General features: G+C 61.0%; 2 protein-coding genes across 3 annotated transcripts; one reads left to right on the top strand and one right to left on the bottom strand.

Moving 5' to 3' along the window:
* Positions 1-29,264: 29,264 nt before the first annotated feature.
* Positions 29,265-40,096, top strand: C2H14orf180 (chromosome 2 C14orf180 homolog). Of its 2 annotated transcripts, none has more exons than XM_033852542.2 (5): positions 29,265-29,667; positions 35,026-35,152; positions 36,692-36,821; positions 38,428-38,463; positions 38,856-40,096. In XM_033852542.2, the coding sequence occupies exons 2-5, from the start codon at positions 35,042-35,044 to the stop codon at positions 39,059-39,061; spliced, it is 483 nt and encodes a 160-aa protein (XP_033708433.1). In that variant the 5' UTR covers positions 29,265-29,667; positions 35,026-35,041; the 3' UTR covers positions 39,062-40,096. The 2 variants fall into 2 exon arrangements, with proteins under 2 accessions (XP_033708433.1, XP_073656099.1); XM_073799998.1 differs by lacking the exon at positions 29,265-29,667 and adding an exon at positions 30,888-31,203.
* Positions 40,097-42,779: 2,683 nt separating this feature from the next.
* TMEM179 (transmembrane protein 179) lies at positions 42,780-54,137 on the bottom strand. The gene is made up of 4 exons (XM_033852541.2): positions 53,833-54,137; positions 46,241-46,378; positions 44,453-44,531; positions 42,780-43,044 (listed from the first exon to the last, which is right to left on the bottom strand). Exons 1-4 carry the CDS (start codon positions 54,135-54,137, stop codon positions 42,865-42,867), a joined length of 702 nt encoding a protein of 233 aa, XP_033708432.1. The 3' UTR covers positions 42,780-42,864.
* Positions 54,138-68,700: the final 14,563 nt, after the last annotated feature.

The raw sequence follows: 68,700 nt of genomic DNA, 5'->3' as shown, positions 1-68,700 counted from the left end.
CCCAGCCTCGTGGTGGCTCCAGGCACCAGGCCGTTACCTTTGTCCACTGGTCCAAGGTCACTGGCCCACCACGGCTCACCACGACCCCGCTGTGCCCTCTGGCAGACCCTACCACTTCCCACCGCAAGGCCACGGCCCTCTGCCCAGAGGCACCTCCTGGCCACCAGAGGAGGCTCGGCCTCTGCGAGGGGCAGGCAGAGGTGCCGGGTGGCTCTCAGGAGCTGCCCTGGCGCTGTGATGCCGGACAGGCAGGGGCCAACACCCAGCCCCGCGTGGGGTTGGGGTTAGAGTTCGGGTCGGGTTAGGGGCCCTGGTGGGAGCGAGGCCAGTGGCCCAGCAGCCAGCGACCGTGGACGAGTCCTCCCTGCCCCTGGCACCCCCGGGCTGCTGGAATCGCCTCCAGATGGACGGCTCACTCCCCACCTGCCCCAGGGCCAGCTTCTGCGCACACCCCCTGCAAGGGGCGAGGGAGGGGAGGCAGCTTCTGGTCCCATCCTATCAGGCAGCTCTTACCTAAATGGCCACCCCGCCTGCCCATTCCCCTGGGAGCCTAGGAAATAGGTGTCTAATCTGACAAGGCTCCCAGCTCAAACAGCCCCACCACCACCACCTCGCAGCGGGGGCCCAGCCAGGCCCTCCCCCCCCACTGCCGCTCACCCCCCTTTCTCCACATTGGGGCTCCTGCCCCAGACTGGTAACGTCCAGCGTGACCCCCTCGGCAGGCAAGGAGCTCCGTCCCCTGCAGAGACAGAGTAACAGCGTAACAAAGTTGCCAGGTGAGCAGGTCTGAGCTCTCCAGGCACTGTCTGCGGTTTCCTGGCAACGAGGGTGGGGCCTGCACCCACAGAGGAGGAGAGTCTGAGCCAGGCCCTGGGCTGCCCTGGGCACTGGTCTCGTGGAGCCGGGCTCAGCAGGAGGCAAAGGCTGAGCCCCGAACCCCGGGATCGCGATGGAGGTGGATGAGGACGTGTGGGGAGGCCCCAGGGCCCCTGATGCCACGGGGACACAAGGAGAGGTCAGAGCGCGCTGGTGTCCTGGGGGCTTGGCCGACCCCTGAGGCCCAGGTCCTCTCCTGGGCTTCCTGCGTCCAACAAGCAAGTAGCTGTCGGGCCACATTCCTCCGGGGGTGAGGGGGGAATGGGGCACTAACGTCCAGGGTCACGGCCACAGTCCTCCGCCGGGGACTGCCCGACTATCCAGGCCGTGCGAGTGGCCTGCCCTTGGCTCCAAGGCAGGGAGACGGCCGGACGGGCCAGAGGCTCTGCCCCCACCTTCCCTGTCCACAGCACCCAGAGAGAATGGCGTCCTTCCTCCCAGGAACGGGCAGCAAGATGATGCCACCTGCCACGTGGTAGCAAGAGGGGGGGCGACCGCCCATCCCAGCCTGCCCAGGACACCCGGTGCACCTGGGGGCCCTGCATGACCACAGGAGCACCCCTCTCGTGCCGCAGCGTCCTGGTTGCACGAGAAGGTATAGGGGCCCTGAGCCACCCTCCCCGGTTCCCAGGGCCAAGGGAAGAAGCACTCGTGATGGAGAGAAGGCCCGTGTGAAGGACGAGCAGGGACTGTGGGAGAGAAGCCAGCCTGGCAGGCATGGGACACTCAGCAGGGCCACTGCGGGAGAGGCGTCTGGAAGTGCAGGCGACTTGGGCCGTGGGGCCCTGGGGTGCCACACTGGGGGAGCAGATTTAACCCTGCAGGGAATAGGGAGCCATTGAAGGTTCAACAGCATGCAATGATCAACAAGGTCTTTCAGATTCATCAGGCAGCCCTGGGGGGTCACCCCCTTCCACCTGTTGTGACCCCAGCTGTGCCATCCTGCCTATTGTTAAATTAACACCTGTGCAGTGGAGTACGGGTGCTGGGAGGCAAGCCACAGTTCAACAACAGACCACGAGAGAAATGGGATCGAGAGGTTCTCTACTCATGGGCCCTGGAGGAGACACAGGCCCACCCCGTGAGGACACGCAGGGAGGGCAAGGCAGGTGGCACAGGGAAAGGTGGGACCTGGGAATGCGCCTTCATCAGGGTTCCTGGGGGCAGTGCCTTGGAGCTCCCAGGCTGGGGCTGGACTGGTCAGTTCAAACCAAAAGAGTGGGATTTTGGTGAGTCCCACGGGGGTCGGATCCAAGGGGCTGTAAGTCATGTGGGGCTATTGGGAGCCACCCCCGGAGCTCATGCTTCCTAGCCCTGAGGCTGCTCCCCAGGGCGAGTGCTTAGACGGGGGTCCAGGGTCAGTCCAAGGTCTCCCAGGCCGCTTGGCCAAGCACAGTGGGTCTGAGGCTGCAGCTGAGCTAAACTCCAGACCATCCCGCATTCAGTGAGCTGGGGAGAAACAAGGGAGAGGGAGGGTGTGGGGACATAGCGCCATCTCCCACATGGCGACAGTCACGGCGTCGGTGCGGGTGGCACCCCTGACCCCACCTCTGGTCACCCAGACTCTTCGGTTCCTGTCATTTTCCAAGCCTGGTGCTGCAAACTCCCTGGCAACTGTGTGAGCTGCCTGAGGTCCAGCCAGTGGATTCCTTTTCTGCCTAAATGATCCGCAGTTGGATGCTGGTACGTCAGGAAGCTTGAATGGCTCCCCACGAGGCGCGGGGTGAGGGTAAGTCTCCGTGGAAATGGTGTGGGCTGGACTGGGTTTCCTGGCCCCGATGAGAGCCTCACCATCATTTAGGAGGGAACGCTCCTGCCCAGCACATGTGGTATTGGCTTTGAGCGGTCTGAGCTACCAGGGAAGACCGGAGGGGAGCTGGTAGGAAGAGCCCAGGTGGGACGCAGAGCAGGGATGATCCCAGTTGCCGGGTGGCCGCCGTCAGAACTGGGGCTTCAGAGAAAGAGAGCACACACACTTAGATCCCTAAATTCCTGGTTTCAGGTGTAGCCTGAACCCCAGTACTTGCTGGTACCGCGTGGGAAGCCATCTGAACTTTAGAAGACACAGGAATAGTGGCTGGAAGCACACTCGGGTTCCTTCAGGTCACAGTGTCCGCTTTGGGACACGGAGCCTCAGAGGGCCTCTGATGAAAGTCAGGACAGACCTCCAGGAAGAGACTTTGGAGGGAACCTTGAGTGTCACTGTGGTCCCCAAATCAGAGAGGGCTTCAGGGGGCCTGGGGTAAACGGAGCTTTGACCTGTGTCCCCCCGGGTGCATCAGGGGCTCCCCCTGCCCTCCCGCATCTGTCTTGGCTTACTGAGGGAGTAGCTAGAACAGCCTCTATCGATATCCATGCCAGCTGCCACCCTGGGCTCAGTGGGAATCTGGGGCTCCCCCTCCTGCCAACCCCAAAGTCCCCAGGGTCCTGGAGGAATTGGAGAGATGGAGTCATAGCAAGGCTTGGAGAAGCACTTCATGCCCAAGCACGGCCGGTGCAGCCCAGAGACGGGCGTGGGCATCATAAACGTCACCGGCTGACCCCAGCCGCAGCTGCTGCTCCAGACCCAGGTCCCTACAAGCACCGGGTGCCCGCGTGCAGGCAGATCTGGGGAAGCTATTGCCCGTCTCCAGAGAACCAGGACGTCAACGTGTCCCCACCACCGCCTCGCAGGCGCATAGCAGCCCCTCTGTGCCACGGTATGGCCCACGGAAGTCTTGACGGTTTCACAGTAACCCAGACAAGGGGAGCAGGACATGGGCGCCTTGCCTGCAGAGGGCGGGACGTGAGGGGCCAGTGGCCTGGGACTTGGCAGGATAGACTCCTTTGCCCCTGAACTTTAAGAAAAACGCACCGAGTTCAGGTGCCTTTGTGGGCGTGGAGGAAAGGACTCCCCAGTGAAAAGCCCCCAGCTCCGAGTGGGGACAAAGAAAGAGTAAACCCTACAGCAGGTCCCTGATGACCGAGCGGCATCCCGGTGCCTGAAGGAGGCAGGTAGGAACACCCTGCGTGTTGCCTCCAGCAGTCCCAGTGGGAGGGTCCCAACAGAGGACCCCATGCAACAGGTAACCATCCTCACTTCGAGAAACAGCTCCTGGCTTGGGCCAGGTGGGCTGAGGACGCCGGACAGTGGAACACCGAGTGCTCAGGTGGCCAGACTGCCCAGCGTGAACGGGTGTGTCTGGACCACAGGCTGGCTGGGTCCATACTGCTCCATCACCAGGTAGGTGCGGTGTGTCTCCCTCAGGTGTCCAGCGCTACACTCATGGCTTCATCTGTGGCTCCCAAGCTGCGGGAGACACCACCAGATAATAGGGCCCAGTTTACAGGGGTCTCGGGCACCCACTGCAGCCACGACCACCCATGGGACACTGCCGGCTGCCTGGGGCAGGCTGGTCACGCGATCTTTCCCATCGCGGATGGACAGCCATTCTGTCTCCAGCCCCTCCCCCATCACGGGCTTTCGTCTGGTCGCCCATCAGGGTCTCCGTGGTGGCTAATTTCATGTCACCTGACTGGCCTGGGAGGTCGGGGTACCTGGTACGACATTTTTCTGGGTGTGTGAGGTGTTTCTGGGTGAGCTCAGCGTTTGAATCTGAGGGCGGCCTGAGTGCGGTCGGCCTCGTCCGGTCCTGGAGGCCAGAGTACGGCCCAAAGCCGAGGGGGAGCCCTCACCCCCCGTCTGACTGCGGGGCTGGGACCGCGGCCCCCTGCCCTCGGGCCTCCCATTCTCTGGCCTTCAGACCTGGACTGAGACCTGTGTACAGCTCTCAGACCTCAGCCTTCCATCCACACCACTGGTTCCTGGTCCCCAGGCTGTGAACTGCAGTTCCCGGGGCCTCTGGACCACCTGAGCTCACTCCTCACAATAACCCTCTTGCTAAAAAGACACCCCCTACTGGTCTCTGGAGAAGCCTGACTGATCATCTACCCCACACACCACTCCTGACCCCGAGCTCACTCTGCGAGGAAAGCCAGTGTCTTCTCCCAAATCTGCCACGAGCCCCAGTGGGAGGCAAGAATTGTGGAGACACCAAAGGGGCCCCAGCATCCCTCTGCCCCCCGCACAGTCTCCAGCCCGCGCTCTGGGTCGTGGGGAACGGGAACGTGGACCCCAGCGCAGGCCCCCAGCACAGGCACCCTCAGCAGCAGCGTGGCTCCCCGAGTCCTGCCCCCGGTCGGGGCCCACGCCCATTGCTTGCCCCCAGGAGCCCCGAGGGGTCCACCGCCTGTCTCGGACCCCCTGCTCTGCCCCGTCTCTGGTCGGCCCCGCCCATGCCCAGCGCGTCCTCTAGGACTGCTGGCCCCTAAGAGGATCCAAGGCACCGAACGAGATTGTCAAGCGCCGTCTTAAAGTCCATGGTAATTACTTCCAGAGGCTTTTATAGTCCCGGAGGAGTCGGATGGCCACGCCCCACCGTCCAGGAAGGCAGTATTTCACCATCAAGGACACGACCCTGGGTACTTACAGACGGTAATGAGACTGTCCACTGCTCCATGTTACCATAAATAAGCAGTGAAAACTGCTGAGTTTCATGCAATTCCCCCTGATTGCCTGGAAGGCGTCATTATTTTAATAAAAAAAACTAATCAGCCAGACTGCCCAGCATCTCAGGCCCGGTGTTAATTACGCAGAGGCTGCTGGGCGGGAGCTGACTGTCGCGGGGTGGGTGGGGGGTTCTTTTATGTTAAAAGGAGTGAATTAAAAGAAAGAGTAGGACTTTCCGCACCTTCAAAATAAAGGTGATGTACAGGATGTCCTCCTGACCCAAGGGACAGACACGAAAGATCACCTTCCCGTTATCCACCTGGCCTTCTGAAGTCAGGACCCACAGCCCTTTTCCCATCCAAGGTAGCAATGCACCCCCCTCCACATGAATGTTCCTTGGTTCCCCTTATAGCTGGAGAGGGCCAGGCAGCACAGTTTGGACCAACGTGATGTTAGTAGAAGTACTGGGTGGGTTTCCCAGAAAGTAATACAGAAGGGGAAAGACTCAGTCATCAGGTTTGCCTTCCTTTTTCACTCTCTTTCGTCTTCTGTCCTGCCCCCGCTTCCTGCTGGAACACAGATGTGATACTGGAGGTGGAGCAGCCATATTGTGACCGCGAGGCTATTAGCCGAAGGGCAAAAGCCACATTAAGGATGACCGAACAGAAAGAGTTGAGTCCTTGCATCACCATGGAGACCCTAAATCAGACTTTGGAATCTGTCTACTTTGGGGACTGGTCAAGGCTCAGGTACACATCCTCTCTTGTAGATGTCAAGGCCCTGGGGTCCTCAGGCTGTTACTCCAGGAGGTTGCTTCCCGAGGCCATGGTGGAGTGTGGGGGGCAGTGTCAGAAGAGTAGGGGGCTTCACTCCAGACTGCAGCTGGTTTCCCCCAGTCAGGGTCAGGGTCAAAATCACAGCCATCCTTTCATGGTGAGAACGAATGCCCATCCCCCATCCCACAGCCCCTCGCGCCCTCAGAAGAAAGCGCCATACCCCTGCCCTCCCCGTCCAGCAGGGAGTCCAGCAGGGGTCCCCAGGGTGCCCTTCTGGGGATCGGGAAGGTCCATCCACCTGATGGGAGACACTTCTCCCAGCGCCAGGCGAAACCTCCCAGACCAGTCCGAAGGTGGGTGGTTCAGGGTCTGGAGGGCTGCCAGGCACCCCTGCTTCCCTCTGACGCATACGAGGCCCCAGCCCCTTCCCCGCTCACATCCGGGGCTCTGCGCCCAGCGGGGTCTTTGAAGCCACACGCGGCGACGCTCCCCTGGGGATGAGCCTGAGTGGCTCTCGAGGGTGCTCGGGCCAGCAGAGCCTCTGAGGTTGTCCAGGCCAGCCCAGCCCAGGGGAAGGCCCCGCTGCGGCCCCCCTGCGAGGTCCCGGCAGGTGTTACTAGGCCTGTCACTGCCCAGCCGGTCACAGCAGGGGAAGGGAGCCCTTGAGACACTAGACAGGGCAGTGGGGAAGGGGCTGAGCCCCTACATCCCCTCCAGTTAGCAGTCCCCACGCTGACAAGCAGGGCCGCGCACGAGCCATGTGGAGCCTCCGAGAGGTCAGCTGACGGAACTGCGGTGGGACATCTACTTTGTAATAAAACTGTTCATAAAAGTGGAATGTCGGCTAAAGGCTGCGTTTCCGCGGGGAGTCGGTTTTTATGTCCCTGCCTGTCCTGGAGAAGCAGGGCCTCTCCGCTCACTATCTGGCGGGGCTCTGCAGGGAGTGTGGGACCTCAGTGGGTTCACAGGGGGCCCCATGAAGCTGCAGTTTAGAGGGACCCCAAACGCCTCTGCTCCCCCTGCCCTCGGCCCTGAACGGGAGCCGTGGGGACCGGCCACTGTGGGCACCAGCGTGAGGGTCCACCAGCAGGACAGGGTCCAAAGAGCAGGCTGGGGCGGGAGGCAAGTGGTAAAGAGGGGCAGAGGGGTTCTCCCGCAACGCTTCTCCACTTACCCCAGGCTACGTAACCTCAAGTTGTGCAATGAGGCGAACTCAAGCATCCACTTTACAGGGGCCTCAGCGGAGCCACTGGTCCCAGTACAGGTGGCCGAGTGGGCGGAGAAGCGGGTCTGGGGCCAGTTCCTGTGTCTGGAGGCTAATTTCCCGAGGAGTCTGGACTCGGAGAGGGGATCTGACGGTGCCAGGCGTGGGGAGGAGCCCCAGGCACGGGAGAGGGGGTCCTGGCACGAGGCGTAAGGGGTCACTGGCGCAGCTGCGGCGACGGTGCCTGAGGCTGGAGATGTCGAGGCTGCCTCCCTCACGTGGCCAGGGCTCTACACGGGGCCTCCCGTGCGGCCCGGGCTTCGTCAAGGCATGGCGGCCACGTTCCCAGGGGCTGCCCCAGAGAGCCAAGCTTTACAGCCGCGCCTGGCAAGTCACACAGGGTCACGTCCCCGACGTCTGGTCAGCTGGGGAGACCCAACGAGACCCGCCCTGTCCAGGGAGGGAGGTGGGCTCCACCGCTCGGTGGCGGTGGGCTGGTGCGCGTGAGCACCTCGACAGGCCTTAGGCGGACGAGAGAGGCTCACCCAGCCGCGACGGGCTCCTGGTCATTACGACCCCGTGTGGTCGCCCCCTTGGGCTGGGCTGGACTAACTCTCACGCTTTCAGGGACTAAAACACTGCAGAAGAGATGGGGTGTTGCTTCTAAGATTAGGTTAAGAAAAGACTGGCTTCCATCCTGTGGCCTCCCCTCCTGTCCCCCACCCCTGCCTCCCTGGGGGAGCCAGCTGCCGTGTCGCGAGGCAGCCCCGTGGAGAGGCCCAGGTGACACGGAGCGGAGGCCTCCTGCCAACAGCCGGTGAGGGAGCCCAGGTGGGTCCTTCCCCAGTGGAGCCTTCAGTCAACGGCAGCCCCAGGCTGCACCTGTGAGACCTGAGCCGGCGGCCCCTGGCTGAGCCACACCTGGGCTCCCGCCTCGCACACGCTGTGAGGTGCTGAGCGTTGCTTCCAGCTGTTCAGCGCCGGGGAGGCTGTTACGCAGCCGCACGTAACCGATACCTCCCCGTGGTTTGGGGGCAGCAGGGGACGGCTCGGACACTGCGGTTATTCTCTGAAGAGTCCGTATTGTTGAGAGAGGCTTACAGAGGCACCTGGGGTTTGCAGGTGGCGTGAGAGACAAGCCCGGAGGGGCGAGGCCCGTGAGGCAGGGAGCGCGCGAGCGTCCGGGGCTCGGGCTGCCCTGCTTCGGGTGCTCACGCACGGGCCTGCAGACAGTCCCTGCCACCCCGGGCGCTGCTGGGCGCGGGCCCGCCGCCCTGCGAGGGCGCCCTCCCTCGTCACAGCCCCTCCTGTCCTCGCCCCAGGGCCCCACTCCTGTGGGCTGGACGCTCCCGGGGGCAGGAGAAGCCCCAGCCTCGCGGACGGCGGGCCACGGCTGGGCCCGGGGAAGTCATGGCAGCCCCCAAGGTCCCCGGTCAGCCAGCTGGAGGTGAAGGCAGAATGGGGGCAGGTGGGGGCCCTGCTGGGAGCCGGAGCAACCTGGGGTCCCCAAGTCTGGAGGCGGGTGGCTTCCACAGCCCCGATGCCCTCCCACTGCTGCGCCTTGGCCCTCTGCAGTGAGGGGAGACCCCAGAGGAGGGGCCTCCTCTGCCCTGCTCCTCCGGGAGCCCCAGTGCCTGCACGTGGCTGCCCCGCGTCACTTCCGTGCCTCCCCGCCTGCGCCTCCATCAGCCGGCCTCCCGCATTCCCGCCTCCTAAAGGCCTCTGCGGGGACCAGCAGCCCCGGCTCAGAGCTCAGCCCCGAAGGCCTCCCTGCCCCCAGCGCCCCCTGCAGGCCAAGGCCCTCAGCCCCTGGGACCTCGTTCCTGCGCGGCTGTGACTGTGGGTGGCAGCGCGGTGACGCAGCTCCTGTCACCACAGCCACCAGGGCATCTCCTGTCCCTCTACGACAGTCCAGGCAGGACCTTCCCCAGGAATTGTGTCCCCACGGTGCCAGCGCTTCAGGACAGGCAGTGCCCTCGGGGGCCTGTCCCTGCCACAGCTTCAGGCGGGCTCTGTCGGCGGTGCCACGTACCCAGGGGCCCGCAGGGTGGTGGCCACTCTGCCTCTCAAGGGGGGGGCGACCCTGAGCATCTGGATGGTGGGAGGTGGGGGCGGGGTCCCCTGGCAGCTCTGGGTCTGCTCCCACCTGCCCCCAGTGCAGGTGAGCACACCCGCCGGGGCTGGACTCAGCCTGCGACTGCCAGGGCGGGAGCCACAGGCCTGCCCCACGTGCCATGAGGGCTGGACTCCCCGCCGCCCAGCTCTTTCCTCAAAAGGGGAAAAGTCTCTGCAGAGCAGCTCGCCCCAGTGCAGGCACCTGTGGGCAGGTGAGCCGGGCACCGAGACGTCCAGTGACCCTGGCCCACCTGAGGCCCGCCTGAGTCCGTCCCGGGCCAGGAAGCCCGCACCGGCAGGAGGCGGCCACGCAGCAGAACAAGGTTCCTCTCGGGCTGCCCGTGCGCCCACCCGGCCGGCCAGCGACGACCTCTCCCCGTCTCAAGACGCTCTCCGTCCCAGCTAGTCCAGCTGGGGTCCTCTCAACCTCACTCTAATTTACAAGGCAGCTGGAGCACAGGATACTTTTCATAAAAGTTAGGTGCGAGCAGATACAGGGGATTAATCGCTGTGTTATGATTTTATAGTTCTCCACATACAGCGGCGCGGAAAAGGCAATGAGAGCGGAGCCACTTCAGGCAGATAAAATGCGGCATTTATTTTTAATGGAAAGAGAATTTCAGGACTCGCCCAGCCGTGGAGAGAGCTGCTGAGGCCTCACTGGTGGGACAAAGACGAGCCAGAGGCGTGGTGGCCTTGGGGAAGCGCCCCTGCCTCAGGCAGAGACCACCGGGGCTTGCCAGGGTTGGGGGGGGAGGTCGCCAGGTGGGGATTTCCCCCAGATCAGAGGGGCATGAGGCCCTGCTTGACACAGGGACCAGGATGCGGCCTTGCAGGCCTAAGCCTCCGTTGCCCACCTGTACAGCAAGGGCAGGATGCCCCTCAAGGCCCAGGGGAGGGACGTCACAAAGCATGACCCGCCATAGCCTCTGCTCCTTTCCTGGGGAGCAACATTTATTGAGCACTTACTGTCTTCCCTGAAATCACAGCTCTGCCTTAAATTCCACCCAAACCTGGCTGGTGGCACGGTCGTGGGCCTGCCTCAGCCAGGCCGGTCCGACCCAAGCTCAGGCCTTCCTCTCACCTCCACCTCCAGGACCCACCAGGCTGCTTCAGACCAGCTCTGAGCTTGAAAAATGCACCATTGGTGGAAAGAGAGCCAAAGGCTGCGGCAGCTGGGAACCCCCGGGGCATCACTGGTGGGTGGGCTCTGGCCTAGGGGGTAGGTGGGGCGGCAAGGAGGGCAGAGCTCTGGGGGCATTGAGGGCTTTGGGGGAGAAGAGGACCAGGGTTCTCCTCCCAGAGCCCTGACGTGCCTGTCCCGCCCTGTCCAACCTGCAGCCCTAACGGGAAGAGACAACACAGACACCAACTGGTCTTCCCTGGCCCCCAGGCTTCTGCGCAAACCACTGTCTCTACCCACCACCTGGCCGTCCACACAGCTCTGCTGCTGACCGAAGACCTCCCGTCCAGCCAACGAGGTGCAGGAACGCACGGACCGAGCCTGATCGCCCCCGATCCTGCAGCCACCTGACGGGACAGTGACACGGCCTCCAAGGACGGGGCTCAGCGCCAGCAGGGTGCTCACACCCTGTGGGTTCGGGGGCTCCTCCAGCATTCACAGTGGTCCAGGGACCCAGGGCTGGAAACCATGGAGGAACCGTGGTTGCCCGGGGGACCCCTAAGTCACCCTGGGAGTCCGGTCCTTGAACGGCAGGTCGTCAGCTGACCTCAGAGGCTGGCCGAGGGCAGTGCCGGGGCGGCCCAGTGCCTCCAGGCCTCCCAGACAGGCTCACCCGCCACCAGACCCCGAGGGTGCTGAGCCGGTGGTAGGGCCGGCCTCTGAGGACACGGAGCCTCCACAGCCAACTAGATCACATCGCGCACCTCACCTGGGAGCAGGGCAGGTGGGGGAGGGCCTCCGCGTCCTGCACATCAAAACCCAGAGGTAGCGGAGGCTCCGTGAATGAAGAAGTTGATCAATTGATCAACTGAGAAACACAGAACAAACCTCGGAACCAGCGCCAGTGGAGGCCCCCCACCCCGCGCCAGGGCCCCTCCAGAACCAGGAGGCGGGCGTGATGCTCCCACTTTCTAAATCACGCAAATTAATTTAGAAATCAGAACGGCTCCCACAGCTAGACTGCAGATTTCAAAACAGCTTAACAAATTACCAAACCCCCTTTAAGAAGACAAATTACTCGGCTCCTCCGAGCCTGCCTGGTTAATTATGCATGCGCTTTTGTTAGGCCTTGTTAAATATTCACTAGCGGCAGGTTTGCACGGTGAACCACAGCCTCACTCTGTGCTGGGGGGGCCAGCATTTGTGCCCCCTGCTGTCCCAGCACCCAGGCACCTCAGGCCTTGGGACCACCGTGCAAGCTCCCCCCTCAGCCCCCGGCAGGTGCCCCCACCTGACTGACCGCGGACCTGTCACATCCGGTCTCTCTCCCAGGGTCCCTGCTTGTCCCCGGGTCACACTGGGCAGGGGGAGTGCCTGTGCGGGGGCAGACCCTGCACCCTCCTCCTGTCCCAGACTCGGCCGCCTGGGGGGTCGGTATTGCCGGTGCCAGCCAGTGCCAGCCATCCCCTGGGGCCCACCGTCAGCCACCCCGCCTGCCCCCTTTCCCTCCTGACCACCCAGCGTCCACTGATTCCTTCCTTCCCTCACACTGACCGGGCTCCAGCCTCACCAGTCCCTGCACAGGCTCTCATCCCTCAGCCCCTGAGCCCAGGCATCCAACCCAGAGGGGACACTCGGCCTGTGCGGTGCCGGGTCGGCGTGGGCTGGTGCCTCGGAACAGATGACACCAAGTGACTAGGCGTAAGGGACACACAACCAGGCCGGAGCTCAGGCAGCCGACAGGTCTCGGAAGGAGCACCCTCCTGTGCTGGGGTGGGGTCTCCAGTCCAGGGCCCTCACTCGAAAATCCCAGAATCACTGAACCTCAGAGCTGGAGGCCTCAGCTGCCGCCAGCCCAGCCTGCCCTTGATGGGAGGCGAGGCAGAGACCTGGGGCAGAAAGGACCCGCCAGGCACCAAGGCACCTGGGCCACCTGCTCCAGGACCCAGGCCGCCCCCGGCCCGGCCCCTCAAGCCCCTGCTCTGCCTCCCCTGCCCTGCCCCGTGAGCTCCCGTGGTTTAGACAGCGCTGGACATCAGCTCTGAACATCTCTCACAAATGTTCCACCCAATGAAGCCCACATGCAGGGGACCAAAAAGGACAGGGCAGCTGCTGTCGACTGCTGGACCCCACGCTTCCCCCGGGACCTGGGGAGCTCTGAAAGCAGGCCCGGCTCTCCAGCGCACATGCACACGTGTGCGTACATGCCCACGCACATGTGCACGCACACCCCTGACACACGCATACACATGCCTACACGTGCAGGCATACCATATACACAGAAGCGCGCACACACACACACACGTGTGCACACTCACTCGTGCACGTGGCCACGCAGAAGCCCTGGAAGCCCCGGCCGCGGCACCACCTCGTGGCTCCAGGGCAGGGACCCGACCCGCGGGGTCCACTCCTCATGGAGAAGCTGTGGCCAAGAGAGGAAGGGGGACTCGATCAGGGTGTCCCCGCGAGCTGGCGGCCAGGCTGCACAGGGCTGCCCTCAGGGCTGGGACAAGGACGAGCTGGGCCAGGCAAGCGAGGCTGGTTCATGCAGGTGCAGGGGTGCAGGGGTGCAGGGTGGCCCCTCCCCAGCCCCGCGTCCCCCTCCCAGCAGCCCACGGCCTGTCTTCCCCGTAGTAGGGCCCAAACCCACACACCTCTCTTCCCTCCCTGTGCCATGGCCCAGCCCCCGAGCTTGTGTGCTGGGTGCACTGTGGCCCACGGTGAGGTCTGCCACGTCTTAACTGGGCACCGACGGGTTAAAAGGCAGGAGATTCCATATCCGTGTCCCAACATATCCGTGTTGCAACGTCCGGCCTCGCGGGGAAGCAGGAGCGCAGGGAGGGCGGCAGGGCTGGTCCCAGGGGCGGGGCGCCGCTCCCTCCGGGCAGCGTGAGGCCTCCAGCCCCTACCTCACCTCCCTCCCGGGGCTCAGGACGTGCCTAGTCCTGGGTGCAGGGCCTGACTGTGGACCTGCAGCCCTCCCCCCGCCCCACCCAGCCACCTGTCCCTAGCCCTGTCCTGGGACACACCCAAAGGCTTCCCTGGGGCCCCTCTTCACCCCAGCCCCCTTCGTCCCCCACCCTCCCCAGCCCTCCAGCCTGAGAGGGACCTTAGGGTCACTCCTCAGCTCCCCACCCTTCCTGGGGCTCCCGAGGCCCACTAGCCACCCCCCCCCCCCGCCCCGTGCCCTCCCAGAGCAGCCTGAGGTCAGACAGGACAGCCCGGGCTTTCTCTGCAAAGGCACGGTAAGTGTCCCCTGGGCGAGGCCCCGGGCGGGCGCGGAGAGCACGGCCCTCGGAGCTGGCGGCCCGGCCCGCCTTTGCACTCACTTTGGAAACTGTCAGTTCAGCAGTCTGGCTAACTACCTGCTCGGCGGTGGCCTTAAAACTGTCCGCACTCATAAATCACCCCGGGGTTTAACTAAGCGCCGGTGGCAGGTAATTTTTCAGAATTCCCCACGCTCACGCGCAGCGAGCGTGGTCATGCAGGATCCTGGGTGGGGTGCGAGAAAGTGAACTGAGGCAGGTCCGGGGGCGCGGCGGCCCGTCACCCGGGGCAGCATGTGGAGGGAGGCGAGCTGCCGGAGCCAGGCCGGCGGTCAGGACCTCCCCGCTCCGCTGAGGCCGCCGCACAGCCCAGACATCACTGGCTTGCAGCCTACCAGCATGGGGCCCCGCCTATGGGGTCTGGACGGATGGTTTCCTCCCTCCGGGTCTGCTTGCCCACCACGAGGAGGCTTTCCCCAAGGGGATCAAGTGCTAATGGCGGATCAGGCCGCAAGCACAGAAGGGGCCGCAGAGGAGCTGCGTCCGGGGCGTCTCCTCGTGCCACGGCCTGGAGGAGCGAAGAGAGAATTAAACACCCCCTTGGGACGTTTTCCCAGACTGCCCCCACCCCAGCAGGGGAAACAGGAGACCCTCCACGCCTGTCCCACCACTGCCACCCTCACCCACTCGCTCAGCGCAGACTCCCAGAGCCCTGCTGCCACCCCCCGGCCCCAGAGCCTATTCTCAGAAGGGCCCCCCGGGCCACTCACCACCTTCCTTTTCTTCCTGTTCAGGCAGGGGAAACAGGAGAACCCGACGCTTCCCACCCATTGCCAGCGCTCTCGGGAGGGCTGGACAGGGGTCCCAGGGCGGTCGGCGGCCCCATGACCCAGCACCCACCGTGCTGCCCAGGGTGTGACGGTGAGGACGGAGCCCAGACCCTCTCCCAGGATGCAGTCTGGCTCCCCACACGGCAAAGAGAGATGTGCGTGGCTGTGATCCCTGAGAGCCAATGGCCAGGCGCCCACAGGCCAGGAGCCCCCTGCCCTGGCCGGTGGGGCCCCTGCGTGCACCCCACTCCCTCCAGCACGGCCGGGTCAGGCTACTCAGATGTGAGCAGAGGGCTCCTGGGGTCCACCGAGCTGGGCCAGCCGAGGAGCACGGTGGTCCTGAGAAGGGTGTGCCCCCACCCAGGCTGTGACTCCCCAGGGCGTCTCAGGCCCCAGGCACACTGTCGGGGCCTGTGAGTGCGGGGTGTCCTCACCCAGCTGGAAAGTGCACCCCTGGCGGGCCCTGACTTTGGGAAATGCACTGCCCTCATTGGTTCCCCAGGTATCTAGTCGGCTAGGCCTTAGGGTGGCGTGGAAGGGCCCCTCCGGGTGGGGCCCAGTCCTGCTAAGCCCCGCCTCACCCCCAAGACCAGCTGGGACGCGCCCAGCCTCCCGGTCCAGCCTCCCGGTCCGTCCTCCACCGCCACCTGGTGGCCGGTCGGCCCACCCCCGCGGCCACCTGCGGCCGGCCAGCTGTCCTGGCCCGGACTCCCAGAGCGCAGCCCGGCGTCCAGGCAGCTCCAGCCCCGGTCCTGGCTGGGGAGGGATGCCCTCGGTCTGGAAAAGGGGTTTTGCTCACCAGAAGGAGCTCTGTCTCCCGAGGGAAAGACAATAAAAAGAACATAAATGCATGAAATTAGAGCTGCCCCAGGCGGAGCGGGCCCGTCCTGATTGCTAATCAAATTCTCATTCCTCAGGATCTTCAAAATCCTTCCTGTGCCGTGTTATTGTCTCGAAAGAGCTGTTATTACTCGTGTAAAAAAAACTTATAAAAAATTCTAATCAGCGTGGGTCTTAAACCTCGGCGTCTGGCGCCCAGCGCGGCACCGACGGGAGGGCCGTTTACGAGCCATTTCACACCCGGCGGCTGGCCCCTCCACCTCATTGCTTTTGTTGCCCATCATAGTGATAAAGACGGTGTTTTGTGACCCCAAAGTTATTTATTAACACCCAGTGTTTTCCACACAGTCCCTGGGGCAGCGAGGGCGAGCGCCTAGGAGGTGGGGGGCCGTGTCGTTGGCGTGCACGACGGTGTCCAGGCCCAAGTGGCCCCCGCTCCACCGTCCCCTTCAGCTTTGCCTGGATAACTCGCAGCTGCGCCTGCCCGGCCAGCACAGGGCAAAGCCGGGCAGACCCTTTAGCAGGACCGGGCGTCTGAGGCTCCCAGCAGCTGGTTGCCAGGTCCTGCTGCAGGTCCCACCCTGAGAGCCTGTGCGACCACCGTGCACCCAGGACACTGTGCAATTCCTCAGGCCAGGGCCACAGGGAGTGTGCAGAGCTCGAGACCCGGATCCAGCTCATCACTCAGTGGGACCTACGGGTCACCCCGTCTCAGGCCCCGGGTTCCCCGTCTGGGGCCCTGGAGTGGTCAGTCTCTCTGGGTTGGAGTCCAGCTCGACAACTCGCCTGAGTGTGACCTGAGTGTTCGCTTGTCCCTGGAGCCCCAGGCCCACCAGCTGAAGCTGCAACTCCAGGCTAGGGGCAGCCCCTGGGCTTGGGTGAGGCACCCACAGTCACCAGAGCTTCCTAGTCACATCCAAAGGCACCCAGTCACTGGAGCTTCCTAGTCACATCCAAGGGGGTCCAGCTCCCCATGGCTGTGGGGTGCCCTGGTGGGGCCGCCGAGTCACCTCTCGCCCCACAGGTCAGTGGAAGCCTGTCCCCGGGAGGTACCCCTCAGCCTGGGGAGAGATGGGAGGGTCTGTCACCACGCAATGCAGGGCGCAGGGGACCTGGCCCCTGTGTGCCCCTCCTGGCCGGCGGCCTGGGAAATGCTGGCCACGTCTATCTCCGAGGGGGACGCTTGCCTTTCTGCCCCTTCCCTACTCAGGCTGCAGGCTCTGCCCGGTGCCCACACGACGTCCTTCACCAGCTTCTCCAGAGGGTGGGGGACCAGCCCTGGGGACAGGGACAAGCATGAAGGCCCAGCAGGGCCCCCCAGCGTCCACCACAGCTGGCAGGAGCACCACCCTCTCCTTCCCCAGGGGAGGCAGAGATGCTCTTTGCTGCCCATCCTCCAGGTGAGAGGGGAGGCCAGGCAGGCGGGACACCCAGGCACACACCCCAGCCCACATCGGGCCCCGCTGGCTGGCCCACAGCACAGAATTTGCAGCCTTCCCTCCCTGGGCCCCGGCCCGGGGCCACCCACCCTCACAGGGGTCCGCGTGACAGGAACAGTGGGGCTTGGACCAGGCATCATGGCGGGTGTGGGAGGGGTGTGAGAGCTGGTGTGCACAGGTGAGCACTGCCTGGGAGGCCTCGGGCTCCAGGGATTCCCAGTGGAGAGAACAGGCACATTCTCTCCCTGAGTCGCCTGTGAACCCCTGACCGCGGCAGAAGGCGATCCACCCAAACAGCCATCTCTCGGAACGCGCGCGTCCCCCTAGGATCCGAAAGGGGCCGACCTGCCTCTCTATTCAGGACAGGCTGGAGGTGGGTTTCGGGGAGGGACCGGGCTTCCAAGTCAGAGGGGCAGAGGATGCCCTCAATCTCAGCTTCTTCTGTGCCCGTTGGAAAGTCTGCGGCCGGGCTGCACGGGGGCCAGGGGTTGTTCACAGGGAGAAACAGTGAATTAATTGCACTGTGAGGGTCTCCCCCTCCTCCGTTGCCTTTTCTTTAGCTCCAATTGCAGGCAGACGGGCTCCCACACAAAGTCATTTATCCACGCAGCCCTTCAGCAGCCCACACGCACCGCAGACCCTCCTCGGAGCCAGGGCTGCGGGGCCGGCGTGTACAGCAATGGGCGGAGGGCCTTGCCCCCTGGAGCGCCTGCCAAGCAAGACTCATCAAGATGCAGGCTCCAGAGAGGGGCCCACAGGGACGCAGGGGACGTGGCAGGGCCAGACCCCCCCAGGGGTCCCGGCAAGGCAACTTGCGGCAGGAGCTGGGGGGTGGGGGCCCGGGCCGGGAGGAGGCGCAAAAGGCCCCGAGGTGGGATCGGTGGTGAGCAGCCAGGCCACCTGGGCCTCGGGTACGCAGGGGGGCGCCCCTGCCGCAGGCTGCAGGGCAGGAGGGGCCTCTGGGCCTGAGGAGGGAACAGGGGGCTGTTGGTCAGGGGAGGCCAGCGCCCCAGCTCCAGGGAGGGGCACACGCGCTCACTCCATCTCCCTGGTTCTGTTTCCTGCCTTCTCCCCAAGTTGCCTGGAGTCCAAATATTCCCACTTTTAAGAGCCCCCCGGGATGACGGGGAGGCAGGATGCGGGGCTGAGGAACACCCCCTTGGCGGAGGCGAGAGGGCTTGCTGATACGATGCGAGAAATCCATCACACGGGCTCCTAAGTCCTCGCGCCCTCCCGGGACACGGCCCAGATTAAAATGCGTGATCCTCTGGGCTTCCCTGGTGGCGCAGTTGTTGAGGGTCCGCCTGCCGATGCAGGGGACACGGGTTCGTGCCCCGGTCCAGGAAGATCCCACGTGCCGCGGAGCCGCTGCGCCCGTGAGCCATGGCCGCTGAGCCTGCACGTCCGGAGCCTGTGCTCTGCAGCGGGAGAGGCCACAACAGTGAGAGGCCCGCGTACCGCAAAAAAAAAAAGAAATGCATGATCCTCTGACGCCGGGGCCCGCGCGGCTCATCTCCCTCAGAGCCAAAATGGAAGCATAACTCAGCGGGCAGAGTGCAGGTTTCCCCCGGTAAACGCCGAGGAGCTCCCATGCTGACACCCTAGACCACCCACCCCAGCCCCCGCCTGGACCCCGGCCCCTAACAGGCACTTGGGTCCTGTGGGCGGGAGGTCCTGCCTCACTGTGTCCCCGGGGCCTTGACCCAACTGGGCATGATGTCCTCGTCTGCAGGAGGAGGGGTCGGCCAGAGTCAGGGCTCGCCAAGCTTCACGCGCCAGGTATGGACGGGACCTGGTGACCCTGCACCCCAGGGCCATGGCAGGTGGCTCTGGGGGAGGGGGCACTGCAGCCACCCAGGTCCCCCCGCCGGCAGCCCTAGGGGCCAGCGGCTCAGCCAGCTGCCTTGGCCAGAGTGCTCCATTCCACTGTCTCATCCGGCACCACCAGCAGCACCACGTACGTCTGGCAGTGCAGACCCTGGGCTGCCCAGGCCTCCGGAATCAGAGCCCTGCTTCCCCGAGGTTCCCAGCCAGATGGCCGGGCTGCATGAGGCCACGGGAGGCCTCCTCTGCCTTCAGTGTGGGTGTCCCCGGCTAATGGAATGGGGTACACTGTTTCTTGGAAGCAGGGAGCTGGGCCACTGCTGGGGGAGGCACTGAGGCACAGCCCCCACGGGCCCCTCGGGCGGTCACGGGCCGGGGTCCTGCGACAGGAGAGAGAGGGCCTTCCCGCTGCCTCTCCCGGGTCCTCAGCCCCAGCCCGGAGTCCCTCCAGCCCTTCCTGCCCAGCTGCTCCGGCCCGTGGGCCCTCCCACCACAGGCTGCCTCTCTCCTAAGGCTTGTCCGAGCTCCCGCCCCCCCAGCACCGGCCTCCCCACTTGCAGCCTCTTCCGACTTCAGAAACTCAGTCCCAACTCCCGCCGTCGCCTCCCAGGACCGCTGACCCGCCCTCCTGCCACCCCCTGGGCCTACCTGGGCAGGGGGGTCCCTATTGTCTCCCAGCCCACACCTCAGCTACCTGGACCCTGCCTGGCCTCCACTCGCTGCTTGCCCGGGGCCTGGCACGGGGTCAGCCCGGGCACAAATGTGCCGAGTGGACGAGCAGACAGCCGCGCCGCCGGCCCCCGCGCACCCTCCAGCCCTCGGCCCCTCCAACACGTCCAGCAGGAAGGTGCCTGCGGGCCTGAGGGGCGTCCCGCGCCCACGCCAGCCACCCCTACCTGCGGGGGTGGGGCAGGGCGGCACCTGAAACTGTGGCTTCGCGAACACTATTCTACAGGGGAGGCGGCACACGAGCTCTAAATAAGCCCCGGGAAAGAAGGCTGTTTTACCGCGGAATCAAGTCACCTCTGGTTCTAATGCTCTGGTTCTAAAGGTATTTGATCGTGATGACTCCATCACTCCATCAGACGGTGGGCAATAACCCCCCCTCCCCGACTTCGCAGCCTGGCTCGTCCGCCGCGTGGGCAGGGCCCCCAGTGCTCACAGCCAGCCTCGCGCGGCCAGCGCACTCGGGTCCCCTTTAACGCGATTTTATGGAATATTCCACCGTCCGGGTAATAGAAAGTCTAGCGCTTAATTAACCTCCCTCAGCTCCTCGGTCTGCCGCAGGGCGGGCGCGTGTCTGCGGCTCAGATGGCGTGCAGGTGAGCCACCCGCGCCCCCAAGTACAGAGCACGAACCCCGCAGGGCCCGGGAGGCAGAGCTCAGGGCTCAGCTGGGCTGCCTGTCTCCTGCCAGCCAAGTGTCAGTGGCCATGTCCCCAGGCCAGCTACCTGGCCCCCTGCCCCCGGGGACCGAGGGCCCCTCCCTCCCAGAGGTATTGTTCCAGCCACACCTGAGCCCCTGTCACGTGAGGGTGTGCGTGTGTGCCTGTGTATGTGTGTGCGTGCCTGTGTGTGTGTGCGTGTGCACGCGCACGTGTGCATGTGCTCTGCATGTGTACGTGTGTGAGCGTGATCTCCAAGGGTGGGCCAGCAAGCACGGCAATGCCCAACCACCCAGTGGGCGCCAGGGGACAGCAGGAGGCAGCCCCGCTGGGTAGGGCGCTTCCTGCCATCGTTTTCCAGACCCGGAACGGCCAGCTGGCCCTGTTCTAGGCATCGGGGGAGATGCGGGAACACAGAGGAGCGACTACGGGGGCCTCTCGCAGCGCAGGGCCACGGGAGGAGGCAGATGTGCTGACAGTGGGCCCAGAACAGAGGGAGAGTGACATCTGGGGGACGGGGAGGCCGCAGGGCCGTGGAGATAAAGCCGAGTCTTAAAAGAACAGGCCCAGAGGCCACCATGAGTCTGTCCCACAGAGGCAGACACAGGGCCCACCTCTGCTCCGTCCTGCATGGTCCCCAAGCACGTGCTGGGTCTCCTCAGACACGTGTGGATGGAGGGCAGCTGAGGTCAGGGACAGCGGGAGTAGCGGGGACAGGTCTGTGTGAGGGGAACAGTGGGCCATACGAGGGAGGGCTACAGAGGGTACAGGGTGGGGTGAGGTGGGAGGGCCGTGTGTGAGCCGAGTAGGGAGAGCACAGGCCCTCTGAGAGCCCGTGTGACCTTTGACTACCCAAATCTCTCATGTCCTCCATATCCAGGAGGATGGGCAGGGCCGGCACTGGCCTCTGTGGCACCTCTGCCCTTCCTCCAGTAAATGTAAGTTGGCTCCTTGTTGCATGCACAACCTGAACAACTGCGCATGGCCGCCGTCCAGGGATCCCAGAAACGAACTTGTTTGTAAACTGGAGACCAAAGCCTGTCTGCCCTGTGTGGGACTAGGCAAGGCTCCTGCGGCTCAAACACACCCTTTCTGCTCCACCTGGCCGTACACACACACGTGCACACACGCCCACCCACACTCCTGCCAGACACAGGCACACACTCACACACATCTCCTCCCCAGCGAGGTGACATTGCACATGGGGTGGAGGCAGCTGGGAAGGAGTCAGGCCGAAAGAAGAACAGGGGCCGAAGGGCAGGAGGGGGAGAAACAACCTCAGAGGACACCCTAGGTGCTGTGGGCACAAACACGCGTGTGCCGGGGTTGAGCACGGCTGTGGCGTGCTCACGCAGGACTGGAAACTTCCCTGTGCTCTGGGCTGAGTCGGTCAACGCTGCAGCATGAGGAGGCTCCCGGGAGGCGGCGGCGGGCACCCCAGGCCACCCCGCTTTTGTTCCGGGGACGCAGAGGGTGGACAGCTATTCTGCAGTGTGAGTGCGCACCCCTCCCCGGTTCAGTCGCCATGGCCTGGACCTTCTTGAAGCGATGCTTGCGTTACCCGAGCACGTGTGGACACTCGCGGCCGAGCCAGGGGCCACTCAGTAACCCGACGACACCGTGATGCCCGGCGCGCGGCTGCACTCAACCTCTGGCGCCCCACTTTGGAGTCAGGAAACTCCGCAGCCATGGGGAGCTCAGGTGACGGGAGACCCAGCGAGTGGGCCACCGCGGGGGTGTCGCCAAAGGGGCCGGGACGCTCGCTCTCCCCGGGAGGCCATGTCCTCCGCTCTGGGGACCTAACCATGCTCAGTGGCCTGTAGGGCCACGCCCTGCAGTCCTGTGACCCTCGACACCAGCCTCGAGACCGAAGAAAGAACTCAGAGTCAGGACAGAGACCCCAGTGACTTTTTGGGCAGGGAAACTTACACGTCAGAGACAAAGGTCCTGGAGCGACACCCCAGTGGGTACAGCGGACGGCAGGTAGGACAGGCAGCAGTCTTCGTTCGTGGGGAAGCAGGGAGGAGGCTATCCGTATGGGGGGCACAGAGTCAGAAGGGCTTCTGGGCTGCTGGACCACTCCCCACACAGCTCTGTGGGTCAGGACCGTCATTTCCATCATCAGGCGCCTCTGGCCACCTCTCCCCACACAGGGGACACGGGGGCAGTGCTCACAGCCCTGGCCACTGGAAGGTTCCCCAGCCCTGTCGTTTACCCTTACCTCACCACATCAGCCGTTAGTTTTCGCACCACACATTTTTTAAAAAAAACGGTGATTTTTCTTTTTTTTTTTAATTAATTAATTTATTATTTTTGGTCGTGTTGGGTCTTCGTTGCTGCACGTGGGCCTTCTCTAGTTGCAGCGAGAAGGGGTTGCTCTTTTTTGGGGTGCGCGGGCTTCTCAGTGCGGTGGCTTCTCTTGTCGTGGAGCACTGGCTCTAGGCGTGCGGGCTTCAGTAGTTGTGGCACGTGGGCTCTAGAGCACAGGCTCAGTAGTTGTGGCACACGGGCTCAGTAGTTATGGCACGTGGGCTTCAGTAGTTGTGGCACGTGGGTTCAGTAGTTGTGCCTCGCGGGCTCAGTAGTTGTGGCTCATGGGTTCTAGAGCTCAGGCTCAGTAGTTGTGGCGCACGGGCTTAGCTGCTCTGCGGCATGTGGGATCTTCCTGGACCAGGGATCGAACCCATGTCCTCTGCATTAGCAGGCAGATTCTCAACCACTGCACCACCAGGGAAGTCCCTTTGCATCACACTGGCAAACGCAGTCAGCTCCTGGGACCAGGGCTGCAGTTTTCCTCCATCGTTAGCGAATCAGAGAAGGCCCCCGCTTCCGGAGGCCCCCGGTGTGAGTTGAAAGCATGATGTTGGTGCGGACCGTCTTGCCCGCCGGGTCTGGTCAGCACGACACCTGGGGCACGGTGGAGCCACGTGATTTTCTGCAGACTGGGGAGGGGGAGGGAGTCCCAGCAGACCGGATCGAAATAGGAAAGCCAGAGGTGGACGAAGCCCGGACGCAAGGCTGCACGTGCTGCTGTCCTGTGCAGGGAAAGGCCAGCGCGCCTGGCTCCTCTTCACGGATGGGGAACGAGGACAAGGTATCCGGACCAGCTGGTGCAGCCCCTCCGGAGGTGGGTGACCTGCGCCGCTCCAGGGACCGCCTCAGGCAGAGCGGCTTCCGCCTGGGCTGACGCAGGGCCGGGGTCGGCGTGACCCGCTGTTTCCTACCGTCATCTGCTTGGCTTCTGCAGGGGCCACACGGGTGAGCCGAGGGGGACGTGGCGGGACCACCAGCCGTGCATCCTCGGAGGCTTCAGGGATGGTCTCGACTTCCGTCACGCACGCAGGACGCGTGGAGTGACTCTCCTGGGCAGGGTGGGTGCTTTCAGAAGCTGCCACCAACTTCCATTGGTGAGTTGGGTTTGGGTTTTGTGACCATCATGGCTCTTACCCCACAGGTCCGGGAGCCTGCGAGGGCTCTGCAGCTGCTGAGAGCACAGCCCAAGCGTGAGCAGGCCCGGGGCGCAGGCAGCAAGCCCGGCCTGCGGATCACTGGACCCACTGTGAGGTGGGCTCGAGCTGGTCCACTCGTCTCCTGGCCTCCGTAAGCTCTCACTCGAACTCTGACGGTGCCTGGGTCCCCTGATATCGATGCCAGCCCAGACCCTTTATCCGTCAGCCTCTGAAGGTCTGGCTACGTCTCCTTCCAGCACATGGCTTCTCTAGAGACTGACTCTTCCTGCCTTTTCGGGCCAGCCAACTCGGGGAGGCTTCTCTCTGCATAAGGCAGTGGGTCCGAAGGAGAAGCATTCCCCACCCTGAGCCTGAAGGCTTCGGCACAGCCCAGGGCAGACGACACCCCACGACAGGCACACCTGGGCCACGCAGACCTGTGGGCATCCAGGCCCCAGGCCGCTGAGCCGCTGCTGGGCCCCAGCGTGGACCAGCAGCACCTGCCTGCCTGCTCTTCTCAGAGTGTGGCGCTCAGATCCCTCCAGAGCCTGCAGCAGCCCAGGGTGAGGATTCCTGCAGGAGAGGCGTCAGCGGCCCTCCGCTGGGCAGGCACTGGCACAGAGTCATGTAGTCAGGGATGGGGGATCCCGGGGCCCTGCCTTCTGCCTCCAGTGCCAAGCTCTTTCTAACGTTCTGTGCCTACAGGTCTAGGTGGCCACGTGACACAGGTGCCAGGACAGTCCCAGTGGCCCTGGTTCAAACCCCGACTCTGGGAGCTGCCCCCTCGGGGCCCCGTGTGGCCACTTCCCCCCAAAATCTGTGTCCTGGTTGGGCCAACAGGAGGCCCCATCCACGGGGCTCCATCCATGGGGGGGTCTGAGAGGCTCCGAGCCATGCAAGGGTCTGGCACACATCCTGGCCCAACGAACACACCTCACCTTTGTGGACGGAGCATGTGCCCACACGTGTGTGTGTGTGTGTGTGTGTGCACGCGTGCACGTGGATGCACAGCCCCGGAGTGTGAACCTGGGGTGTGTGTGATGGGTATGAACACTCAGCCCTGGGGCCGGCCAGAGGCAGGTCCCCGAGACCAAGAATGGGAGTGACACCCACAAAACAGGAGATTGGCCACCACGGACGGTTCTAACCAGGACCCCAAGCCGGGGTCACCTGATCGCCCCATTAAAGGTCAAGCAGACCCCCTCAGCAGGTCACGCCCGCAGGCTGAGGTACCCCCATTCCCGCAACCCTCACCGCTGCTCCAGCCACCCAGGCCCTGCTGGAAAAACCGCTGGCGGGCAGCTTCCCGCGGCCCCTGTCTCGGTTAGGGCTCATGTACGGCCCCCCAGGCAGCTGGCTCTTGGGAGGGACCCGCTTTACAAATAAAATTTATCATTGTAATTATGGCCCCTGCAGAGAGCTGACGACTTTTACGGCTTCCTGGAGGTCATGAATAATTTAGGAGAAGGGAAAAGGGGCCACTTCTGTTAGTGCACCGTGGGGCCCAGCGGTTCCGTTACCGCGACTGCTGAAGACCAGGGGGCCCACGTCCGGTGCTTCTGACAGGAGCGGCCCAGCCACACGGTGACCCAGGGCCCCGCCAGGCTCTGCGGGGACGCTACCCAGGCTCCCCCGTCTCGTGAAGTGGGGCCTTGGCTGGGTGGCAGGGTGAGCAGACACGGCCCTAACTGCCAGAGGGTCCGTGCTTCAGGCTGAGAATGACAAGCTGTGGGCTCCCCAGTTAAGGGCATTGATGCTGCACGCCCGGGGCTGTGACCTCAGGCGGGACCCTCAACCTGCACCCCAACCGGAAGAGAAGCGTCTCTGCTGGCGCTCGCGGGGCCAGACCCCAGCCCGCTCAACAGCCCTCCTTCCCTCTGCACGCCCACGGCACACGTGATCCTGGGGTTGTGTGGCGCCCTTGAGAGGCCCCGACAGAAGGAATCATCTTTTCTTGCCTCCGGGGATGGAGGGCTCACTGCCTGACTACTGGTGGAAATTCTCCCCAGCTCTTCCTTCCCCCAAGAAGGGCGGCCTGCATCTGTGGACCCCACCCGCCTCCTGTCCTGGATCCACCCAGATGGTACATCGGCCCCTCCGACCCAAAGTCTGCACTCTCCTCTCCCCCCTTCCCCTCCCTCCCTCTCCTGAGTCCCCCACCCTCAAGCCCACCAAGTCCACCTGGACCTCCTCACAGCCAGGCCCAGCGGTGAATTTCCTCTCCTCGTCCCTCCTTGCCTGGCGGTGGCCCTGAGAGCACCCCCTTCCTCCCTGCCCCCCGCCACCCTGGGCTGTCCGACCCCACAGGCCCCCTGCTCTACCTCGCGGCCTGGCTTCTCCCCACCACGCCAGCCTGACCTCATCACACTGCGGGGTCCAGGGCTCGTGCTCGGACCTCACGATGCGCCTCTGTCCCTGGGCACCCCTGGGTCACTCCTTCAGGCCCAAGGCTTTCTACGTCATCTCTAAGATGGCTGGTTCATTTCCCACAGCTGCCATAACACAGAGCCGTAAACCCTGTGACGTAAGCAACAGAAAACAACAGAAACGTATTCTCTCGGCGTCTCAGGGATCCTAAGTCAATTCTCTCGGCGTCTGAGGGATCCTAATCAGGGCGTTGGCAGGATGGCGCCGCCTCCAGGGGCTCAAGGGGAGCGTCCGGCCGGCCTCCCTCCAGCCTCTGATGGCTGCCTGCGCTCTGTGCCTTGTGGCCCCATCCTTCCAAGCTCTGCATCTGTGGTCACATCACTGCTTCCTCTTCTGTGTCAAATCTCCCCCTTACGGGAACACGTGTGATGGTACCAAGGAAGTTAACATCCACAGGTTCCAGAAATGTGATGTGGACATGTCTTGGGGAACCATTTTTCAAGCTAGCAAGAGGGTGACCCCAAATTCACATCACCCATCTGGAGCCACCTGGAACCAGACACGTACATCCAGCTCCCCCCGCCCCGACTCGGAAGCCCCCCACGCATCTCAAATTAACTGGCTCTCATACTTAATCCCCATGGTACCCCCAAAACCTGCACCCCGCCATCTGTGGTGGGCAGAATAATGCCCCCAACAGATGTCCACATACAAACCCCCTGAACCTGTGACTGTGTTAGGTCACGTGGCCAAGGGGAATTAGGTTGAAGATAGAATTAAAGTTGCACGACTTTAAAATGGGGAGATGATCCTGGATTGAGGGGGCGGGACAATGTAGTCACAGGGTCCTTATTGGTTGAAGGTCGGGGGGAGGAGCTTGGAGTGAGGTGAGGTGAGGTGACTGGACGAGACAGCGCTGGCTCTGAAGCCCGGGGCAGGGACCAAGGGCTGGGGAATGTGGGGCCTCCAGAGGCAGGAAAAGCCAAGGAAACGATGGTCCCTGGAGCCTCCAGACGGGCCAGCCCTGCGCACACCCGGAGCGCAGCGCATTTCCCACTCTGGCCTCCAGCACTGCCGAGAGTACATCTAGATTGTGTAAAGTCACCGTGTGCAGTCAATTGGGACAGCGGCCACTGACGACACCACACCGTCTTCCCCAGGCCAGCGGCCTTGTAGCACCCTTGACCCTCACACACGCACTCCTGAGCCCTCGGTGAGTCCCACACCCACCCCTCCCCCCCTCCCCCCAGTCCTTCCCCAGGGCGAGGCAACCAAGGGCCCAGTTGAACCCCTCGGGTCACATCCACCCTCTGCCCCATCCCGTGGGTGCCCAGGCCCTGCGGTGGCTACAGGGCTCTGCAGGAGCCTCCCCGCCTGACTGCCTGCTACTCCTCACCTGCCTGCGGACCCTCCACCAAGCACCCCTCGACGTCTTCCAGAAGGCGTGGAGCAGCTGACCGTCCGCCGCTAAGGGCTGTCGGGAAGGTGCGGCCCCGCCCAGCCACAGGGGCCCAGGGCTGGCCCTGATGGGCAAGGACGTGGTCCGGGCACCCGGTCCCAGCAGCTCGCACCATCCCTGAAGTTCTGTTGCAGGTGCAGGAGGGACGCCACCCGGGCTCTCCCACCCCTGTTCCCGCCTGACCCTGCAGGGCTTTCTGCATTCAGGCCAGCACAGATCCCAGGCTGCCGATTAAGGGCACTGCGGCTGAGTCCCGACATTGCCCAGCAGGCGGGGCAGAGGGGGCGGCAGGGGCGAGGAGCCAGCATTTCCCAGGGTCTGTCCTGCACTGGGTGCTGGGGGCATTCAGCTCTCTACTGAGTCCTATCGCCTGGCAGGTGCCGAGCTGCCCAGACTTGTAGATGAGCAAGTACAGCTCAGAGAGGGGAGGTAACTTGCCCAAAGTCACACAGCCATGAGGGGTGGGCCTGGCCCAGTCTCGGTGCCCCCTTTGTCCTCCAGCCAGCTCCTGATGTCCTGGCACGTGTGGCAGCCCTGATGGAACCAGGTCTGAGAGAAGCTGGTGCTGGTGGCTGCGGGCCCGGGGGGTGCGGGCAGATCCCTGATGGGTTTGTACGGTTTCCACCAATCAAGGGGGCTGCCCGAGGGACGTGCAGAGAGTCCTGACCCCTGTGCCTCTCTGCTGGGTGTGGAGGAGGTCCAGCCGTAGGAACCCCCCCCGCCGTGTGCCTGGGGTGGACCGGGGCTGAGAGGGGCAGTGTGACAGAGGATGGCTGCCTCTCAGTGTCCCAGGGTCCCCTGAGGGCTGCACGTGGCCACAGTGGCCTGTACCCCACCAGTTGTGCATGTTCTGTGCAGAAGCTGGCGAGGGGCTCGGGGGCTGGCGCTCCCCCGCCGCCGCGTCCACGCGAGGGCCGGGCAGCAAACTCTCCTAGTAACGGGCCAGATGGCAGAGGTTTTAGGCTCCGGGGCCGTGCTCAACTTTGCCCTCGTAGGGCAAAGGCACCGTGGACAGAAACCAAGGTTGCATGGCTGTGTTCCAGCAAAGCCCTGCTCACTTTTATTTACAAAAACTGGGGGTGGGCAGGGCGGCCGAGGGATGGAGTTTCTGAGCCGTTTTCTGGAGGCGGGCTGGGCGCAGGGGGTCCTAGAGTCACACGAGACCCCCTCCCACTGAGCCCTTGCCACAAGGCCACCTCTGTCGGCTTCCTGTCCACGGGGGGCTGGGGCCTGTCCCACCGCAGGAGGTGCTGCACTGCTCAGGCTGGGGCTCCAGGGCAGACGTTTACGTCCCCTCTTGCCGACCCGAGAGGAGGGAACGGCCGGCGCCGGCTGTCGCTGAGGATGCCCTGTCCCGCTGCCCACGTAGCAGTTTGCTCGGGTAACTTACTAGCTCTGAGGCAACGTCGGGACTCAGCCGTTGTGCCCTTAATCGGCAGCCTGGGATCTGTGCTTTGCCTTTTCCTCCTGGGACCCCAAAGCAGGATGCATGAGGGTGCAGGAGCGGGGGTCAGGGCCGGCCCCTCTCTTTTTCAGGGCTCCACCCTGGGGCAGCGTCAGTCGGGGGCTGGACTCTGTTATCTCTGTTATCACCCCACCCTCCTACAGCCTGCACCCCGCCAGGCCCCCACATCACCCCACCCTCTGCCTCCCCCCCACCCAACACTCTGCCTCTGATGCCGGCCCTTGGGTTTTCCAAGAGCTGCACATCTCCAGAGCCGGCCTGGGAAGACACACGTGGGTCTGGAGGGCAGGGAGGGGGCACTGCCCCCCCGTCTTTCCTGCAGGCTTGGCCTGTGTTCTCAGGGCCTGGGAAACGGCCACCTCCGCTCCCGCTCTGGGGCCAGTGCCTTGTCCTTGGGGTCGCTGCTATTTCTGCCAAAGAGGAGAGGTAATTATAGCTCAGCCCCTGCCAGCTGGCCGGGCTCTGCAACCTGGCAGAGGGGCCTGGGGCGGGGACACAGGCTGGCCACAGATTGGCTCCACAGGCAGGCAGGCAGCAGCTCCCACCAGGGCAGCAGGAGGCTGGGCAGTCGCGGCCCCGTTCACCTGAGCAGCCCAGCACCCGCCTCTCCAGCACCCGGAAGCCCAGCCCAGCACCTGCCCTTCCGGCACAGGAAGGGCACCGCCAGCGGGACCAGGCCAGGGCTATGCTGCACGGTGCCCACTGGGGGGCGCCACAGAGCCCAGCCGGCAGCACCCCGCACAGACCCAGGAGGGAGCCAGGTGAGAGCCACTCAGGGGCACAGGTGACGCTCACTCCCCATCTGGGAATGAGGCTGCCGGAGCAGAGAGATTCCCCAAAATGGACGCGGGCGGAGACCCCGCTGCAGGCGGGCGTGGGCCGTGGACTGAGGCCGGGCAGCGCGCACTGTGGCCCTGGACGGGGGCTGGGGGGCCGCCCATCCCACCCACCCGTGCTGTGCGCTTTCAGCGCTCATTCGAGTACGGTCCCAGGCAAACCAGGCAGCGGGTGACGTCAGAAGCCCCGGCCCCTCTGAACCTCGTGTTTGGTGTGTACAGGGTGGGTGGCCGGTGCACTCAGCCATGTCCCAGGCCACTGGTGCTCTGAGCCCCTCCCCCGCGGCCAGGCCTGACATGAGGGCCCCACCGGCCCTTCATCCACGTTCCTGCCTGAGGCCATGTGCAGGCGAAGCTGGACTGTGGGTCCCTCCACGCTCCACCACGCGAGGACCCAAGCCTTCCGAGGCACGGGAGCCAGGGTTCATGGGACCTGGGTACCTTGCACGGGCCGCGGCACAGGCTGCAGGGTCGGGCACTGACACCAGCAAGCCTTCCCAGAGGTCCGCGGGGGCCCTGCTGTTCCCAGAGGGAACAGATGCGTTACTGGGGTCACTTGAGCCCAGGCCATGGCTTTTGGGCAGCCCCAGAGACACGGCTCTTTTCTGAGCTGACTCCATCAGAGGGAATCCGGATCCCGGCCCACCGTGCACGTGGGGCTCAGGGCGCAGCATTTATTTGGCGCTTGCTGTGTGCAGGTACCCTGGGAGGCTTAGCTCTCCATCTCGACGGCACTCTGGACAGTGGGCAGAACCTGAGGGCTGGAAATTGGGCTGATGTGGCCGGTGTCTGGGTGGGGGTCCACCTGCCCTATCACCTGGGGCTCCCGAGGCCGAGGTTGGCTCCCCCACGCACCCAGCAGGCACACAGCCATCACCCGGTCCTGCTGCCACCCCACGTCCTGAATGCGCCCTAGAAAGGTGTGGGCCTCGCATCTCAGCGTGGAAGGGGCCTCGGGGCCACCAGGCCAGTTCCCACTCTCTGGATCCCCACGCCGGACAGGCCTAGGGAGCAAGGCCAGCCCCCCGGGGCCTCCCCTGGCTTAATTCAGACATGGTGTGATCTGGGAAGCTGCCAGGCCGTGAGCTCTGGGCTGGGAGCAGCTGGGAGCCAGCCGCCCTCACTCTGCTCCCCGCCCTCCAGAGGGAAGGCCAGCATGGGGGTGTCCACCGCCTCCGTCCCGTTTCCCAGCTGAGGAAACGCGCAGCTCGTGGTCTCAGGCCCCTTAATTCAGCCAAGCTGCTCTGGGCAGGGGGTCAAACTGCCAGCAGACGCCTCAGGGCAGGACAGCCCAGAGGACCGCTGAGGCCACTGCCCCGTGGCTGTAATGGAAACTTCTCGGCTGGCCTGCGAGCCGCCGCGGCTCCGGTTCCCACTGTGCCGGAGGCTCTAATCACCAGCGGATTATAGGCCGTCAGGTGCGCGAGCGCACGCAGGGTTGCGACAGCTGCAGGAACCCAGGTGGGCCGAGCAGTGTGCGTGTGCGTGTGCGTGTGTGTGTGTGTGAGAGAGAAACGTGTGTGTGGGATGTGGTATGTGCATATGTGTACGAGTGTGTGTGTTTGTATGTGATATGTGTACATGTGGATTGTGTGTGTGTGGTGTGTGCGTATGAGTGTGTGTGGCTGTGGGGGGTGTGTACGTGTGTGGCATGTGTTGTGTGCATGTGTGTGGCTGCGGGGGGGGGGTGTGTACGTGTGTGGCATGTGTTGTGTGCATGTGTGTGGCTGTGGGGGGGTGTGTACGTGTGTGGCATGTGTTGTGTGCATGTGTGTGGCTGCGGGGGGGGGTGTGTGTACGTGTGTGGCATGTGTTGTGTGCATGTGTATGTGGTGTGTGAGTTGCGGCGCAGGAGCTCAGCCTCCCCGGCAAGGTCCTGGCGGGCTCTGCCAGCCCCGGAGCCGGTGTCTGCTGCAACAGGACAGCGGGAGGGGCCCGGCCGTGGCGCCGCTGACCCAAGCCCGGGGCTCCTGGGGGCTGTGGGACTCGGCAAGCTTGTCTGTCCCCTGAGCCCTGGGGTCCCCACGGGCGCACAGGCACAGGGAGGGTTCGAGGGGTGATGGAGCAGGTGTGGGTGCTGAGCCGGGTGCCAGGCGTGGGGTCAGAGCCAAGGAAGGGCCCTCCCTGTGCAGGGCCGGCACCGCGCCGGGGGTCTCAGAGGCCCCTCAGTGAGGACAGAGACGTGCCAGCGGGCCGCGGGGGCCGGAGCGGGGCCCCGACAGCCGGGCCCACAGCAGGCGGGCCAGTGAGCGGCGCCACAAGTGGTGGGGCAGGTGCAGGCAGCAGGACAGGTGGCTGGACCCGGGACTCAGCATTGCTTGAGGCGGTGAACCAGGTGGAGTGGGCCCTGCCCAGCCAGCACCCCTCTGGAGGCCGGGGGAGCGGGCGGGGTGGGGGACAGGGGTGGAGAGCTGGGCTGCAGGGCCCCCTGTGGGTGTGATCGCTGTCTCCCAAAGGCGTCGCGTCAAGGCAGGGCGGGAGGGAGGGTGCTCGCCCAAACCGAGCGGACCGTCAGGATGGGGGTCTTGTGGGCGTGTAGTCCTGGCCAGACCCCCTTCTCCTGGAACGCGGGCGGAAGCCTGAGGACCCCCGCTCGGCACCCTGCAGGGCCTGCAGCACTGTCACAGAAGCTCTGGGGGAGCCCAGGGCAGGTGTCCACCCTCAGGGGGCGTGCCCTCCCCAAGCAGAGGCGCGGCAGAGCGGGGGTGACACTCCGCAGGCCCAGGCCCAGGGCTATCTCCACCCTTTATCACCCATCTGTCACGAGGTATCACCCATCTGTCACGAGGCAGCCGGAGGGCCAGGGCGCTCGTATTACACGCTGTCCCCGCCAGAGCCCAAGGCCTCTCGCTCCCGCATGGGGCTCTGTCCTCGCCATCCAGCCGGGGTGGAGGGGGCCTTCCTGGCGCCGGAGGAGGCCTGGGAGGCAGGCGAGAGGTGGTACCCGGAGCAGCCCTTACCTGCTGAGCCAACCAGAGCTGCACACTCCTCCTCCGTTTTCCTGGTGGGGAAACTGAGGCCTGGGGCAGGCCCTCCGCTTGACCGAGGCTCCTGAGACAAAAGGGCAGAACCCAGGACTCAGGCCAGTCCTGGGGGTCTGCAGAGGCCCCACTTCCTCTTGGCAGGGGGAAGCTGGAGCCTGAGCAAGGCTGCCGGGCGGGGTGAGGACGGGGGGCTCGGGGGGCTCGGGGAGCACCTGGGAGCAGAGCAAGGCCCAGGCAAAGGCCCAGGCCGGAGAGGGCCCAGGGCTCATGAGAGGCGCGGGAGAGGGGACGTCCCACAGGAGGCTCTCACCGTGTACGCAGGCTCCGTGCCAGGTGGTCACGCCCTCTCCCTGAGTGATGACCACGGCTGATGGCCGTGAGCACAGGCGGGTCCCCAGGTCGCCTCTGAGCCCTGACGTGAGCTGCCTCACTCACCCCCACCGGAGCCACGGGGGAAGCTGCTACCGCCGTTTCCATTTTCAGCCGAGCAAACTGAGGCACCGGGAGGTTAAGAGACTTGCCAAGGTCACACAAGGTCACAGGGGGCACAGGATGGAGCCGCGGCCTGCCCTGGAAGCGCAGAGCTGCCAGGGACACACACCACACTGCACTTGCACACACGCACGTACACACACGTGCACACCCAGTTGCAGGCACACACATGCATACAGGCACACTCACATACACACTCGCACATGTGTACACACAGCACGCGCACACACACGTGCACACACGTACATCTATGGACACCCGCACGTGCACACTCACAAACACACAAGTGCTCACACGGCTGTGCACACACACACATTGTCCCACCACCCCCGGCCTGGGGGGAGGGCCCGGGGCACAGTAGGGGCTCGACAGCTGGGCCCACTGGCAGTGACGCTGTCACCTCCCCACCCCCGCCCCCCTCCCCCCGTGCTGAAGCTGGGCCCCCAGGCCACCCTTTGTGAGACCCGGTCCTTCAGATAAGGCCTCCCTCCCCGCCCCTCCTCCCCAGGCTGGCCGGCTCCCCCACGACCCTATTTGCAATAAAAAGCCTGATACTCAGATAGGAGAAAATTGCTCCTTTTTTAAATAACTGAATGGCCGGCCTGTCCTCTCCCAGGCGGAGAAAGCCCTCCCCCAAACCGGCCCCCCTTGCAGCCCTCCCCCACCTGGCAGCTCCCCTCTGGGGAGGCCCCGAAGGAGCTCATCTGAGGTGCCCGTACTCAGCTCCATCTCAGCCCCCGGGGGCAGCGTCCTTGGAGGGTGGATGGAAGCCAGAACCCTCCTCATAAAGTGCAAACATCTGACCGCACAGGAAGGGAGCAGTGATGGCCGCCAGGGACCCAGACCAGAGACCCCTGGCAGAGCCTGGGGCTGGGGATAGGAGGGGAGATGGCTCCCGTGCCACCCCACCCCGTCTCATGGCCCAGGGGGAGGGGGGCAGAGAGGACCTGGCAACAGCCCCTGGTGTCCACGTTGCCCCGCATGTACAAGGAGGCAGGGGTGGGGGGCCCTCACCCCACAGGGCCCTCAAAGGACTGAGGCCAAATGCCTGCCGGGCTTCACCTGCTCAGGCCCGGTGGGAGCAGGACAGGGGGACGTCTCAAAAGTCAAGGACCTTCAAAGGATGTGAAAGAAAATTCACACCAGAAGGGCTGCAGTTAGTGAGGAGAGATGGGAGACGCTGCAATCAGAGGCTCACTGATGAGAGAGGGCAGTACCACCTTACACCTAGTACATGAGCAATCCGAACTCCGGGAGAGAGGGGGAGGGAGAGAGAGAGTCTAGGCAGGACTGAGGGGCGGGCCCACCAGCTGCAGCCCCCCCACGAACCCCTGGAGAAGGCTTTCCTAGCCCCTGTGAAGCCCTGACAAAGCCCAGCCCTGGACCCCATCATTCACGCCTGGAGCATCCCGAGAAGCAGGGCAGCAATGATGCTTATTGCAGTCTTATCTATGGCCTCAGAGAATTGCAAGTGACCTAAAGAAACCGCAAGTGACAATAATAAAATGCAAACCTCCGGAGGAGGGTGGCTGTAAATCATGGGATCAGCCCTGTAGAATATTACGCAGCCATTAAGGCTGGTAATTAGGAAGATTGGCGGCAGGGGAAGCTGCTGACGTCTCGGTGTCGAGCAGGCAGGAGTCCTCTGCACCCGGAGCACCTCAAGGGAAAGCAGCATCTGCTTGTGGGCCAGGCTGATGGGAAGAGGGAAGCCAGCCCAGCTTCCTGGGAAGAACCCCTCCTCCTCTTATTTCAGTCCTATGAGGAGTGTTCCGTCTGCAATAAATAATGTCTTTGCTTATCTTAGGACCATGTTCCAGTAAATGAAGACGGCGGCACACGCCCTGAGCCCCGACTCCCTGCCAGAGACGCGGCATCGGACCAGAAAGAATGAGGAGGCGGCTCCAGGCTCACCCGTGCTCAGGGCGGGGAGGGTGCGGCAGGGCCCTGGGTGGGCGCTGGGCTGGCGGAGGGGGCCTCAGCTGGAGGCAGGGAGGGAGAGCAGAAGAGGGAAATGTGGTCCCTGCCCTTTCCCCGAGCTGTCCGCAGCCCCAGGACCCCCGGGAGGGAAATGGCTGGGTTGGGGGGCTGGAGGGGGGCTGGCAGAGAGGGTTAGAGGCCCCCAGGCTGGGGCACAGAATGACCAGGAGTGCACAGCATCTGGCCAGGGCTGAAGGTGGGGGTAGAGCATACAAGGGGCCTGGAGGATGGGTCAGAGCAGAGAGTCCCAGGGGCTGGGAAGGGCGGCAGAGGCAGAGGACGTGGGAGCCATGGGGGGCTCGGGAGCAGGGCAGCAGCAAGTCTGGTGGCGCAGGGAGGCAGGTGTTGGAGTGGGGGTGGGTGGAGACAGCAGGACAGCGAGGTGACAGGACACAGCCTGTCAGGACCGGGTCCAGGACGAGGGAGAGTTGGCAGCAGCAGGAGAGGGAGGGAGTGTAAGGGGGTCTCCCCAAGGAGCAAGTGGGGCCCCGACTTCAGGCCCTGAGTCCTGATCTAGCCTCTGAGCTCATTGCTGGCCAGTGCAGGCCACAAACTTAGGTGTCCCAGCTGCGGGAACAGGACAGCCACGAGCTGGGCCAAACCCCGGGCCCGGGTGGGTCTCCCGCCCCTGCAGGACCGCCTCAGCCCCGAAGGCCAGTGGCAGACTCACTCAGCCGGTGGCCCCCCCAGCAGGAGGCCGTCTCACAGACGGCCCCGACTCACAGGGTGTCCGTGCAGAACAGCCTGCTGCCCCCATTTGATAGATGGGAACACTGAGGTCGGGCGGGCTGCTGGCTCCACCTTCCAAACACACAGTGGGTGGGAGGGCGGCCCCTGGGTGGGCTGTGTCCAGGCTCTGCCCCCCGCCCTGGGCCAGTGGTCTCCTGCTCAGATACCTCCCCTCGTTCACAGGTAAGCGACCGCGGCCCAGTGTGTGGCGAGAGCTGTCCCACGGCGGGCTCCGGGTGGTGCTGCTGGGCAGTCACAGGGCGCTGAGCTCGGGCAGGGCCTCCCCTGGACAGAGGAGGCCACCAGGCAGAGCCCCCTGGGGCGCAGGGAGGTTCCGTGTGCACAGCTCAGACGTGAAGGCAGTCAGTCCTCGGGGGATGCCAGCCACAACCGCTGTCACTGTTACTGACATGGAGAAGTGATGCCGGACCCCGTCGGGATGGGTGGGGGCAGAGCCAGGGCGGGAGACACAGGCCTGCGTGATCACGGACCGCACCCGTCCCCGCTAACACGGCCATCCAGTCGTGACCAGTCCCGGTGGCTTGTCCCAGCCCTGACCACTTGGCAGCAGCCCTAGGGGGTCAGATGGCCAGGCTGGGGCCGGGGCAGGTCCGCAGAGGGTCTCCACGCCCCTGTCTGGTCCCTGCTGCATAAAGCCAGAGGAGACGGCAGGGACGCAGCAGGGGCTGCCTGTCTCCAGCCTCGGGGGTGCTGGGCGGGAGGGGCTCACTCCTGCCTGCCTCCCTCTGCTTCCCGCCCCCCAGGAGGACGACAGGAAGGGCCCCCCCTCTATCCTGAGACGAAGCCCGCAGGAGCGCCACAGCCATGGGGCCGAGCCACGGAGGACCACGAGGCACGTGCGGTTCCGCGAGCCCCTGGAGGTGGCCGTCCACTGTAAGAGGCGAGCGGGCCAGGCGGGGTGGGGGGACATCACCCAGGATCTCACCGAGGGCTGTCCGCAGGGACCACAGTCACTGCCCTGTCCTCACAGGTGTAACCCCAATAAAACCCAGGCCCACGGGGTCGGTCTGAACAGAGTGCTGGTCAAAGAAACAGCGACTGGCAGGAAAAATAGAACCAGAGCTTCCCAAGTCATTACTGTCTTCCTGAAAAAGGCCAGTGGCTAGGCGTTCCCAGAGCCCACCCGCTCTTCCTTCCCTCAGCTCCTCCCACCCCCTCAGCCTTCACTGCCCACCTCCCAAATTCTCCCCGCCCCCTGGCCCTAGGGTCCTGGTGCTGCCCCCAGAGCCCCCTCTCCACCCGTCTACCTCACTCCTCCTCCAGCCTTCCCGTGGGACAGTGCCCTTGTATCAGCTAGCGATGCCTCATAACAAATCAGCACAACATAGCAGCTTCAGGCAACGCACGCCGATTATCTCAGTGGTCCCGTGGGTCAGGGTTCTGGGCGCAGCAAAGCTGGTCCTCTGCTCAGGGTGGCACAAGGCAGGCATCAGGGTGTCAGCCAAGGCTGGGCCTCACCTGAGGCTCGGGGCCCTATTCCAAACTCACAGCGTTATTTGCAGAATTCGCATCCTTGCAGCTGTTTTATGTGACCCTCTTTTATAAAGAGCTCGCCTGATTAGGCCAGGCCCACCCAGGACAATCTCCCTTTGATTGACTCAGTCCGCTGTGGGGATTTCCATCGCGGCTGCAGAACCCCTGCCCCTTTGCCATGTTCTGTTGGTAGAAGCAAGTCGCAAGCCCCCACACTAAGCAGAGGGGACCCCACAAAGGTGAGGACCTGGGGGGATCGTGGGAGCAGCTTAGATTCTGCTTCCACAGCCCCCCAAGGGAGGTGCTCCCTGAGTCCCGCCAAGTTGCGGATAAAACTCACTCCCCCGACGTGTGTCAGTGTCTCCCTTGAAGGCCCATCGTAAACGTCGGGTCCGGGCCTCCCGCAGGGGTCCTCACCCACCCTGCCCTCCCCGGTCCAGCCCCCAACCCCCAGAGCACAGCTCAGCGCCCGCCTCCAGAGCTTCCCAGCAGCCCCAGAAGCAGAGACTCTCAGGTGGGGAGTCAGGGCCCAGACAGTCCGGGGCTGGTCTGGGGTCCCCCAGTGAGCTAAGTGGAATGGACAGGAGGTGGGGGGTCCTGCCTGCCTCTCCAAAGTGCCAGGCCCTGCTGCCCCCCAGGACCCCTGCAGCCTCCTCCTCCTAGGCTGCTGCAGGGGACACCCCACACTCCCGCAGGGCCCCCGGGAGGCTCTGAGAGCAGCGCCGGCACCTGGAAGCTAGAATCTGAATCAGTGAGGCTGGGGCAGAACCCTGGGTGGTGTCGGGCAGCCTGGCGGGCCGGGGGATATGGACAGCCGGCCGGGTCAGGACCCGCGGGGACCTGAGTCTCCATCTGTAAAGCGGGGAAGCTCTAGCTGACCCAGCCCGTCTTGGGGTCCTTAGGGTAGGCGGGTGAGAGGAGGGGCCCCGGGGGCTCTGGCTGGCGCGAGCCTTCCGAGCGGGGTGGCCCCCCGCTCCGCCCGAACCCACCCTCCTCTCCTCCCCAGACATCGCCTGCAGGGAGCCCTCCGCCACGGCCAGGGGTAAGTTCTGAGCCCTCGGCCCTCATCCCTCAAAGCCCAGCCCACACGCTTGCCCAGCACAGCCCCATCTCCAGGCCACGGCCAGACCCCCCACCACTCCAGCCGGGCTCCCCACCCCAGCAGGGCCATGGGTCCCTGACAGTCACGGGTCGGCGGCAGCACCCCCGGGGTACCGTCTGCCCCCCTCACTCCTTCCCCAGGGAGGGTGCGAGGGCAGAGCCTACGGGAGGCCCTGTTGCAAGGAGATCGCAGGCCCAGATAGGGACGGGGAGACCCTCGCCGCGGGGGCCCACCCGACGGGCAGCACCGAGGTGCCCGCCCACCGCAGCCTCCCCACCAGCTCTGCGGGGAGGCGGGCGCCCAAGGGTCCTCACTGTCCCCCTCGGCCCCAGCGCCCGGCCGGCGCAGGCCCCGCGACGGTGCCCTGATCCTGCGGCTGACGGCGTGCGTCCTGCTGGTGCTGGCGCTGGGGCTGTGCTGCAGCCGGGCTGAGCCCGTGGCACTGGCCCTGGAGGACCTCCGGGCCCGGCTCCTGGCCCTCCGCGTGCGTCTGCAGCTCGTGGCCCTGGCCTGCTGGCGTCACCTCCTGCAGCTCTGATGGCCGGCGCTCACCTCCCCCAGGCCCAGGGGCAGCACTGCAGAGGGAGAGCCCCAGGTCGGGGCTGGGGGCTTCCAGACAGCCCTGAGCCCTGGACTCAGCGGGGCTGCTGCAGGCAGGGTGACTGGGAAAGCGGGCCCCACGGCTTGAGATCAGACGTGGGGTGCTGCGGCCTTGGATACGGCAGGCAGCCCCCAGCTCCAAGCAGGCAGCCCCTCCTAGTTCACATGTTAGGGTGCCCTGTGAGGTTTTAGGAGAACAAGAATTCCACCACTGAAACTCAGGGACCCACGGGTTCCAGCCCCCAGCCTACCCCTTGGGCCCCTCCCTCGCCCCAGCGGGAACTCTTGTGACTTTGGGCCCGGCCCGGATGTGGCCGTGTGTAGCCCCTCGAGGACGGGGACACCCTCCCTGTGTCTGTGGGAGTCCTGGGAGGAGGTACAACCGGGCTTTTGCTGCTTGGGGCCTGCAGCCCAGACCCCGAAACCCCTGCGGGAGAGGCGCTGGCTGCGGGGCGGGGGGTACTCCCTCCTGCAGCCACGTGCAGGGCATGGCCCCGGAGCCCCCAGCTTGTCTGACACCTGCACCGGGCCCAAGGCCTGGGGATGCCCTCTTGCCTAGCCGTCGGCCTGGGGGTGTGGCTGGCGCAGAAAGGACATCAGGGGGCCGAGAGGACCCCACCACCCTCAGGACACAGCCGTCTGCGCCAGGGTCCCAGCCGGCGCCGCGCGGCCTGGGAGTCCCATGACTGTGTAGACGCCGAGCCTTCAACCCCGTTCCAGGCCAAGGAGGCCACGTGATGACAGAGCCCAGGGTCCCCTCAGACGCTGCATGGAGCGGGGCCCTGAACGAAGCAGGGAGGCCCAGGGTCAGACACCAGGAGGCACCGCTAGGGGAGAGGCTGCACCCCCGTAACCTTCGGACGAGTGTCTACGCAGCCGCGGGCGCCGTGCCGCGCCTCCCGCGGGCCTTCTCTAAGCGTCTGTTCCCACGGCTTACGCGGGGAGACGCCGATTCTCTATTAAAACACGCTGCCACCTCTTCCAGTCTGGGGACTATTATCCAGAGGAGGGAGATGGGGACTGATTTGCGGTGGGAGTCACTCCAGCGGCTGACGCAGAGGTGGGCAAGCCGTCCCCTCTGGCCTCAGGGACCGGGGCGGTAGCCTTCGGGGTCCCTTTGGGTTTCAGGACTTGGGGAGCCCCGAGTGGGGAGCCCAGTCGAGAGGGGCCCACCTCCAGGAGCGGTGGCCTAGGGGGACCACGGCGGGGCTCCGGGCCCTGGCCCTCTGGGACCCTCCAGCATCACACCCCCAGCCCACCCACCCCCCAGCCTCATCTCACCTGCCCCCTGAAGAGGGTAAGCAGGTTAATGAGTGCCACAGCCCTGGGGCAGGTACTGGGGGCGGGGTGGGGCGGGGAGCCGCCCAGAAGGGGCTGGGCTGCGGCACTCCCCTCCTCCTGGCCCGCTGCGCTCAGCTAAGGGCTGTTCGTTCACTGCAAAGACATGCTCAGCCCTGGAGGGTCCCAGAGACCATGACCCCCATTGTTTTCGGAAAAATATTGCTCAAGGTGTACCCGGCAACCCCAAGAATTCCAAAATTTGAAATCCATCCTCACACCCGTGAAGTCTCGACGGGAAGCAGTGAGAACGGAACCCATGAGAGAATGTGCGGATGTGAGGGTACAGCCACTGTGGGGGAGGGGGACCAACTCCCAGTTCCTAGTAAGTTTCGGGAACTCCAGGAGCAAACACGGAGTGCAGTGCTTTAAGTCTTAAATCGAAAGCAGATAGAACAATGGAGAAAAGGCAAACTGGAGGCGGAGAAAAGACGGGCAAAGAGATTCCTGCTTGTCCACTTTAGAGGCTCAGGTATTTTTGTTTCTATTTTGACTTGAGACATAGATGGATACATTTAAGTTTAAGAATCTTTACTTTCAGTTAAGCCAGAAGTGGAAGTAAAACACGATGTCCATTATCAAACAGCAGCGGGGAGAAGCAAGGCATCATGGAAGCGATCGGGTGGACCCACCTCAGGAGCCTCAGAGGCACGGCCACCCCTCCTGTCCAGCCCCGGAGGGTCCGTCCCCTGCCCACTGCAAGGGCGCGCGGCTCCTGTCCCAGTACCCCCTCCCCGGGGCCAGCTGTACCTTTCCCAGAAGCCCCCGGGGTGGGGATGTCTGGGGGTGCCGGTGCAGCCAGCCAGTGTGTCAGCAACAGGCCCGCTCTGTACGTGCACGCAGGTGTCTGCTAGCCTGACCAAGGAGCTGCTCAGGCCAGCTCCAGGCCACCCACAAGTGTCAAATCCGCAGCAGACCCTCGGGCTCCAGAAGCCCACATCCTGGCCCTGCTCCTCCCTCCAGGGCCCAGACGGCTGCTACCTGATGGGGGACAAGGCAGAGCCACCCCACCTTCTGCTGGAGACCAGGAACTGTCCAGGGCCAGACAGGGTCCCCACGGCCGGCGGACTAGGGCAGGCGCATCCCCTCGGGGGCCTCAGGTTCTGTCAAAACACCTCCCCAAGGACCCTGCTGCGCTTCCCAAAACTCTCAGCCAGGCCCGGGGCCAGAGCATCTGAGATGCCAGGAACCTCAGTCACCCTGGTCCCAAGCCCCCACTCCCAAAAGGTGCCAGCCGAGCAGGTCATGACAGGTGACCTGCAGCCTCGCCTCCCGGGCCCGGGCTACCCGCCACACCTGGCACCTTGACCCAGGCCCAGATCCGTGGCCTCTGGACGCCCTGTTGCCCCGCTTTTGGGGAGACTGAACCATCCACTGGTGGTGAGAGCCATGGACATGGGGAGCGGGGGGCTCACCTTCCCCTGGAGGGTGGGGGGCAAACTGGCACGCGGGCTGGACCAGGAAACTATTTACTAAGCTCAGGGGAGGGGCGGGGCATGCTTACACCTCGGGCACCCCAATCCCGGACAGGACACGGAGGACAGGATGCGGAAGCCGGGGAGCCCCGAGAGGAGGGAGGGCCACAGCCAAGCAGCCCCCTGGTGGCTTGTCACCGAGCCCCAGGGTCCCAGTTCCCCTCCCAGCTCCTCCACCTGCTGCCTAGGGGGCAGGACCCTGCCCTCGAGGCCTCCTGAGTTGGGAAGGCAGCCCCCTCCTCTGGGGTGCAAGGGGCCCTGGGGGCACCCGGGGACGGGGTTGCAGACAGCTGCCCGCTCCGGTCTCCACCCATACCTGCACATTCCCACACACCTGTGTATGGGCACGCTCACCTGCACACTCACACCCACATTCACACACGCTCACACCTCGCCATGCAGGCCCATGTGCACACACACACACGCACACCCTCACAGGCACACAGACACCCACAGTGGCACCTGGCCCCCGCTCCCCTGAGAAATGGCATCTCCACATCTGGAGTCCATGTCTCCGACCCCAAGCCCAGGCCCAGCCCACACGGGGGCCCCCCCGGCCTCCCCAGGCAAGTCCCCAGGACGCCCGGGAAGCCACCACCTGACGCCAGGCCCAGCCCCCCGTCCCTGTGCTTCTTGAGCTGAGATGAGTCTGGACCCCGGGGCTCTGGAGCCGCAGCAGAGTGGACTCAGCCCTGGGTGGGGACCACCGGGGCCAGAGGGCAGCTCCGTCCCACACTCGCCTCTATCTCGCAGGTGGTGGGATTCTTGTCCACACGCGGCTCAGGCTGGGAACGGGGCGCCTGGTGAGGGGGTCGCTCAGTACACGCAGTGCCGAGGGGAGGCATGCAAGTCGCGGGGGGCCGGGCAGAGCCCCGGCCGCGGCCCCAGGGCAGGCCATGTGCCCTGGACGGGGCGTCCGGGGCCAGGCCTAGATGACGGCGCTCTTCTCGCCCTGGAAGGAGGCGTGGGGGGCCGGCCTGGCCAGCAGCAGCTCCTTCTCGTGGACCAGCTTGTCCAGCAGGTCCTCCTGGCGGTAGTTGTGGTAGACTTTCAGGAAGGCCAGGATGGTGATGGCCAACCAGGCCAGCCACGAGGCCCAGAGGCCGAACTGTGGGGGGCAGAGGGCGGGGTGAGGGGGCCAGCCAGACCCAGTGGCCACCACCCGCCCCCCGGGAAAAGGACGGACCCGCTGGGGAAGGAACGAGGTGCTGCGGGGACAGGACAGGACGGGGACGTCAGCCCCGGCATCTGGCGGCCCTCCCGGCCCCCAAGCTGTGCAGACGCTTTGGGAACTGCCCACGCTCGCACCCCGACAGGGCCCGCGAGGAGCTGGGGCCGCGCGGCTCCAAGGGAGCTCGTTCCATCCGTAATGGAGCCTGTTCCAGTCGCCGGAAGAAATTGACCTTTATCTGCTGTTTCCAAACAGGTGAAGGGGAAACAGTTTAATCAGAACCAGCCTCGAGCTGCAACTAAACTGGCTCAGTTGAGGGTGTCTGTCAGCAGACTTAGCCTGTGCCTTCCTGAGCTGATCGGCATAAATTCCATAAATTCAGGCTGGAACATCTCCCACTACATTCGTGTGAAGGTGTCTCTGGCAGGCTCAGCTCATCTCAGCTGGACCCACACGACGTCCAGCGCCCTCCACAGGGCTCCTCACCATAGAAAGCGTCCTCAGACCAGCCACTGGCCAACGCGGGTCCAGAGGTGGACCTGCAGGCTGGTGAGCCCTGCCCCATGCTGAAAGGATCCGCCCCCTGCCCGGGGGGCCCCGTCATCCCTGCCATCAGGGTCATCGTCAGGGTCAGAAGCAGATTTTGAGGGACAGGCCCTCTCTGACCACATGTCCTGACATGCCTGTGTTCCAGCAGACAGGGCCCCCAGAGTTGCCCCGTGGTCTCCTGGAGGGTAGGGGACGAAGCTGGTACAAGGGCAGGGTTGGAGGAGAGGGGTCTCCCTGACAGTGGCTGGGGGCTCCTCCAAATGCAGGGGCGGACCCCCTCCCGGGACCCCCTTCCTCAGACACTGCCTCGGCATCCCTCCCTGGGGACCCACTGTGAGCCCTCAAGCGTCTATCTGAGGGCCCACCTGGTGCCAGGACCAGAATCCAGACTCCCGGGCCCGGCACTGCAGACCCAGGATGACGCCCGGCTCCCTTCCCAGCGCCACCCGGCACAGGGCCACCCCCTCACTCCCCAGGCCTCCCCGCTTCTGCAGTTAGCTCAGAAGCTAGCTGTTCCCTCCTCCTAGGACGCCCCACAGCCCACCCCTCCCCCCCCCCTGCAAACATCCTCTCAGTCTCCAGGATCCTGCCGTCCGCCGGGAAGCCTTCCCGACTGCTCCCCCAGCCCAGTGCTCACCCAGCTCTACCTCCCCTGCCTGGCACCGTCCTTAGCTACGAGTGTGTTTCCTGCCCGGCTGGGGTGAGGGGATGGGCTGTGCACTCGGTGAATGTTAGCAGTGAATGGCCCCCTGCCTGACGATGCAGGCCTCCCTCCTGCCCGGGCAGCTCCACCCACCTGGGCCATCGCGAACTGATCATAGAAGGCGGAGTTGTCCACGTTCAGTTCCAAATCGATGTCCTGGAGCTCTTCGCAGCTAAAATGGCAAGACGCAGGGTGGATGGGGACTTCTGGGGGACCAAGCATGGGGGGTGCAGAGCATCACCCCCGAACGGCGAGGGGCTGCCCCCAAGGTGGGGTGGGGCCCCACCTGTGGGGCAGGGAACCTGCCCACCCGGCCCCCATCTGGCGCTGGACAGTGGGGGCCACCAGCGCTGCCCGTCACTCTCCTGGAGACTCCAGCCTTGGCCCCCGCAGCTGCACAGCACTGCAGAGCCAGGGGCCTCAGAAGCAGGGGCGCAGGGCTGCTGCTTCTAGCCCCTTGGTCCCCGGACTGAGCCACACAGTAGCCCGGCTGAAGCGCCGTGGGCGTCCATGGGGGCAGCCCCGCCCACCTGACCCGCTCACTCTTCACCTCCTGGGGCTGGCGGCACGGGCCAGTGCAACAGCGGGGAACAGCAGGGCAAACTACAGCGTGCTGGTGACCTGCACAAGCTCCTCGTCTGTAGACAGGCTGGGCCAGGCCAGCCTCAGAAGCCTGGAGTGAATGAGGCCTGGGCTCAGGGGCCCGTAGCATCCCGAGATGTCAGGACACGTTAACGGGAGCGTGAGGCCTGGAAGAGGGAGGCCCAGAGGTCCAGGCAGGCCCTGGAAGGGCCTGGAGGATGGGGTTTAAGGGCTGGAAATGGAGTTTGTGAGGGTAAAGAGACTCTTTCTAGAGAAGCCCAAGGCCATACCCAGGGGCCCGCCATGCTCCGACGGCTCTGGGGGGTCGAGGGGGGGCAGGGTGAGAAAGCAGGTGGCCGGGGGCCCATCAGGCAGGGCACAGCTCAGCATGGGCAAGGCCCCAGCCCACAGAGGGCTGCCCTGGTGTGGACCGCAAAAGAGCCACCCACCCAGGGTGCCTGAACTTTCCTCTGCTGTGTGCCCCAAGCTGCTACAGAGGCGCCCCGGGGCCCCCAAGGTAAAAGTGCAGGATAAGCAGGTAGATGCGCCCCGCCCCCGCCCACTTCGGATCTTCTGTCCATTCTGTACTTCAAGGTTCCAGATCTGATTTTTCTTGAAGAAAGAATCTGGAGTCTCTGGAAGAGGTAACCCAGGGTCCCTGCCTTTCCAGGGGAATGGCCTGGGGCACTGGATGGTGCCCCTTAGGGCTGGGCAGGGGGCAGCCCTTTGCTGGGGGTCAGGGAGTCACCATGCTCCACCTTGGGCCGCCCCCAAGCCAGAGATGGCCCCTGGCTCAGGGCCAGAGCATCCGTCCCAGCCCCGAAGGCCTCTGTCCCAGACGCCCTCCGACCAGAAACTTCCACTCCCGTCCCTCACCGTCCCCACCCCCTCCATCCTTACATTCCACGCCCTCCTCATTACCACACCTGGGCCCAGGCCTCTGCCCCCAACGGCAGCACAGGGCCGGCTCTCCAGGGCCTTCCGGGACCTGGAGCCCACCCTAGGGGGTCCCGTCACCCAACCGCGTGTCAGCAATGACGGGGAAGCCAGAACCTCCGACCTCCTAGGCCTCCATCCCCCACCATACCCCGATCCACCCCCAGGGTCTGTGGGGCCCCTGCTATTGTGTGAAGCTGCTGTGGGCTCCCTGAACTGGGGAGGGGGCATGGGCCCCAGGGCAGGGGTGGCCAGGTGTGCACGGGGCGGGGATCAGGCGGGATGAGCAAAGCTGCGGGCTCAGGGTGGGGTTCGTGCAGGAAGCCATCATCCTAGGACAGGCGGGCGGGGCCCAGGGCGCACCTGTGGGGCACGGTGCCCTTCTCAGTGACAGCATCACACCACATGCTGAAGCCCACGCTCACGATGGTGCTGGCGATGAAGACCAGGCAGACCACGAAGGCGCTGACCAGCAGGTTCAGGAAGGCGTGGAGGAAGGAGCTGCAGCGAGGGGGGGGAGGGGCGGTCACCGCGCCACCCCCATCTCCACAGCACCCCTGCGGGCCAGGCGGCAGCAGGAAGGCAGCCCCCGACCCGCGGGTTCCCAGCTGGGGTTGGGCCCCCGATGACGGGGTAGGGCCAAGCGGGGCCACCAGAGGTCGTTTCCCCTCCGGCAGCGTTCCTCACCCCGCAGGCCCACGCGCCGGCCAGAGCTGCCCAGCCCGTCCTCCCAAAGCCCGGGACTGGGGACCGTCTTATAGCAGAGTCACGGCCACCATTCAAACCCGAGGCCGCCTGGTTCCGAAGCATCGGAACCAGCACCCATGCTGAAAAGGTCAGACAGCCTTTCAAGGTGGATCACCCTCACGGGTACCCACCAAGGCCATTTACCCACACAGTCATCAATGCGGCTGGCCTGCACCTGCCCGGGGGTCTGTGACCCTGCTCTGATTTCTCCACTGAAACCTGAAAGGCCAAGGGGTGACCAGAGCGGGCACCTGGGGGACCCAGGAGGCAGGGCCGAGAGGGCAGAGCTTGCTCAGGGCCAGGCTGCAACGCCCCATGGGGTCAGGGCCTCTCCAGGGTCCATGGGAGCGTGGCCCCCACCGGGGTGCTTTCAGAGGGCGCCGACGTTTGCCCTCCGATGGCACGGCGGGTGGGGGGAGGGACGTGGTGGGAACACCCGCCCACCAGACTCTCCTGCCGGCCCACAAGCATCCACCGTCCCACCATCTCCAAAACACCCCCTGGAGATCCAGAGTCCTGCAGGAGAGCAGTCGGCCGAGCTGATGCCGCAGGGGGCAGGGGGCGCAGGGCTGCCCCACGGCAGGGGCGGGGTGGGCAGAGGGAATGCCCCCACGTGGGACAGCATCTAACCTGCTGCAGGTGTGATGTGGACAGTGCTTGCCGTACATTGAATCTGAGGGAAATGACCGACCAAATCTGGCTCCACGGGGAACATTCACTAAACAAGGTGGCAGCTGGGGTTTCAGCCAAGAAAACATCAAAGTTGTCGTCACCGGAGGCGGTGACTCGGCCGAGGCCGAGCGGCGATGGACGCGCCGCTCCTGCGTCTGTTGTTTCTTTCTTTCGTTTATCCACCCGCCCGACGCTCTCTGGGCCTCCACCCACCCTGTGCTGGGCCCCGAGGACAGCGCAGCATGGATGCCGCAGTCCCGGCCCAGGAGCTGCCTCAGGAAAACGGGCAGATGGTAAACCGAGGTCACCAGTGCCCGACTCACAGCACGAATGACCGGGCTGCTTTGTCACAGCCGGGACCGTCCGCATCCCCAGGGAAAGATCCCTCAGGGCTGCTATCGACAGGCCCAATCCAGGGCCGCCCCGCCGAGTGTCAAGGCTGGAGGGCTTGAGCCACCCCGACAACAGCGTCAGAGGAGGGGCGAGCACGTTCCTGAAACCCCAACAGTCACCCCTGAAAGGGCAGGGACAGCGGGTCTGGCCCCATGTTTGCACTCGTACCCCCGCATACACGTGGGGCCTCCACACCCAGGATCCAGGCCAACGGGACGAAGGTGAGAGCCCTGCGCAGGAGCTCCACGCCTGCCACAGCCCCCCGTCCGCGATTCTCCAAAGGCTGGTCCAGGCGGCGCAAGCGCGCCTGCGCTCACCGGGCGTCCGCGGTCCTCGCCCAGCTCAGTGTCGGGTGTGTGTTCACTGTGCTCGCGCTTCAAGCCGCCCACGCCCTGCTGTGTCTCACCCCGTGGGGGCGGCACCACAGTCCCTGCCCGAACTGGACCATCGTGTGCAGCTGCTCTTCAGATCCCGGCCCGTCCATCCTCCGCCTGGGGGGCCGAACGGAGGGCGCCGCCCTCTCCCTGGCTCCTGGTTGCATCCAGCCAATGGGGTCCCGGGGGACGTGACAGTGGGGGTGGGGGGTGTTCATCACCAGGTCCCTCCTGGGGGCAGCCTCAGGCTGGCGGCGTCCCTCCACCAAAAGGTGTCCCTCTGGGCGGCCTCATCCACGGAACCCTGCCCAGCCCCTCGGCCGGGCATGGCGACAGGGCCCCACACCTGGCCCACACCTTAGTCCTCAGGTTCTCCTCACTTGGGTGGTCATCAATCCCACCTGGGACCCTGATGGACACAATTCTGAACGGCAAAATCCATCTGGCCCTGAGAGCTCGAATTAGGGGCCAGGGGCCTATAGTTATGAAGAGAGGTACGTTATGGCCCATCCCCCTCCGACGCTGTCACGGAGCGGAGACGGTGTCAAGCCCGCCTGCCCTTGGCCAGCTGTGCGACCTTCACTCTGCAAGGCGCTCTGGGGGCCTCAATTTCTGCTCTGTCACATCGGATTACGGTGGGAACTGAGGGAGCTTATGTGGGTGAAGGGCACGTAGCTGCGGGGCGGCTCAGGAGCTCTCATCCCCCCAGGACAGACCTCAGCCCAGCATCCAGGCCGGGCCGGGCTCACCGCCCTCTGACCCCCAAGCCACGGGCACAGCTGGAGCCCTCGGGCTGGGGCCTGTGTCGCCGCAGAAGATGGGGTGCGGGACGCAGGGATGGAGAAGCTGAGTCACCCTTGGGAACCAGATTTGGAGACGGGCTCACGGCCAGCTGTGCCCCCCGGGGGGCAGCGTGGGGCTGGGTGGGGCTGGGGGGTTGGGGAAGGCCCAGCCCACTGGAGCCCCCCTTCCCAGGAGCTGGTGCTCCGAGGAAAGCAGAAGTTATGCAGAGCCTACGCCCCTGGCGTCTCCATCTTGGATGGACACTCGGCTCCAGCCAAGGAGAACGTGGCGGTCCCAGGGAGGCCGGGGACGAGCCGCCACAGGCAGAGCAGAGGAGCAGGCCGCTCTCGGCACAGAAGTCCAGCCCCCTGGGACGGCCGGTTCCCTAGGTGCCCTCCGCCCCCTGACAGCCCTCTGCTGTCCCCCCAGGAAGCCTGTCCGCAGCGGGGCTTGTGGGAGGAGGGACGGCCAGGGTGCAGAGGGCAGGCCAGCGGGCGACCAGCCGGCGTCAAACCCTGCTCCTCCTCGCTGGGGGGCCCCAAGCCCATCATGCACCGAACTCTAGAGGCCCAGGAGGGCCCCTCACCCCGCGTGCACAGCAGCGCCCTCGTGGGACCCCTGGCACAGCGGGCCTGAGACACGGCCGACCCGTCGAGAGCTGCCCCTACCCACCTCTCAGGGCGATTTACAGCACAGTCTCTGAGAGCCAGAAACCACCGACACTCCGGCCGCATCCCTGTTAAATGGGCACAGTTTTGGGGTCTCCATCCCACGAGACAGGGAAGGGCCCGTGCTGGGGTCCTGCCAGCCAGCAGCCTCCTCTTACCCTTCCCGTCGGCTTCTGGTCATTTCCTTGGCATGTGCTCTGGCTTTACAGATTTCTGAAGAATCGGGTGTGTGAGAGCCTCCCTTGGCCCCGGCCCCCCAGCATTCACAACACGACTCCCACCCCCTCCTCCCAGCGACAGGCCGGGGCAGCGGTCAGGAACGGGAGCCCAGCACTCACAGGGTTAACTTCATCTTTCTCCCGCTGCCTGTCAGGGTGCCCCGCCTGGACGCGCCATCTCCATGGCGACAGCTATCCTAGGAAGCCCTGGGAGCGACCTGCAGGCTGAGGGACACGTGTGGGCAGGCAGATGGGCCGTTTGAACCCAGCGCTCCCCAGCCGTCAATCACAAACCACTGCAACGTGGACCGGCAAAGCTGCCCGGCCCCCAGGCCCGACTCACCCTCAGCTCAGCCAGGGGCCCGAAACAGCAATGGCCCCGGAAGCCACAGGGGCCACTGATCCACTCACTCCTTCCCCCAGCCAGCAACCGGGAGGACACCCCCTGTACAGAAAGCTGCCCGGACCCCTTACCCTTCACACCCCTGGGCACAAGCCATCAGGGGTCCCCAATTCGCACAGAGACACACTGCACGAGGAGGGAGCTGGCATCACGGACACTGCGTCTGACCACGAGCTCGAGACCCAGCCGTGAGCCCCTCACACAGATCAAAGTGTAGAGTTCCACCCTGGGTCTCGGTCTGAGGTTGGACTCTTAGGAGAATTAGGGTGCACGCTAAACCCTAAACAGGCAGGGCCCCCTAAAAACCCAAGTCCAGGGCTTCCCTGGTGGCGCAGTGGTTGAGAGTCCGCCTGTCGATGCCGGGGACATGGGTTCGTGCCCCGGTCCGGGAAGATCCCACATGCCGCGGAGCGGCTGGGCCCGTGAGCCATGGCCGCTGAGCCTGAGCGTCCGGAGCCTGTGCTCCGCAGCGGGAAAGGCCACAACAGTGAGAAGCCCGCGTACCGCAAAAAAACAAACAAACAAAAGAACCCAAGTCTAAGGAGGGCAGTGGTGTCCTTCATGGGCCGGATGTCCGGTGGCCATCAACACCCCTGAGAGCCATCGTCCATCACACTGCTCTCTCTACCTGCCCTTCCCGGCTTCCTGGGCGTCCCGAGTCCCTTTACCCACCCAGCACCTGCTCGCCTGGTCTATGCAGCTTGACCAACAACTGTGCCGGAATTGGCTGCCCTCAGCTGACCGTCCTGCCCGTGGCTGGACAAGGCAGACCCAGCCTTCCCACAGGTCCAGACCTGGCTGACACAGCGAGCCCAGAGGGCTGAACCCTTGGTCAGACTGTGAATCTGCAAAGGCATCAGGGCCCGTGAGTGGCTGTGAAGCTGCAAACTTCAAGGGGCAGGAACCTTGCCGTCATTCACTCAACAATCACTAATTTGGTAACTCCTGGGCACCATGCCCCATGCTCAGCCCTGAGCACACAGAGGTGAACAGGTATGCGTACGCCAGCCCAGGGTCCCCTCAGGTGCATAGCCATGGCCTGGACATCCACAAGAGCTTTGAGCTGCTCCTACAACCCGAACTAAGAAGAAAGGATGACACTTGTGACAGATGTCATCACAGCTGACCAACTGCCTTGTGTGGTGGACAGGGTGGGAACAGGCAGCGGGACAACCTGTGGCCTTGGGCCGGAATTCCTGAGGGCTGAGAAGGACATTCTGCAACAGATGTCCCTGGAGAAGAGAAGGGTGGCCCAGCCTTGGCTGCCATGGTCGAGGCCGCTGGTGGCAGGACAGATGAGCCCCTAGGACTGATGCAAAGGGACAGAGGACCCTAAGTGTTCCTCCAGCCAGGCCGCCTCCATGGGAGCACAGGTCCCCTCTGTCCTCAGGGGACAGGCACAGTGAAAGGGCACAGGAGGCATGTACACTCCCAAGCCTCAGTTTTCTGTCTCTAAGATGGGGATGGGGATGGTTTCACAGAGCTGACAGACACCTTCTATGAGATGACGAAGGACAGAAGCTGTCCCTAGGTTCCTAGGTTTGCTGCCCAACTTGTGTGAAACAGGTGGTCCTGCGTGACCAGGATTCCTTCCTTGCAGGCTCTGGGCTCTTAGCTCCCAGCCTCTGGTGGTGCCTCTGAAATCTCCCACCACTCAGAGCCACAGAGGGCTGGGCCCCACCTACAGAGCTGCTTACGCGTCCTCACCAGGTAGACCCTGAATGCCTTGAGGTCACCTGTCTTGTAGGGACAAGCTGGAACCATGGGCGTCAGCTGATGACCAAGCCGTGGCCCCCACCTGGCCTGTGCCCGCTGCCCTCAGCTTCCAGACTGAAGGGACCTCGACCTGCCCCGCCTGCTGACCGCCCCTCCTCTGCCTCAGACCCTGTCTCGTAATCAGAGATGCTTCCCCAGCCCCAACCTGCACTGGAGACTCCGACCGGGCACCACGTGGGCTTGGCACCGCAGGTGCAGATGTGTCTCAAAGCCTCCTCGGGACACCAGCCATCGTGCGGTGGAGGGAAGGAGAAGCAGGGCAGGCGCCCCCCGGGACTGGCCCGGGCTCACCCTGGGAAGAGCTCCCACCCCACACACGGCACCCGGAGGACGCCCCGGGCTGACACATGGCTTCTGCAGACCCCGAATGCAGAACTTTCGTGCACTGGGTTGAATTGCATCCCCTGACAACGTATGCCCACATCTGCACCCCCAGTACCTGTGAATGTGACTTATTTGGAAACGGGGTCTTTGTGGGTGTCATTAAGCTAAAGATCTCAGGATGAGGTCATCCTGGATTTAGGGTGGGCCCCAAATCCAATGACTAGCATCCTTATGAGAAGAAGGAAAGAGAGAAGAGGCCATGTGGACAGGGAGACAGAGATTGGAGCGACAAAGGCCTAAGCAAGGGACATCAGGGGTTGCAGCGGCCGCCACAAGCTAGGAAGAGGCCTGGAAAATGTTAACCCCCCAGAGGGAACCAACCCTGACAACACCTTAATTTGGGGCTTCTGGCCTCCAGAACTGTAAGAGAATAAATTGCCTTAAGCCCCAGTTTGTGGTGCTCTGTTACAGCAGCCCCTGGAAACTCATACACATGGGTTGCTGGGATTTCACCCCCTCCCCCAGCCTCAGCTGTCCCTTTCCTCCTCAACCTGCAGCCCCCCCTTCCTCTCTCCCGCCCCTCTCTCCACGCCAAAGCCAAGCTGAGAGCTCTCAGGAGTCCCTGCCCACTCACAGCCTCAGAGCCCCGCTCCCCGGAAGAAGTGAAAAGCCACTAAAAACTACCAGCAGATGATGGATGGGGGTGAGGGTGGGGGCAGAGTCTGGGAGAAGGCGTGGACTTCCCACGTAGATGTGAGGGCAGGCAACAGGCAGGAGCGGCCTCCCGGGGCCTCTGCAGGAGACCTGGCCGCTCCAGGGCGCAGGGATCCCAGCCTGGGCGTGGGTGGGGCCGGCCACACAGGGTCCCACAGGGGTAGAGGCCCAGGGAGTGTTACTGGCTGAGAACCCCAGCCCAGGGACCCACATCCCACCCTCTCACAAAACAGAGCCAGGACAGGACAAGGTGAAGAGAAAAATGGAGCCCAGGGGGGTGGGGGGGAGGGGGGCGGAAGCTAGCGGGGCCCCACACACCTGCTGCTCCCTCTCCCCCATCCCCCGACCAAGGTGTGTGCCATAGCGGTGGGCCTCGAGGGCTTCCCTCCGGCTTTCCTTCCCAGGGGGATGGGAACGGGGGAGGATGCCCTGTTGCCGGGTCGGCCCCCTGCCTGCCTGGTCCCTCCCGCTCCACCCGGAGCTGGGAGCAGGCCAAACCCGGCTGGGAGCTGTCCGCGGTGCTGACGGGCGTGGGCCCCGCTGGGCCAGAGAGGGAGGCCCAAATCGGCTCCGAGATGACGATGCAACACATGCATCGCGCTTGGAGTGTGGGTGGTGATGCGCGCTTGGAGAGGGAAGCACTGTCCTGGTACGGAGAACGCCATGGCCCCTCGGTTCTGCGTGTAGACAAAGGGCGGTTTCCGTGGAAGTGGTGAGGGACGATGGTTGGTATTTTCGGGCCTCTGAGACCATGGGGAGACGCAGGGACTCACCCTCCTCCTTGTCAGGGAGAGCCTGGGACGCTGTGGGCACGGAAGGGGGGCCGTGCCAGGGGTAAGGGCTGCGTCTGTCGGTGCAGGGCAGCTGCGAGGCCCCCACTTACCCCTCGTGTCCCTTGCAGAGGAAGAAGAGCGTGCGCCAGGCGTGCGCCGCGGCGAGCAACAGCGAGAGGAGGCTGGCCAGCAGGCTGAAGCGGCAGGCGGCCGGCGGGCCCCACTCCTGCACGGTGAAGCGCTCGCCCTCCTGCGCCGTCAGGTTGGCGCTCAGCCACATGCCCTCGGTGAAGAGCAGGCAGCGGCCGCGGAAGTCGTGGCCATTCTCGGACAGCGGCACCACCACCACGAAGCTGAACAGAAAGGCCAGGAAGTAGCAGACGCACTGCGCGAAGAGGAAATTGTTGAGCGCCATGGCGGGGCCAGGCGGGCCGAGGAAGCAGCCGGAGGAGGCCGCGGGGCTGGCTGGCGACGCGGGACGAGGGGCGCAGGCCGGGAGACGAGGCCGCGGGAGTCTCCCGGCGCCGCGCGCAAGCCAGGCCGGATCCGCGCGGGAGGCTGCGCAGTGGCGGCGCCGGCGGGGTCCTGCGCGCCCCGCCCGGGACGCGTGCGCAGCGGCCGAGCGCGGGCCGCGCCTGCGGTCAGCACCACGGACAGCTACCGGCGGGCTCGCGGCGCGGAAAGGGGGCAGAGGGGACAATGGGTGGGTGTGGGGCACGCTGGACAACGGGTGTACCGATGCAGAAGCGGAATGGAAACCAGGAGAGGGAATGGGAAGATTGCTATGTCGGCTTACCGAGACCCGACTCTGGTACCAGGAGCTATACCTGTGCGGGCCTCACATACGATGGTTCCCAGGTCCCCAGTTGCCCCACTGGCGTTAAGGAAAGGAGGCTAGGAGAGAGCGATTCACAGGGACTGATTCAAGATGCCCATAATGAGGGGTGGGAGTGAGGTTTTCAGTCCGGACTGGAATGACTCTTTTTCGGGGGTCTTGGAGTGCACCAAGTATACGGGAAATGGGCCGGAGAGGGGAGGATCTGGGGTCGAGGAAGTGGCACAGGGGTCACCACGGAGAGATGGGTGCCGAGAGGACAGAGTGGCTCTGTTAGCTGTCTGCTTCTCCAGCACAGCACCCTCAGAAGGGATATCTCTCACTGCCGGACACAAGCAGAACCCTGAGTTGGTATTTGTAAGATAAATAATGGATGCCCCAGGCACCTCATTAAGACAGCCCGTCCCGAGATGGAATGTGCTGATGCATTAATTAGTGGAAGTAATGCCTTTTCTAGCTCCCTTTAAGACTAAGTCACATTTAGTCCAATTCCCAGAGTGAGGAAGCCTCCTTCCAAAAGACACTGCCAACTGGTTTAAAATTACATCGGCTTTTTTGTTGCAAGCGCTGAAAAAACCTTTTTGTTTTATTGCCAAAGTAATATATGCCCATTTTAAGAGTCAAGCCACATAGATGTTATGTATAAAATAAAAAGACAACGTCTCCTTCTTGCCCTCCCCGCCCCCATCCGGCCACATGACTGGGGTGACCACTCTTCACAGTCTGACTTCTACTTTTCTAGACATTTTGCTAAGCACATAAACACCCACAATTTACACAAGTGCTTCATACGATGCACACCATTCTGCAGGTTGATTCCTTCATTCGGCAGTATGTCATGGACCTTATTCCCTGCCCACACATAGAGATCTACTTCATTCTTCTTAATAACTGTATAAAAGTCCATAATCATGAAGATCCCACAATTTGCGTAACTATCCCTCTTCGGGTAGCTGGTTAACGTCTTCCATTTTTGCTAGTTCAAACACTGTTGAGTGAGCTTCCTTGTACACACATGCTTGTGCACTTGTACAGGTACTTCCTAAAAGAGAAGTTCTTAGGAGAGGAACTGCTGGGTCATGGGGTGTGCACCTTTAAGAGTTGACAGAAATTTGTACCAACTTACCTTCGTATCCATGCTGCAGACACCCTCTCCAACACTGAGAAAATCAGCTGTATTTAAATTCTGTCAGTCTTCACTGAGGTGTAAGCTTGGGTCTCCCCGTCATCGTGAGGTTGAGCCTCTTTTCCTGTGCTGGTACTATGTGTAATTTGTCGTCTGTGCCTTGCACATTCACTTTGCAGTCACTTTAAAGCACACATCGAAGACCAGCCGTGGGTCTGGGACAGCAACCCTTCCCTTGGAGAATACACATGGGGTTTCTGCTACTGTTGAGTTCCCCGATTCAACCAAAGGGAGCCTGCTCAGGAAATTCAGTGCCCTCCCCCAACTTGGACAAGAGTTGAAATCCCATCCAATCATTATCCAGTGGACTAATTTGAACACATCTGGGGGTCTTACACTTTAAGGATGAGGCCAAAACAAAAGAGACCATGACAATTGAGAGGCAGGTGGCCCAAAGGGAGAACTACAGAATAAATTGGAAAGATTATTCAATATCTACCATTTTTAAGAGATCTTTATTGGACTATAATTGCTTCACAATACTGTGTTAGTTTCTGTTGTACACCAGAGTGAATCAGCCATATGCATACATGTATCCCCACATCCCCTCCCTCTTGAGCCTCCCTCCCATCCTCCCTATCCCACCCCTCTAGGTCATCGCAGAGCACCGAGCCTATCTCCCTGTGCTATGCGGCTGCTTCCCACCAGCCAACTATTTTACATTCGGTAGTGGATATATGTCGATGCTACTCTCACTTCGCCCCAGCTTCGCCCTCCCACCCCATGTCCTCAAGTCCATTCTCTATGTCTACATCTTTCGTCCTGCCCTGCAACTAGGTTCATCAGTACCTTTTTTTTTTTTTTAGATTCCATATATATGCATTAGCATACGGTGTTTGTTTTTCTCTTTCTGACTTACTTCACTCTGTATGACGGACTCTATGTCCATCCACCTCACTACAAATACCTCAATTTTGTTTCTTTTTATGGCTGAGTAATATTCCATTGTATATATGTGCCACATCTTCTTTATCCATTCACCTGTCGATGGACGTTTAGGTTGGTTCCATGTCCTGGCTATTGTAAATAGAGCTGCAATGAACATTGTGGTGCATGTCTCTTTTTGAATTATGGTTTTCTCAGGGTATATGTCCAGTAGTGGGATTGCTGGGTCGTATGGTAGTTCTATTTTTAGTTTTTTAAGGAACATCCATACTGTTTTCCATAGTGGTTGTACCAATTTACATTCCCACAAACAGTGTTGGAGGGTTCCCTTTTTACTACACCCTTTCCAGCATTTATTGTTTCTAGCTTTTTTGATAATGACCATTCTGACTGGCGTGAGGTGATACCTCATTGTAGTTCTCTAATAATTAGTGATGTTGAGCATCTTTTCATGTGCCTCTTGACCATCTGTATGACTTTCTTGGTGAAATGTCTATTTAGGTCTTCCATCCATTTTTTAACTGGATTGTTTGTTTTTTTGATATTGAGCTCCATGGGCTGTTTGTATATTTTGGAGATTAATGTTTTGTCTGTTGTCTCATTTGCAAATATTTTCTCCCATTTTTAGAGTTGCCTTTTTGTCTTGTTTACGGTTTCCTTTGCTGTGCAAAAACTTTTAAGTTTATTTAAGTCCCATTTGTTTATTTTTGTTTTTATTTCTGTTACTCTAGAAGGTAGGTCAAAAAAGATCTTGCTGTGGTTTATGTCAAAGAGTGTTTTTCCTATGTTTTCCCCTAAAAGTTTTATACTGGCCGGTCTTACATTTAAATCTTTAATCCATTTGGAGTTTATTTTTCTGTATGGTGTTAGGCAGTGTTCTAATTTCATTCTTTTACATGTAGCTGTCCAGTTTTCCCAGCACCACTTATTGAAGAGGCTGTCTTCTCTCCATTGTATGTTCTTGTCTCCTTTGTCGTAAATTAGGTGCCCAAATGTGCGTGGGTTTCTCTCTGGGCTTTCTATCCTGTACCATTTACCTATATTTCTGTTTCTGTGCCAGTACCATACTGTCTTGATTACTGTAGCTTTGTGGTATAGTTTGAAGTTGGGGAGCCTGATTCCTCCAACTCTGTTTTTCTTTCTCAAGATTGCTTTGGCTATTTGGCGTCTTCCATATTTCCATATGAATTGTAAGATTTTTTGTTCTAATTCTGTGAAGAATGCCATTGGTAGTTTGATAGGGATTGCATTGAATCTGTAGATTGCTTTGGGTAGTATAATCATTTTCACAATATTGATTCTTCCAATCCAAGATCATGGTATATTTCTCCATCTGTTTATGTCATCTTTGATTTCTTTCATCAGTGCCTTATAGTTTTCTGTGTACCGGTCTTCTGCCTCCTTAGGCAGCTTTATTCCTAGGTATTTTATTCTTTTTATTGCGATGGTAAATGGGAGTATTTCCTTAATTTCTCTTTCTGATTTTTAATTGTTGGTGTATAGGAATGCCAGAGATTTCTGTGCATTAATTTTGTATCCTGCAACCTTACCAAATTCATTGATTAGCTCTAGTAGTTTTCTGGTGGCATCTTTAGGATTTTCTATGTACAGTATCGCGTCATCTGCAAAGAGTGACAGTTTTACTTCTTCTTTTCCAATTTGTATTTCTTTTCTTCTCTGATTGCCATGGCTAGGACTTCCAAAACTATGTTGAATAATAGTGGTGATGGGCTTCCCTGGTGGCGCAGTGGTTGAGAGTCCGCCTGCCGATGCAGGGGACACGGGTTCGTGCCCCGGTCCGGAAAGATCCCACATGCCGCGGAGCGGCTAGGCCCATGAGCCACGGCCGCTGGGCCTGTGTGTCTGGAGCCTTGCTCCACAATGGGAGAGGCCACAATAGTGAGAGGCCCACGTACCACACACAAAAAAAAAAAACAGTGGTGAGAGTGGACATCCTTGTCTTGTTCCTGATCTTAGAGGAAATGCTTTCAGTTTTTCACCATTGAGAATGATGTTTGCTGTGGGTTTGTCTTATATGGCCTTTATTATGTTGAGGTAAGTTCCCTCTATGCCCAGTTTCTGGAGAGTTTTTATCATAAATGGATGTTGAATTTTGTCAAAAGCTTTCTCTGCATCTATTGAGATGATCATATGGTTTTTATTCTTCAATTTGTTAATATGGTGTATCACATTGATTGATTTGCGTATATTGAAGGATCCTTTCATCCCTGGGATAAATCCCACTTGATCGTGGTGTATGATCCTTTGAAGTGCTATTGGATTCTGTTTGCTAGTATTTTGTTCAAGATTTTTGCATCTATGTTCATCAGTGATATTGGTCTATAATTTTCTTTTTTTGTGATATCTTTTTCTGGTTTTGGTATCAGGGTGATGGTGGCTTCATAGAATGAATTTGGGAGTGTTTCTCCCTCTGCAATTTTTTGGAAGAGCTTGAGAAAGATCAGTGTTAGCCCTTCTCTAAATGTTTGCTAAAATTCACCTGTGAAGCCATCTGGTCCTGGACTTCTGTTTGTTGGAAGATTTTTAAATACGGTTTCAATTTCATCACTTGTGATAAGTCTGTTTATATTTTCTAATTCTTCCTGGTTCAGTCTTGGAAAATTGTAGCTTTCCAAGAATTTGTCCATTTCTTCATGGTGGTCCATTTTATTGGCATAGAGTTGTTTGTAGTAGTCTCTTATAATCCTTTGTATTTCTGCAGTGTCAGTTGTGATTTCTCCTTTTTCATTTCTAATTTTATTGATTTGCATCCTGTCCCTGTTTTTCTTGATGAGTCTAGCTAAAGGTTTATCAGTTTTGTTTACCTTCTCAAAGAACCAGCTTTTTTTCTTTTTTTTTTTTTTTCAGTACGTGGGCCTCTCACTGTTGTGGCCTCTCCCATTGCAGAGCACAGGCTCCAGATGCGCAGGCTCAGCGGCCATGGTTCATGGGCCTAGCCGCTCCGCGGCATGTGGGATCTTCCCGGACCGGGGCACGAACCCATGTCCCCTGCATCGGCAGGCGGACTCTCAACCACTACGCCACCAGGGAAGCCCAAAACCAGCTTTTAGTCTTATCGATCTTTGCTATTGTTTTCTTCATTTCTATTTCATTTATTTCTGCTCTGATTTTTATGATTTCTTTCCTTCTACTGACTTTGGGTTTTCTTTGTTCTTCTTTCTCTAGTTGTTTTAAGTGTAGGGTTAGATTGTTTATTTGAGTTTTTTCTTGTTTCTTGAGGTGAGATTGAATTGCTATAAACTTCCCTCTTAGAACTGCTTTTGCAAACCCATAAGTTTTGGGTCGTCGTGTTTTCAGTGTTATTTGTTTCTATGTATGTTTTTATTTCTTCTTTGATTTCTTCAATGATCTCTTGGTTATTTAGAAGTGCACTGTTTAGCCCCAATGTATTTGTGTTTTGTACAGTTTTTTTTTTCTGTAATTGATTTCCAATCTCATAGCATTGTGATCAGAAAAGATGCTTGATGTGATTTCAATTTTCTGAGGCTTGATTTGTGACCCAGGATGTGGTCTATCCTGGAGAATGTTCCATGTGCACTTGAGAAGAAAGTGTATTCTGCCACTTTTGGGTGGAATGTTCTATAAATATCAATTAGATCTATCTGGTCTATTGTGTCACTTAAAGCTTGTGTTTCCTTATTTATTTTCTGTTTGGATGATCTGTCCATTGGTGTAAGTGGGGTGTTAAATTCCCCTACTATAATTGTGTTACTGTCAATTTCTCCTTTCATGCCTTATGTATTGAGGTGCTCCTCTGCTGGGTGCATAAACATTTACAATTGTTACATATTTTTCTTGGATTGATCCTTTGATCATTATGTAGTGTCCCTCCTTATCTCTTGTAACAGTCTTTATTTTAAAGTCTATTTTATCTGATACAAGTATCGTTACTCCAGCTTTCTTTTGATTTCCATTTGCATGAAATATCTTTTTCCATCCTTTTACTTTCAGTCTGTAAGTTTCCCTAGGTATGACGTGGGTCTCTCGTAGACAGCATATATATGGGTCTAGTTTCTGTATCCATTCAGCCAGTCTGTGTGTTTTGGTTGAGGCATTTAATCCATTTACATTCAAGGTTATTATCGATATATATGTTCCTATTACCATTTTCTTAATTGTTTTGGGTTTGTCTTTGTGGGTCTTTTTCTTCACTTGTGTTTCCCGCTTAGAGAAGTTTCTTTAGCATTTATTGTAAAGCTGGTTTGGTAGTGCTGAATTCTCTTAGCTTTTGTTTGTCTGAAAAGCTTTTGACTTCTCCATCGAATCTGAATGAGATCCTTGCTGGGTAGAGTAATCTTGGTTGTAGGTTTTTCTCTTTCATCACTTTAAGTATATCCCTTCTGGCCTGCAGAGTTTCCACTGAAAAATCAGCTGATAACCTTATGGGGATTCCTTTGTATGTTATTTTTTGTTTTTCCCTTGCTGCTTTTAATATTTTTTCTTTGAATTTAATTTTTGTTAGTTTGATTAAGATGTGTCTTGGTGTGTTTCTCCTTGGGTTCATCCTGTACGGGATTCTCTGTGCTTCACGGACTTGGGTGACTATTTCCTTCCCCATGTTAGGGAAGTTTTCAACTATAATCTCTTCAAATATTTTCTCAGACCCTTTCTTTTTCTCTTTTCTTCTGTGACCCCTGTGATTCGAATGTTGGTGCATTTAAGGTTGTCCCAGAGGTCTCTGAGATTGTCTTCAATTCTTTTCATTCTTTTCTCTTTATTCTGCTCCTCAGCAGTTATTTCCGTCATTTCGTCTTCCAGCACACTTATTCGTTCTTCTGCCTGCATTATTCTGTTATTGATTCCTTCTAGTGTATTTTTCATTTCAGTTATTGTGTTGCTCATCTCTGCTTGTTCTTTAGTTCGTCTAGATCTTTGTTAAACATTCCTTGTATTTTCTCAATCCGTGCTTCCATTCTATTTCTGAGATTCTGGATCATCTTCACCATCATTACTGCGAATTCTTTTTAGACTGCCTATTTCCTCTTCATTTATTTGGTCTTGTAGGTTGTTACCTTGCTCCTTCATCTGTGACATATTTTTTGCCCTCTCATTTTTTTTTTTTTTTTAAGTGGGATTGTGTTCCTGTCTTACTGGTTGTTTGGCCTGAGGCTTCCAACACTGGAGTTCGTAGGCTATTGGGTAGAGCTGGGTCTTGGTGCTGAGATGAGGAACTCCGTGAGACCTCACTCCGATGAATATTCCCTGGGGTCAGAGGTTCTCTGTTAGCCCGGTGGTTCGGACTTGGAGCTCCCACCACAGGAGCTTCCGCCTGACCCCAGGTTCCCGAATCAAGATCCCGCAAGCCGTGTGGAGTGGCAAAGAAAAAGAAAGAGAGAGAACAATAACAAAGTAAAAAGTAAAATTAGCCTAGGAAAGTAACAGGTATGTTAGAAAGAATGTAAAAAGAAAAATATAGATGAATCAACAACTGGAAGGTACATCAGTACCACAATAGTAAACAAGAGGAGGAGGGAAAAGACAAAAAAAAAAGAGCTGGGGGGGAAGGCCTTGGCTGTGGAGGGCGGGGCCTAAGCAGGGGCGAGGTTTGGGCAGTGGGAGGGGCCAATGCTCAGGACCCACGGGGCTGGAAAAGGCCCTAGGGGCTGTGGGAGGTGGGGCTTAGGCTCAAGGAACAGAAGGGGCCCCAGTGCGACCCCACCCCTGGTCTCAGAGGGCAGGGGCCTCGCCTGGGAGCCCAGCAGGCTTCCTGGGCCCGAGTGGGCGGGGCAGTCGCCCTCCTCTCCTGTCCTGCTCCCCCTGGATGGCCCCTCCCGCCTGCCTCTCCTGATCCCCCGGCCTCCCTCCTGTGCCCCCAGGACCCACGCGGCCTGGAAGGGGCTGTGGAGGGCAGGGGAGCTCACCTGGGAGCCCAGCAGGCTCCCCGGCCGAGTGGGCCAGGCGATCGCCCTCCACTCCTCTCCCGTCTTCCTCTTCCCGGAGAGCCCCTCCCGCCTGCCTCTCCTGATCTCTCCCACCTCAGGGGCGCAGAGCCTGTCTGGCCTCCACTTCTCCTCCCGCCTTGGTCCCCCTACGTCCGTCCTACCGGTTCACTCTGGGGTTCCTCCCGTCTCCTTGGGGGTCAGAGTCCTCCAGCAGCTGCCGGCAGGCGCCCTAGCGGTGGGGAGACGCTAACTCTGCGTCTGCCCACACAGCCATCCTGACTCCGCCCCCCTAAATAGCTACTGTTTTAAAAGGCACAAGACACCAGCAGTTTTAGAGGTGAGTTCTACTTACCCTTCAAAAGTCATGGAAGTCCCTTGTCCTTAAAATAATTTCAATCTATAGAAAATCTTGAAAACTCCAAAATTCATGTTGTAAAAGTCAGCATTACACTAATGCTAAAATCCTATTCGAATAGTGAAGGAAAGAAAGTCACAAGGAATTTCATTTACAAATATTGATGTAAAATTTTTCAAAGAAAATATTGGTGTATTGAATACAACCCAATGTATTAAGAAAACAGGAAAATATGAACAAGCAGAATTTATTAAAAATGTAAGAACAGCTTAGCTTTAGGAAATTTATCAATAGTTCATTACACCAACAAAAAAGGAGAAAACCACAAAGTTTTTTGTCAAGAGATACCTAAAAGTCATTCACACAATTAAATATCCATTCTTTTTTTTCAAGTCTATGTAAAACAAGAAGAAATGTACCTGAATATGATTTTTTAAAACTGCCTATAAACATTGAAACTCTGCACCCACTCAAATCAGAAACAAGATGGGAATTCTCATTGTCACAACTATTGTGACGATTTGTTTGGCAATTCTACCTAAGGAGACAAGTCAAGAGAATAAAATAAGCAGTAAATCTATGGAAACAAAGAGGCAAAATTATATTTATTGGAGGATAATATGATTATATACCCAGAACACTCAAGATACTCTATTTTAAAAATTACTAGAATTTACAAGAGAATTTTGTAAGATAAACATACAAAATTCAGTAGCTGTTCTCTAAACTAGCATCTTAGGTCAGTTCCCTGGGAGACAGACTCTGAGACTCTGAAGTCTACATGCAGCAACGCATGGCGTGAAGAAGCAAGGGAGCAGAACTGGGCGAAGGGGGACGTCGGCCTGTGATGCAGCTGTCACGGAGGCCTCAGCCTATCCCACAGGAAGCTCTGAGCGCTGGCAGATGTGTCCCAAGCTGAGCCATGGAGACCGAGTCAAGGGATGCGGCCCTGGCAGGGATGAACTGTCTTGGGTGAGGCAGCTTCCCATGGCAGAGAGCAATTTCTAGAGAGTCACAGTTGTGGTCCATTAGCAGGTCCGTCTGTCCTGAAGCGGGTGTGAGCCCCTGACCACGGCATTCACCGCAGTCGACACCCTGAGCAGCCCAGCCCTATGTGTTATGCATAGATCCCGAACTTCTCTAAAGCTCTGCTCACCTGAAGGTGTCCCCTCACCTCTCCTTCAGGGCCAGACTCAGAGGCGGAGCTATAGTTTGTCCCACAAACCTCCCTCTTGTGAGTTCCCAGGTAGTTGGGAACAGAGTCCCGCCGGTGCCTCTCACCTGTGACTTTCACCGTGATGCTCCTGGTTGAAATATACCCGTTTCCACGTTCCGGTGGACCGCCGCTGGGTGGGCGTGACCTTGTGATATAGTGGGTCAGACAGAATCCAGCTCGTGCTAGTCAGTCCTGGCTGTGTGGTAGCTGACGCCCCACGGTTAGGCCCTCTGTCTCCACCAGGGCCAGTGGCAAGTCAGGAGGTGTTGCATAAATGGTGTTCAGTTCTCCCGTGTGGACGGCGGGCCCTCGCTCCAGAGCCTTAGGGTCTACACTGATGAGCCTACCGGGGCTTATAAACTCCACATAGCATCTTCTCCCCCCATAAATACCGCTAAGGCCACAGGCACGAGACCTGCCCATTTGTACAGCCCAAGCACAGGGGCCACTTGTGTCCAGCTGAGAGTTTCTACAGGGTCTTTCCTGCTCCGGGACCCAATCAAAGGTGGTGGTCTTCCACGTGACTCAGTAACTGAGTCAGAGCAGGGCCCCAAGCGTGGGACACGTGAGCTTCAGACCCAGAGCGGCCGCTGAGCATTGTCCCTCCTCCTCCGTGGTGGTGGTGCCGGAGGCGGTGCTCTGTCCTGCGCTTCACAGGGGGTGCTCCAGCGTGCAGGAGGCACTGGAACCCTAGAAGGATACGGATGCGGCGGGCGCCTGACCTGCGCAGCTCGGGCGTCCTCCCGAGGCCCCCGGCACACGTGCCGCTGCCTGCTCCTTCCCACGGAGAGGCCTCGCGAGAGTGTGCAGTTCGCCCAGACGGCTCAGGCCCTTCGGCTACGTGATGACAGAAGACAAGAGTTAACGCAGCCCTGGGCAAGACTGTGATGAACACCGCTGCTCCTCCCACGTGACTGCGAACCGTCTCTGGTGGGGATGGAGAGGAATATATTCACCGGATCAGTGGCCGGAGGCCCCGTACCGGGGGGCACCTTACGCTGCTCTGGCAGAGACGCCGCATCCAGACGGGGCTGGGGTTCAGATTTCCACGTGGTTTCATTTGTGGAAGTTCGCTGTCATCCTCCAGAGCCCATCGGCTTATTCAGGGGGGTTTCTATGGGGAAGCTGGGGACCCCAGCCCGCATCCTTCAGGTCTTCAAGGTGGTTCTCATCTCTGTTGTCCCTCCCAGGATCTGAGATTTGTCTTGGGGGGAGTGGGGGTCACTTCCAGAGGCTCTCAATTACCTCTCCCTCCAAGGGACCAAAGAGTATATTCTCCCAACAATGTTTATCCATTTCCAACCTTTTACACATGTGAGATCTCATTGTGAGCCCCAAACACCACTTGTTAGCTGGGCCTCTGCTCTAACAAGAAGGCCAAGACGAATGTGTCTCCCCAACCCTGCAGATTAATCTCAGCTCAGACCCTGTCCCGGAGATGTAGGGCTGCCTCCCTCACCACTGAGGTTACCTGAATAACTGGCTGAGACCCCCCGGGAAGGGCGGGGCAGCACATCAAACGTGAGTCTCGGCGTGGTCGGTCCTCCCCTCTGCCCCCTGCCCATCCTCCAGCTGGGGCTGCTGGCGCTGAAACCCAGCTCAGGTCTGGAAACCAGGCGGGGGGTCATGGCATCTCATGTGCGGAGGGGCTGCTCTCAGGAACGTCCCCTAGTCACCCTTTACGATGGTCTGGAGTGTAGAGTTACGACATAGTCGGCCCCCGCGGACGTTGAGGGGCGCATCCGCCTCCCTTGCTCTCGGCCGTCGGGATGCCCAGCTCCCACCGTGACTTTGCTGCCGGTTATGTACCTGAGCCAACCTTGCCTCTGACAAGCGGGTGCTGCCACCTGGTCTGTCTTACCTGGGGACCCTGTCAGCCCCACTGCCATCCCGGGCCTACAGCGGAGGCCCCCCGAGCTTCTCAGCAATGCTGGGCCCCTTCCCAGCCTGGCCCTGCTGCTCTGGTAACTGGAGGGTCCAGTGCAGCCGAGCCCTTAGAACACGGGCCTCTGGCAGGCGTTGCAGCCTCAGGGAGCGTTTCCACTCAAGCCTTTCCTTGCCTTTCTGGGGTTCTGGAGGCTCCCCACAGCCCTTGGTCCACAGCCTCCCAGCTCCGTCCTCAAAGCCAGCAAAGGCAGTCAAGTCCTTCCCACACTGCCGTCTCTCTGGTGCTCTGCGGGGCCACCTGGATAACCCGGGATCATGTCCCCATCTCCAGGTCCTTCCATGGAAGGGCGCCCGTCACAGGATGCAGGGACTGGGCACAGACACCTTCGAGGAACAAGTTAGCACCCTGCCAAGGGCCCTGCCCGGAGCTAAATCCTGTTTTCCGGGCGTGTCCCCCCTTTTCTACAAACTCCTCCGTACCCAGCGTCACACTCTGCTCCCCCCGCCTCGCCCAGCACCTGGCACAGCCCCGCACATGCTGCCTGCCTTGTGCAGAGGCACGTTCTTAGGTCCTGCGGGTCCCCTGGGGCAGGCTCGCTTCCCCCAGCAGCAGCTAACACTGTGACTTAACATGTCATTGTCCCATGGGCAGCGCGGGGGTGGGGGGGGGAAAGGGCAGACCCCTCCAGGGTTCTCTGGCAAGGCAGACACGGCTGCATCATCAAGCAACGTGCTGGAGATTGAGGCCAGAAAGATATGTCAGGGTCCTAACCCTCCGCCCGGGGCCTCGGCATGTGACCTTACCTAGAGACGGGACCCTTACAGAGGTGGTCAAGTTAAAATGAGGTCACCAGGGTGGCCCTCATCCACCATGACTGTGTCCTTATTAAAAGGGGACATTTGGAGCCAGACACGCACACAGGGAGAGACCTGTGAAGACAGAGGCCGAGGTCAGAGTGACGCTTCTACGAGCGCAAAAGGCCGGCGACAGCAGCAACGCCAGGCCTAGGAGAGAGACACGGAGTGAACTGTCGCGCACAGCCTGAGGAGGGCCAGCCCTGCCCGCGCCTTGACCTCGGACTCCCAGCCTGCAGAACTGCGGGAGAATAAACGTCTGATGTCCAAGCCGCCCGGGCTGTAGGCAGGAGGATGTGGGGGACCGGGGAGGGGCCTCCTGGGAAAACACCTGTGAGTGACCAAGCACAGCAGGACTGGGCCTGGAGAAGCTGCTCGGCGACGCAGACGCAACAGAGAACTAGCCAGCCCCACGGCGGTGGCCCCAGACGTGGCCCAAATCAGGGCCAGGGGCTGGGCCTTCGGACGCCCAAATCGGCCAGTCACTGGACATGGGCCCCTGCCAGGAGGCGTTGAAACCTCGGAGGAGGTGGCCTCCGTCTTCAATTTCCCTCAGACTGGCCGAGGGGGCGGCAGCTGGTGGGGAGCAGGCACCCCGGTCCTGCGGGGCCTCCATGTGGCTCATTCCAGCATCCCGGGAACCAGTGACCAGCTGACACCAGCTGCGAAAGCCCTGACCTAGAGAAGACTGGACCAGAGGGGCACGTGGTCTAGAGGAAGGGCCATCCACGGCACTAAAGGACAGAAAACAGGGCTGGAGGCTCGGCGGGAAACACCAAGCTTCTGGACGAGCTGTCTTTCCGCAGCTGAAGGCCAGTCCTTCCCAGACAAGCCTGCAGAGATATCGTCACTCCCACCCAACTCCTGTTTTTTACTTTGAAGTTCATTATAAAGAATGAATGTGCAGTGATTGCCAGAACTTTCTGCAGAAGTTAGGGTTCGCATGAGGCTGTGCTGGCCTATAGACAAACAGGTGCTGGGTAGGACATAACCAGGGAAACGGGCAAGAGGGACCAGAAACCAACTCAAGTACATGGGAACCTGGTAGAGGAAAAAGTGGCCTCTGTCCCTTTGGTGTTGGGAGAGGGGAGGGCTCACTTCACAATAATGTTGTCACAGCCGACCAGACACAGGAAGGAGAACGCACTTAACCCTTCCCTCACACCTACGAAAACAAACGCAGAATGCTTTAAAGGACCAAAACGCAAAACAAAGAAGAAACATCTAGTAGGAAAACAAATAGGGGACTTCCCTGGTGGTCCGGTGGTTAAGACTCCCTGCTTCCAATGCAGGGAGCGTGGGCTCAATCCCTGGTGGGGAAACTAAGATCCCACATGCCATAGCGCATGGCCAAAAAAAAAAAGAAAGAAAGAAAGAAAGGAAAAAAAAATGTAAGACTCTATTTGCATAATTTCAGGTGAGGGTGACACTTCCAAGCAAGACAGGTACGTCCAACAACAAGAAAAGAGAAGACAGAAAGATTCAACCATATAAAAATTTTAAATCCTCTATGGCAAAATAAAACATATTAGTATTTTTTAAATATTTTTCTACTTAATATTTAATATTTCTATTTCATATCTTTAATATTTTTCTATTTTCTATACATATTAAATAGAAAAATATTACATTCGTATATTTTAAATATATAGTATTGAGTCAAAAGACAAACGCCAGGACCTGTAGCTTTCAGAGCTGTCTTTCCGATTGCAACAGAAAACACGTGCAGCCCATGTAAACAGGCGGTTTGATTCCGCACCTGTTCCAAGACCTCCCACAAACCAAAGAGATGAGGCATAAGCAGAGGGTTCACAGAAGTGGAAACGTAAGCGTGGATACAAAAAGATGCCCGCGCT

The sequence above is a fragment of the Tursiops truncatus genome, chromosome 2, assembly GCF_011762595.2.
Source record: "Tursiops truncatus isolate mTurTru1 chromosome 2, mTurTru1.mat.Y, whole genome shotgun sequence".
Taxonomy (NCBI): Eukaryota; Metazoa; Chordata; class Mammalia; order Artiodactyla; family Delphinidae; genus Tursiops; species Tursiops truncatus.
This window is presented reverse-complemented; position numbering and strand designations above follow the sequence as displayed.

Excerpts from the sequence above, each read along its gene's own strand:
- C2H14orf180 (XM_033852542.2), top strand. The coding sequence starts at position 35,042 with ATGAAGACGGCGGCACACGCCCTGAGCCCCGACTCCCTGCCAGAGACG. Across the intron at positions 35,153-36,691 it reads CCGTGCTCAGGGCGGGGAGG|GAGGACGACAGGAAGGGCCC; the intron begins GTGCGGCAGGGC and ends CCCGCCCCCCAG. Across the intron at positions 36,822-38,427 it reads CCTGGAGGTGGCCGTCCACT|ACATCGCCTGCAGGGAGCCC; the intron begins GTAAGAGGCGAG and ends TCTCCTCCCCAG.
- TMEM179 (XM_033852541.2), bottom strand. The coding sequence starts at position 54,137 with ATGGCGCTCAACAATTTCCTCTTCGCGCAGTGCGTCTGCTACTTCCTG. Across the intron at positions 46,379-53,832 it reads CTCTGCAAGGGACACGAGGG|CTCCTTCCTCCACGCCTTCC; the intron begins GTAAGTGGGGGC and ends CCCTCGCTGCAG. Across the intron at positions 43,045-44,452 it reads ATCAGTTCGCGATGGCCCAG|TTCGGCCTCTGGGCCTCGTG; the intron begins GTGGGTGGAGCT and ends TGCCCCCCACAG.